Below are 71,657 nucleotides of genomic sequence, written 5' to 3' on the forward strand. Positions count from 1 at the left end.
TTAGAACATTAGCTAGGCATGGTGGCATGTGCCTGTAATCCCAACTACTCAGGGGGCTAGGATGGGAGGATCACTTGATCCCAGGAGGTCAAGGCTGTAGTGAGCTATGACCCTGACACTGTGCTATAGCTGGGGTGACAGACCAAGACCCTGTCTCAAAAAAAAAAAAAAAAACCACAAAAAAACCCCAGCAAGATACTATACAATAAAAATACAATGAAACCAAAGTTTGTGGATATGAAAAAGAACACATTAGAAAACATGGAAATTAAAAATATAGGCCTTAACATTTAAAATCACAACAAACAAAACACAATCAAGATTGAGATCAATTAAAGAGATAATTAGTAAACTGAAAAATAGTTCTGAGAAATCGATCTACTATGCAATGCAGAGAAATAAAATTGGTTTGAATTAAATGACAACAGAAATAAAAGAATGGAGGACAACCTGAGAGGAGTTCTAGAAGACTGGAGGGAAGGGAATATCTAAGATAACTGAGCATTTCTCAGAATTTAAAAAAGACCAATATTCTCAGATGGAAAGTGCACCTGGAGTACTCACCATGATAAATAACATAAGTCAATGCTTTAGTAAAACTGCAGAGTATCAAGGACAAAAGTAAAAATTCTAAATCCACTAGAATGAAAGAAAGATTACCTATAAAGAAACCATCAGACTGACAACTAGTTTCTCAATAGCAACAAAAGATGCCAGAAGACAGTAAAGAAATACTATAATGTACTTTGTACGCTCTAGAGATTGTGCAGTAACCATTAAAGATGTGGAAAAGAGTGTAAAACTACCAAGAGGGGAAAAAAGGGGGTAATAAAATGGTTCAAAACTGACTCAATTCTCAGAAGAAAGTCAAGAATAGAGAGAATTTAGGGAGACAGAACAAGTTGCACATTCAGGAAATGGTTTTAAAAGATGGTCAACTTGAGTCCAAATATTAATAATTACATTCAATGTAAATTGATTAAATGTTGCAATTTTGACAAAAATGATTGTGGTTAGACTGAATTAAAAACAGAAAATCAATCTTATGATATCTACAAGAGACACATCTCTAACAAAAAAATAGAGTAAGATTGAAAGAAAAGGAAGGGCAAAGAGAAACTATGCAAACACTAATCAAAAGAAAGCTAGCATAAACAGATTAGCAGACAAAATAGATCTCCAGGCAGAAAGCATTATTAAGGGAAACATTTCATACCAATAAAAGATTCAATTCACCAGAAAGATATACTAATTCTTAATTTGTATGAGTCTAATAACATAACCTCAAAATATAAACATCATAACATTGATAGAACAGAAAAGAGAAAGATTCAAAATAGAAGATGTTAACACCTGTCTCAGAACTCATAGAACAAAAAGAAATCAGCAGAGATATCTATTAGAGAAATATCAGTAAGAAATTGATATAATAGACTTACATAGAGCACTGTATCCAACAATCACAGTATACATATTGTCTTCAAACACAGATAAGCCTGTCCACTAGGCAATCAAGCTGGGAAAATGTAATGAAAACATACTTTTTAAAATCCTCATATATTCAAAAATTGAGAAATATACTTCTAAATAATCAATGGGACAAATAAGTCTCAATGGAAATTAGAAAATATTTCAAGTGCTACATATGAAAATTGCTGAGATGCAACTCACACTGTGTAGGGGAATTGATCCCATTAAATGCTGCTGTGGTTTGACTGTGTTTTCTCCAAAATTTCTGTTGAAACTTAATCCCCAGTGCAATAGTATTAATGGGGCCCTCTGGGAGGTGATGAAGTCATTAGGGCTCCACCCTCATGAATGGGGTTAAGGGGAAGTTATGTGGGCCCCTTTTGCCCTTCCACCTTCTTCTATGTGAGGACAGGCAACAAGGCACGATTTTGGAAAGAAAGACTGTGCTTTCATCAGACACAGAACATTTCAGTACTTGGATCTTGGACTTCTCAACTTCCCAGAATTTTCCTATACTACTAGTGACAGTGTAAAATAAGATAGCCACTTAGAAAATGATTTGGTATTATCTACTAGGATTTAAATATGTGCATACTCTATGACCCATTCCTAGGTATACAACTAGAAGACATTCATGCTCACCTGCATCAACAGACATGTATGTGACTGTTCCCACTGGCATTATTCATGGTAACCCCAAATTGGAAGCAAACCAAATGTCCAATATCATTGTAATAAATAGCTCAATTGTGATATATACTACTCATACAATGGAATACTATACTGCAATGAAAACGAAGAAACTACAATCTCCTGAAACAACGTGGATACATCAAACAAATATAAAATAAGTGAAACATGTCACAAACAGATAGTATTTACTTCATTATTGTCATTTACAGGACATTCAAAAACAGACAAGTAAACAATATTTTGTTCAGGAATAAAAATTTAGTAAAACCAAAGCAACAAAGTAATTTTTATAAAAGATTAAGCAACTTGGGCTGAAATAGTGACTAGGGAACATCACAATGGTGGGTTCTGGAGTGTTGACAATGTCCTTTCTTTTTTATCTAGATGATGATGAGATAGATATATGCTTTGTGACAGGTGATGCACTTTTCTGTCTGTTTAGCAACCAAAAAGATTTAAGTTAAAGAAGAACTCAGAGACAAATACAGCATTTTACATAAAAAACACATAACTGTATTTAAAAGAAATTGATCCCCCAAAATATAGAGATTGATTTAAACAACCCACTAGATAGGTTTCACAGTAGTCACACAGCTGAAGAGTGAATTAGTGAACCGGAAGATAGAGTGACCCAATGTACCGCATGGATAGATAGAAAGATGCATGAAATAAAGTAGGTGTCTAGAGAGCTGGAGGATAGCATGAAAGCATCCAATATATGCTTAAAACAATTCAAAAATAAAGAGAGTAAATGGGCAAGAGGTAATGGTGTAAATGATAATGGCTGAAAATTTTCCAGAATTAAGAAAGATAAAAATCTGCCCTGGGTTCCTGTCTCCTCCAGGTATGTGGTGATGGTGGGCATGCCCCTCCCCAACATCAGGTCTCCAGAACTGCAGGAGAAGATGGCCCACTTGGATCAGACCCTCGTGAGTGACCCCAGTGTCACAGTGGGTGAGAGGAGAGTAGGTGGGAGTGGCATCACCCCCAAGGATGAAACAGCCAGGCCTTTTCTGCTGTGCTGGCATCTCCTGGCCCCTCCAGAGGCTTGGATGCCACCCCCCCACCCTCTTGATCTTCCCTGTGATGTCACCTGGATTCCTGCTGCTGGCACTGGCCATGAAGTCTCCTGGTCTGGCTCTAAAGCCTGGCAGTGTCTTTTCCCAGGGAGAGCTGCAGGCAGGAAGCAGTCCCGATGGGTCATCTGCTTCACCCCCAGCCCAGGGCCCCAGGCTGGGTGCCCCCAGGGAAGGCTCTGGTGGAGAACCTGTGCATGAAGACTGTCAACCAGTCCATAGGTGAGCCTGGCTGCCTCTGACTGGGTGGACAGATGGGGGCTTTAAAAGGGAGAATAGCAAAGCGGGGTTACCTGCCTGTCTCCTACATGAGTCTGAGGAAGGGGAAGGGGATGCCATGGGAATGTGCTGTGGGGGAGGCAGGTGTTACTCAGAGCCCCAGCCTCTGTTCCTATGCAGGCAGGGCCATCAGGCACCAGAGGGATTTTGCCAGCATAGTGCTCCTGGACCAGAGATATGCCCAGCCCCCTGTCCTGGGCAAGCTGCCAGCCTGAATCTGAGCCCACGTGGAGGTCAAAGCTGCCTTTGGCCTTGCCATTGCTGCCGTGCAGAAGGTCAGTCCTGCCTTTTCCTTTCCCAAGAGCCTTCTTGTGTCAAGATCGTATTTCTCACTACTCTCTGTCTGCCCAGTTTCACCGGGAGAAGGCAGCTTCTTCCTGACAGGCAGCCATACCATTGCCTGGTGCTGCACCCTTCCTTTGCCCTGCCCACTGGAGACGGTGTTTGTCATGGTCTGCAGGGATCCTGCTACAAAGGTGGCCTGGTCTGCAGGGATCCTGCTACAAATGTGAAACCCAGGAGAAAGGGTGGAGTCGAGAGCGCTGCCAGGACCCAGGCACAGGCACTAGCTCCCATAGGAGAAAATGGGGGAATCCTGAAGAAACAGTGGGTCCTGGCTGTCCTTGGAGTGTTCCCTGGGCAGCTTCAATTCTGTGTTGCTGAGAGCCACGTTTTCCACCTGGCCTCTACAAGAGTCTGTGGCAGCTGTGGCATCCACTGTGGCACCTCTGTGCTGCTCACCTTCTTAGAGGCAAGATGGAGCAGGCCCCTCTGCCTCTGTCCTTTCCTGCCAAGGTTAGCTGCCTAGGACTGCAGTGGCTGCGGCCTGGGCTGGGGATGAGGGTGCCCTGACCAGCACTGCAGAAGCTGGGGAAGATGAGGGGTGCTGTAGTGCTACATTTCTAGGTCTGAAAAGGAAGTGAGAGAAACTGTGGGGTGCCTAGGGAAGGAGGTGTCTGAGCAGGGAGCGCAGCTCCCATCCTAGTGCCCAGCTCACTTGTGTTGAGAGGCTTGAGCCTGGTGCCAGGGGCAGAGTGGGTGATGCAGGGCCTAGGCAGACCTGGTACCTGAGGTTGTCTGTCAGGAAGGTAGGACAGGTAGGATGGCACATCCACCTCAGGCACTTGGCCCAGGTCTTTCATGCAGTTCTCTGGGATCTGCAGGATTAGGTGGGGATGCGTGAGACTGCACACGAGGCCTTGCTGGGGACCTGCAGGAACAGCCAGCGAGGCCTCATGTGCAGTCCACACAGCTGTGATGGCATAGGGAGTTCAACAGAGCCTCTCCTGGAGAAAAGCATGGCAAGGCCCCCAACCCCTGCACCTGCCTCCATCCCTGTGCCCTCCTCCACCTGCTGCTCCAGCTGCTCTCTCTTATTGATGGACAAGGTGGCACCAAACAGTTCCTCCTCTGTCTTTGCCCCCAGCATCACATGGGTCTTTGTTACAGCATCAGCCAGTCAGTCCAGACAGACAGACTTCTTGTATTGGGGCGATGTGGAGGTCAGGCAAGCTGGCACCTGCTGTCCCAGGATCATGTTCCTGACCTGCCTCTCCCACATCATCTCCAACATAGAGTGTGCACTGAGGGGTCCCAGGCCACCAAGCCAAGCCACCCCAGTCACCTCCTGGCTCCCACCTCTGTGCTGCACCTGAGTGTGATGCCCTGGGTCCCCCTTAAGCCAGGCTTGGTCTCCCATCCATATTCTGTGACCCCATTTTCTGGCCATACAGAATCTCTGTGGTGTTGAAGAGCAGCATAGAGACCTGGGGAGACCCCTGAGCCCTCCTCCACATCATCCTCAGGCTCCAGCTTGGCGCTCCCCACATAGGAAAGACTTCAGCTTCTGGGAGGGTCAGGTAGCTGAGGGATGGTGTCAGGCCAGCAGCTGACCTAGAGGCTACTTGGGAGGAGGGAGCAGGGAGCAGGGAGCACCCATTTCTGACCCAGATTCACTGCTCTTCCTTCACCTCTGCCACGACCCCAGAGAAGCAGATCCTGAACCTGGGCTCTTGCCTTCACCTTTATCCTCTCCACTCTGGGATAATTAAGAATGACTTGCTAATTATGCAGGCAGCTGATCCAGTGCTGTGTAGCCTTGGGGATCACCAGATGCCAATCAGTAGAGAGAATGTGGGAGAAGGAAGGATGGAAAAAGAAGACAAGGGGAAAGGGGAAAGGAGGAAGAGGAGAAGAAAGAGATGTGGGAAAGGAAGAAGAAAGAGATGAAAGGACCAAGAGCTTTACAGAGAAAATCACCCATTTTCCAGGGGAAGGTGCTGGGCAGTGGTGCTGCCTCTCAGCTGAAGAAATTGGGCAGGAACTGACAGGCAGATGACAGCATCCAAGCTTTCATACACACAGTTTGTCCCCTCCTTTTCCCTCTGCATCCCAACACCCCTCCTGCCTTGTCATCTAAGTCACAGGAAGCAGGCGACATGTCTGTTCTGATATTTTGGGGTCTGGCCTCTCCCAGGTGAAGAGGGGACAGATAGAGGGGCAGGAAGAAGGGGCAGGGAGGGGCTGGGGGGTGCAGCTGGAGAGCTTCGGAGGTGCTTGTCATTCCCTCAGTCTCTGCATGCTCCCCACAGCAGCAGAGCAGGAGGAGGGAGCACAGCCTGGAATGCCTTGTTTCCTCATCCATAAAATGAAGATAACAGCAGTGTGTGCTCGTAAAATGTGGCCAGGGTTAAATGAGTTAATGCACTCAGATCAGTGGTGGTGCATGGTTATGGTACATGCATATTAGTGATTGGGAAATATTATAAATAAGCCTTATCACAACTGTAATTTAATAACTGATCATGCATTGGCTCTTTAGATCTGTCTCTCCTGCTGTGCACTCCAGCTGGATAGGGACACTGGCTTATTCATCACTGGATCTATAGGAATTTTCTCAGTGCCTTGCACACAGGCACTGTTGGGTAACAATGTATGACTGCAGGAAAAAGTGAAGGATTAAGCTCCCTTGTGTGAGGAAGAGCATGAGTTGAGACAGCAGAGCCACCATGGGAAACCAGGAGGCAAAGTGGGGCTGAAGGGGGTGAGCTCTCGGGCTCTCAGGAGCAAAATCTTCCAAGCTGGGCTCTCACCTTGGCCCCTCCCACCCAGGGAAGCCAGCTGGGTCCCCCAGGACCAGGAATTCCCAAAGGGGCTGCTCCCAGAGGGTGTGTTACAGGGACTGGATAGAAAACAGGGGGTGGCCCTCTGATCAGGTGAGGTTGGGTGGCAGCATCCACCTGCTGAAGTTGTCTCCAGAGACCTTCTGCAGGCACTGTTGGGCATCTGCCACCTGCTGGATGGACTCCTCTTACCACAGGTCTGGATAAGGTGCCTGGTACAGGTCTGACCTGCCAGGGAGTGCTGGGTCCTCACAGGAGTCATGCTGCCTGTGGGTGGGAGTCGGAGCATCAGAGTCACCCATGCCCACCATCACTCACTCACCACAGGCAGTGGGTGTTGAGACAGCACAGCCTTTATCCTAATTTTGTTCATAGCTTCAGTCTACACAGGTGGGGAAGGGGATGGGGGACAAAGCATTTGGTGGGAGGCCAGGATCTCATAGGAAATGGGATTCTGCTGATCCTGCTGAGTGGGTGAGTGAGTGAGGGGGCAGGACCAAGGACTGGAGAATTGGTAGGGACAAGGGAGGAGCCCAGAGAAGGGGCAACGTTTCCTCATCCCTTATAAGGTGCTTGGTATCTGCCAGGCACCCTGTCCACACATGATCTCAGTTCAGCTCCCCACGTTGAATACACAAGAAAGAAACCCCGGCTGCAGAGGAAAACAGAGGCTGGAAACAGAGGGATACATGGGCAGGGTGGTGCTGGTGAGAGAATTGCCTGAATCAACTGCCAAATGGTTCCCAGATTTGGAAAAGCACAGCAAATGTACTCACATGGGTTCTTCCCACTTTAACCCTGAGGAACTCAAGGCCTACTTCTGAGACAGACTGGGCAGTGGCTAGTGACTCTACATATAGGAGTGTCCAGGCCCTGCTCATCCAGGCTAGAGCTTAGGGAGCCAGAAGGAAGGAGGTGCATGTGGGGGTGCAGGACAGGAGGGAAAAATACTCCTTGAATTGCCAGGTGAGGGCAGAATCTATTTACATTGGGTTGAGTTAACTCCTCCCCTGGATGCCACTAAAGGAGAAATCAGACTGCAGATGGCACTGATTTGATTGGCATGCCAGGAAGAGTATTAAGGGACCAGGCCCCTATAAATAGGCCTAATCGCAGCATGTTGCTTGAAAACAGCATGAGAGACATTCATCGGGCCTGGCACTGTGCCCTAGACCTGCTCTCCTGGGCACAACAGTGGCGGGGGGGGGCCTCCATTGCAACACAGGTGTGGGTGGGGCTGGGTAAGTGTGGCAGGAAAGGCCTAGGAGGCTCTATTTGGCCTTAAAGGCTGTGTGGCCTTGGGTAAGTTGCCTTCTCTGAATCTCTGGTCCTTTCCATTTCCAGTTCTCCAGGCTGAGAACTGCACTCTGATATGTGGTTATTCCCAATAATAATAATGCGTGTATCATACATAATCCATCACACCAAAGTCTTCACCGTGCTGGGACCTACTCCTCTGCTCCCCCTGCTGGCTTCCTCAGCCCCTGCGTCTGCTCTGATAGTTCTCTCCTAGCCTCTTCAGGCCAGCACTTTCCATGCTCTGAGATGACCGTCCTCCTTCCTCTTCAGCTTTTTCTCCAGCAGCGAGTTCCTTGTCCTAACTCAGGCTTCCACGAAAGATATCCTCTGCTTCTCAAACCCGAAACTGCCTCGAATACTCATGAGAGCCCAGGAGCTACTCCTTATCTCCCACTTCTCTTCCCTGCTATCAGATAACCAAGGCATGGTCAACTGACCCCAACCATGCCAGGAACCCAACCATGTGAGGCCACCCATCCCTTTCCAGAATGTTTCTCCCTTTCCCTTCTTTGTATTTATACTGATGCAAATTTGCTGGCCATCCTAACTTAGTCCTGTGCCTCAGTTCTCCTATCTGTAAAATCAAGAGGAGAATATGTAAGATACTTTCTATGCTCATCTTAAGATGAATTCCTTGTTAGTTACCACATCTGAGGGTGTCTGTATATGTTTACTGCACTACCCACATGAGAGCATAGAATAAACACAAATCTAAACAAGGAAGTAGCAAGTTCTTTCAAGAGTTAAGCGACTAATTAGTGGTTTATTCATTCTGTCTGCAAACATCTACTGATTCTCTCTTCAGAGCAGACTTTGATCACTACAAAAATGAATAAGACACTACACTAGCCAAGGAAATAGCTTCAAAAACAATTGAACTCTAATCCAGCCATGTGTACAATAAGGAAGGACAAATTCCTTCTGGGGTGAGGGAAGTCAGGAAAAGCCTCTTAGCAGAATGTGTGCCTCTCTACTAGGCCCAGGGAGACAGTATAAAGACAGTGTTCCAGGTGGGGAGCAGTGGCTCACACCTATCTCAGAAATTTGGAAGGCTGAGGTGAGAGGATTCCTTGGGCCCTGGAGTTCAAGACCAGTCTGGTCAACATAAGAACTGGAGTCAGGCAGTCACATACTTCACACTGGCATCCACCATGCAAGGCACTGAGTGAAGTGCTGGGAAGGAGACTAAGCCTCATTTTGGGTTGCTTATGGTCAAAGACAGGCCCTGCATACTCCATCCTCTGTTCCCTCTCTGCCTTCCCCTTGGGCTCAGGGCCAGGCTGATGGTCAGCCTTGGCTCCTCTGGGTAGCCCTTGCCCTGGGTGTGCCCCAGGGCAGGACCTCCAGCCCAGGCCCAGAGGTCACCCTTGCCCTCCTGCCCTACACCCTGACCTGCTTTCCTGTGTCTCTCAGCACACCTGACCTTGTCTTTACCTCTGCGGGAAGCTCCTCTGTGGTCCGCTTAGTTCCCAACCACCTTTAAAAATTAAATAGAGGCCAGCTATGGTGGCTCACGTCTGTAACCCCAGCACTTTGGGATGCTAAGGTGGGTGGATCAGGAAGTCAGGAGATCAGGGCCTTCCTGTCTCTACTAAAAATACAAAAAATTAGCCCAGCGTGATGGCATGCACCTGTAGTCCCAGCTACTCAGGAGGCAGAGGCAGGAGAATCGCTTGAACCCAGGAGGTGGAGGTTGCAGTGAGCCGAGATTGTGCCACTGCACTCCAGCCTGGGTTTCAGAGAATGACTCTGTCTCAAAAAAACAAAAATTAAATAGAGAAGTCAGGCATGATGAGCCGGAAAGATGACCAGAGGCCAGGAGTTCATGACCAGCCTGGGCAACATAACGAGACTTCTGTCTCTAAAAAGTTTTATTATAAAAATTAAATAGAGAAGCCAGACATGAAAAGACATATATTGTATGAGTCCACTTATATGAGGTGCCTACAACAATCAAATTCACAGAGGCAGCAGTAGTAGCCGCCAGGGATGGGGAAGCAAGGCAGGAGTTGGGCAGCTTGTGTTTCATGGGTGGAGTTTCAGGTGGGGACAATGGAAAAGCCCTGGAAATGGCTGGGGGTGATGGTTGGACAGCAGTGCAAATGTGCTAATGCCACTGAACTGTCTGCTTCAAAATTGTTTCCATGGCACATTTTAGGTTAGGTCTATTTTACCACAATAAAATGTTAGGAAAAGCTGGTAGAAAGAAAGAAAAGAAAGGAAGAGAAAGGAAAAGAAGAAAGAGAGAAAGAAAGAGGGAAAGGAAGAAAGCAAAGAGAGAAAGGATGAAGAAATGGAAGTTAATTTTTTTTCTCAAGCAATAGTCCAGAGTTTGCAGTCTGAGGCTTGCATGTTAGCCCTGCCCCATGAAGTCCTTGGGATACCAGGCTCCTTCCTTCTCACTGCCACACCATAACTGGGACGTAGCCCTCCACCTTTTGATGGAGGTTGGATGATGTGGAGAGAAAAGGAAGCAACGGCCTGGAAATTGCCATTGAGCACAGGTCTACATCCCATTGGCTAGATGTCAATGTGGGTAGTCCTGTATTTAGGCCAAAAAGTGAGGAGATAGTGGGGACAACTTAGCCATCTCTGCCGCCATCCCCATTTGATCTCTCAATGGTCAGAAACCACAGAGGAGAAGGACTGCCTCCGAGTACATCCAATATTTGGCATCCCCTTATATCTCTTCATTCTTTTTTATCCATAAAGAGTCCTTCTGGCCACTCCTACTAGGCATTGCCCTCTCCCTAGAATTACACACTATCTATGGATTCCTTCATCTTACAAACCTACCTACCTGGTTTGAGGTAGGCACTGTATTAGGTAAGAGGACAGGAAAAATAGAGAAGGTGCAGTCCTTTCCTTAATGAGTGTCTTCAGTATAGCAGACAGGAATAGAAATGTGGACCAACTGCCCTGAAGTGTTACAGTTGTATGGACAGATATTGAACCATGTATAAAAAAAAAGCAGCTCATACTAAACTCAAAAACAGATGCAGGCAGGGTAAGAAAATGCTTTATAAAGGAAGTCTGCATTAAACCAAGTGTTTTAAGATGAATTCATTGGATGTTAATTCACAGGACAGAGTCTCTGTCTTTCTCCTTCCTTTTTTGCTTCCTCTCCTATGCCTAATATGCTTTTGTATCTTACCAGATGTATGCAAATAGATCAATTCAGCTGCTAACCTATGAAAAATATAGTGACTTGGCCATAAGCTTAAGTTACCAACTTGCATATTCATTTACATGGCAACTCCTGTGACCTTGCCTCTTAAGAAAACTAGATGAAATAAAATTAATTACCAAAGGCAGCCATCTGCAACAATATCCAAACCTTAATTCTAGGTACAAGTTACAGAATGTGGCACAAAGCGGACTGTGGTGGGGGTCTGTAGATGAAGTGAAGGAATAGTTTTTACGTGGAGAAATGACTGGGTTCCATACAAATGCAAATGTAAATGAGGCATTGGAATTTGGCTTCACGTTGACTAAACTGTTGAGCCATGGCTCACTCGTTGACATTCTGGGTAAGGTGTATTTTTGTCAAGTTATCATAAAGAAAGGTAAATGTGAAACTGAGAAACTATAAGCAATAAAACTTGGTGTTTAGGAGAAAATGATTTATCTTCCACAATATATAATTTTGAAAGATTAAAAACACATTCATCTCACTATAAAAATTCAATAATGCTTAAATTACTTCCAAAGTGTTCATCCAAGTTGAGCCTTCAAGTTTTTACAAATTGTTTTTTCTTTATAAATTTTTCACATAGTCCCACATTTCTTGGAGACTTTGTTCATTCCTTTTTACCCTTTTTTCTCTAATCTTGACTTCTTCTTTTATTTCATTGAGTTGATCTTCAACCTCTGATATCCTTTCTTCTGCTTGGTCAATTCGGCTGTTGGAACTTGTGCATGCTTCACAAAGTTCTTGTGTTGTGTTTTTCAGCTTCATCAATTCACTTATATTCCTTTCTAAGTTGTCCATTCTAGTTAACATTTCATCAAATCTTTTTTCAAGGTTCTTAGTTTCTTTGCATTGGGTTAGAACATGTTCTTTTGGCTCACGGAAGTTTTTTGTTACCCACCTTCTGAAGCCTGATTCTGTCATTTCATCACAGTCATTCTCCATCCAGCCTTGTTCCCTTGCTGGTGAGGAGTTGTGATCCCTTGTAGGAGGAGAGGTGTTCTGGTTTTGGGTGTTTTCATCTTTTTTGTGCTAGTTTCTTCCCATCTTTGTGGATTTATTCACTTGTCGTCTTTGTAGTTGCTGACTTTCAGATTGGGTCTCTGAGTGAATGTTCTGTTTGTTGATGATGAAGTTATTTCTGTTTCTTAGTTTTCCTTCTAATGATCTGGTCCCTCTGCCATAGGACTGCTGAGGTCCACTCCAGGCCCTGCTTGCCTGGGGATCACCTGCAGCAGCTGCAGAACAGTAAGGGTTGCTACCAGTTTCTTCTTCTGCTGTCTTTGTCCCAGAAGGATAACAACCAAATGTCAGTCTGATCTCTCCTTTATGAGGCGACTCTTTGGATATATGGGGGTCAGGGAGCTGCTTGAGGAGACAGTCTGTCCTTTATAGGAGCTCAAGTTCTGAGCTGTGAGCTCCGTTGTTCATTCAGAGGTACTAGGCAGGTATGTTAAGGTCTGTTGCAGCAGAACTCATAAACCACTTTTTGTTCCCAGGTGCTCTGTCCCAGGGAGTTAGGGCTTTATTTATGAGTTTCTGTTGTGCTGCTGCCTTTTTTTCTAGGGCTTCCCTGCCCAGCAAGGAGGCAGCCTAGTCACTGTTTGCCTGCAGAGGCTTCGCTGAGCTGCTGTGGGCTCTGCCCAGCTGCCTTGCGAACTTCCCTGTAGTCCTGTTTATATGGGGGTAGTTAGAACTGGTGCACCTCCATATTGGTGGACTCTCTCTGTAATGGCAGGTTGCCTTGGCAATGGCAGGCTGCCTCAGCAATGGCGGACTATCTCCATAGTGGTGGAGTGCCTCGGTAATGGCGGACACCCCTCCCCCACAGAGCTGGACCATCCTGGGTTCAGCTGTGCTTGCTGTGAAACTCTCAATTTAGAGAGTTTCTGATTGCTGTTCTTTTGTGGGGGTGGGACCTGCTGAGCCTGATCACCTGGCTCCCTGCCTCAGAGCCTTTTTTTTTTTAGTTGAACAGTCAACTCTCTCCCAAGTGTTCCAGTCACCTGTTGAAAAGGCGCCAGGATCCATGTGATTTCCCGTGTGGTGACCTACTGTGCCAGCTCAAACAGCAGTGCTGAGATTCGTGGTGCTTTTTTTGCCCAGGAATCTCCTGGCCTGACTTCCTGTTCAGTTCCCTTTTTAATCAGATGAATGGGTGATTTCCCGGGCTCCAATCACCAGCTAAAAGGGCACCCAGACCAGTGTATTTTGTATGGAGAACTGCTGAGCAGGGGCGCTGGCAAAGCAGCTGTGCTGGGCAAAGCAGCCACATGGGTAAAGCAGCTGCACCAGCCAAAGCAGCTGCGCTGGTGACCCGTGGGGCTCCTTCACCTGGGAATCTTCTGGTCTGTGGGCAATAAAAATTTGTCTGGAAATGCAGCGTCCACTCACCCTCTGTGCTTTCACCAGGAGCTGCAATCCTGAGCTGTTCCTAAACAGCCATCTTGGATCTCTCTCTCAATACACAGCTCTATTCTTAGAATGTGAACTGTTGCCTTTGTTTAGAATCAGTCACTAAAAGCAAGTACAGACTGATTAGAGCTGGTACTTATACTTCTGAGAAATTGTGCCCTTCACCTAGGTGTTGGGCAAATGAATTTTGTTGTTGTTGTTGAGACAGAGTCTTGCTCTGTTGCCCTGGCTGGAGTGCAGCAGCACAATCTTGGCTTGCTGTAACCTCTGTCTCCTGGGTTCAAGCAGTTCTCCTGCCTCAGTCTCATGAGTCGCTGGGTTTAGAGGTGCTTGCCACCACACCTGGCTACTTTTTTTTTTTTTGTATTTTTAGAGGCAGAGTTTCATCACGTTGGTCAGGCTTGTCTCAAACTCCTGACCTCTAATGGTCTGCCCACCTCAGCCTCCCAAAGTGCTGGGATTACAGGTGTGAGCCACTGCTCCCAGCCTTTTGTTTTGTGTTATATGCCTTTTGTTTTGTGTTATATACCGTGTGGAGAGTCCTTTAAAGATCAAAACCTGACTGTAGTTTGTGGCGTATGCATGTCTGTAGTGCCCTTACAACTTCAGCAGTCTGTTTGAGAACTGTAGCCTTAGACAATTATGGTCTTTAAGGGTGAATCAAAACAAAATCCACAAACAGCTGTATTTTTGTATCTAAATGTTACATAAAAAGCTGTTTTTCTTTTGTTAAGACTTTACCATTAAAAGACAGAATAAAAGCACATTGGAGTAGGCTGTTACCAAACTTTTTTAGGGCATGTGTGCTAGCATTTTATGAACTTAGTCACTCATAAGGGCAATACCTGATTCTTGTAATGGCCTCCCACTGCCCCCAATTCAAAGTTAAAGAAAAACAACCCCAAAACACCCAGATACTGCTGTCCAGATTTCTTGAAGTAGCCTCTTTCCCAGCTTTGCACCCCACCTGAAGATCCTGTTACTGCAGCTTGCTGGACTCTGTGATCCCAGCTGTTATGAGTGTTTCCAGCTTCAGAAGTACTTTTTTTTTTTCTAACAAAACCTTTTTTTCACAAAACCTTTTTCTCCTTGATTTTGGTAAGATACATATAAAAGTTTACCATTTTAATTGTTTTTAAGTGTACAGTTCAGTAACACTAAGCACATTCCCGTTGTGCAACCATCATCACCATTCATCTCCAGAACTCTTTCACTTGCCTGAGACTCTGCCTGTTACACAGTAGCTCCACCAGCAACCACTATTTTGCTTTCTGTCTCTGAATTTAACTACTTTAAATACAGTAAATGTATTTAGGTAGAATCATACAGTGTTTGTCCTTTTGTGAATGCCTTATTTTAATTACCATAATGCCTTCAAGGTTTGTGCAAGTTGTAGCATGCTTTGGAATTTCCTTCCTTTTAAGACTGAATAGTATTTCGTTGTATGCATATGCCACATTTTGTTTACTCATTCATCTGTGGATGGACCTTGGGTTGCTTCCATCTTTTGGCTATTGTGAATAATGCTTATTAGTAGGATAGTGTTCAAATAAATATCTCTTTGTGTCCCACCTTTCAATTTCTTTGGGTATATACTCACAAGTGGAATTAACATGATGATTTCTGATTTTTTGAGTAACTGCCATACTGTTTTCTATATGAGCTGTGCCATTTTATATTTCCACTAACAGTGCACAGGGGGCCCAGTTTCTTCACATTCTTATCAGCATTTTTTTTAATAGTAGCTATTCTGATGGGTGTGATGTAGTAGCTCATTGTGGTTTCTATTTGCATTTCCATAGTGATTAATGACACGGAACATTTTGTGTGTGTGTACTTATTGGCCATTTGTCTATCTTTAGAGAAGTGTCTGTTCAGAGCCTTTGTTTATCTCTTAATTGGGTTGTGTGTTTATTGTTACTGTTTATGGTAAGAGTTCTTTATATTGCTATGAACCCCTTATCAGATATATGATTTGCAGATATTTTCTCCCATTCTGCAAATTGCCTTTTCACCCTCTTTTGCCCTGTGATTCACTGAAGTTTTAAATTTTGATGTCCAGTTTGTCTATTTTTTTCTTTTGTTACTCAGATTTTCCCCAGGAAGTCATTGCAAAATCCAGTGTCAGGAAACTTCTATTTATGTTTTCTCCTGACAGTTTGATAGTGTTAGCTCTTACATTTATGTCTTTAATATATTTTGAGTTTTTAATATGGCATGAGGTAAAGGTCCAACTTCTTTGGCATGTGATACCCAGTTTTCCTATCACGATTTGTCCTTCCCTCATTGAATGGTCATGAAGGATTTCTTTTTTTTTGGGGGGGGAGTGAAGAAGTTCATACCTTAAGCCAGTTATTAACGAGTTCCTTAGTTGTCAATAAATGCCTTAGCCAAGGATTGACAGCTAAGTAAGATAAAGAGGCACTGAAAACAGAGAGGTATTGAGTAGAGATAAGGCAGGATGCTAAAGGCAAACTCTGTTTTAACCTTGCCTAGAGATGGGGTGGCCACAAGCTGCTTTCTTTGCACTTGTGTCACATTCATGAATTATGTTATTCTACGATAATGTGCACATTCATTCATTGAATATTCTTTGCATGTCGTTCTTACTACATTCAGCAAATATTTCTTAAATAGCTATTGCATGAAGATAGGATAAACCTATACATTTATATATGACTGTAGTAATAAGACTGATTAAGAGCCCCTCTAAATCACTTTCATCGTTAGTTAATAATCAACAGACTTTAGAGTTACAGATATGTAACCATCAGATTAACACTGATGAGTATGTATTTGAACATTTTGTGGATGTGTAGTGGGAGTTTTGCTAGTGTGTGTTGAACTGTTTAGAACCTTGTAATGTTAGTAATTCTTTTGTAAATAGATGAAATATTGTTTTTACATGAAAATGAATGTTCCTGATGATAAACATCATTCTCTTGGGTAGATACTAAAATTCACCAATAACTATAGTAAAGAAAGCATAATGATGTTTAGGAGGAACTGATAGTAGTGTGCTCCAGCAAAAGATAAATGTTAGGAAAAATGCATGCAATAATAATCTTGTTATATCTTTAAATAAGCGTGTCTTTAATGAGACCCTTCATAGAGATTGAACATCACTGTTGAGAGAATGGAGTCAGGAAGTCTTTTGTGTAGGTATGCAGGATCCCTGGGCTCCTCATTGACACAGCTACTCTCCCATTTGCCTTAAATTTAACTTACCTGGGTAGTGGTTATTGCATGTTAGCACTGGGGCATGGCTGTGTTGAAAGCCTATAATTTAGTTGGCCTTTATAATTTGATTACTTGAGTTTTAGCTTATAGGTGAGATTTGCTTGTGAATCTTTCAAGGGTTTGGAGATTTCCACATGTGACTCTCTTGTAGAATCACATGGAAATGGAAAAGAGACAAGAAATTTTGTACTTAGTTTTTAGTTCATTGCTCTCTATTATCAGTCTTTTTCAAGTTGTTGTGCTTATTCTTCATGAATAATCTTGTTCAGACCCTAAATCTAAAACTTTGGGGGTCGGGGGAGGGAAAGCATGGATGCTAAAATTGAAGGTGGGTTTAGGGAATGGAACCTTGCTTGCTTGCTATTTTTACCCCCAACTCTCTTCTCTCTACCACATCCACCCTTCATCCAGTCATGGCCCCACAAAGATTCTGCAGTAAAACTTTGTTGTATAGGTGAAGAAATGTTAGGCTAAGTGCTGTTGGACTCACTCCCAGTTACATTGCTAGGCAGTTGTAGAACTGGGATTTGAGCCCATATCTTTTATCAACGAATCTATTAATCTGTTTTTATTATTTTGTAGACCATGGATAACTAATGTAAAATAATTATGTTCCCTATGTTATAGTTTTCAAAGGGTTTCCACATAAGTAGTCTCATTTGATTTTCACTCTGTAAACTGGCAGAGTAGATTACTGTAACAGTAGCTAATGTATATTGAAGGTGTGCCCTAAATGTTAAGGGTAAGGGTACCTTTGCAGTCATGTTTTCACCCTTCATCCATTTTTAAACTAAATTTTTGAAACACAGTAATTGGCTGCTCTGTTAATGTTGCTGGATAAGGAGAGATTGGCAGGTTATTTTAGGTTGTAAATCACAGTTTCAGAAACTGTTATCACTTTCCTCAAGGTCCTCAAGTTCTGTGGAATTAGATTGGGAGCCTGGTCTGCAAGAGTTCCTCTGAAAACTAGAAGGCAATTTTTGTTTACAAGTCTGGCTTGATAATTGGACGGTTTGTCAATACAGGGCAGCCACTTCTTAGTGAGTAGGTTTAGTCAAGAGGACACATTGTAATTCAGGAGGTTGCTTGGAACAGGATAAAAATTGAGAGTGTGTGTGATTTCTGAAGGCTATTTCTGTCAAGTAGTGGTGTCCTGATTAAATGCCCTCCTTTGTTCTAGGGAAAGTTCTATTTATAGAAGCAAATCAGTTATCTACAGTGGAGAACTTTCCCCTGGCTATGATTACAGAGCCATTGGCAGAGTCTTTTTTTTTCTTTTTAAAGATCCTTGCTGATTAGCAGAAACAGCTAGTTTTTTTTGTATTTTTTGTAGAGACGGGGTTTCACCATGTTGGCCAGACTGGCTTTGAACTCCTGACCTCAGGTGATCCACCCGCCTTGGCCACCCAAAGTGCTGGGATTACAGGTGTGAGCTACCTCGCCCAGCCCACAATTAACTTAATCTGTTTTCAGAGATTGAGATAATAGAAGGAAGAATACAGTTTCTGCGAAGTTTGGTCTACTTCCAATTTCTTGTTACTTGTAGGGTTCTGATACCAACTGTGGCAGTCTATATCCTTGGAGGACCCTTGGACTCTATTTTTTCTTTCCTAGCACTGTTTGTCAGGAACTTTGCCCAGTCTTTCAGCCACTCTTCTAGGATTGCCAAATGTTCTGAGAGGGAAAAATTGTCCGGTTTGGGGAGGAGAGGTGAGGTGGCAGATCTCTGAAGACTTTTGTCCTCTTTGGAATGTTGGCCAGTAATTTTTGACTATTTGATTTCTGGATCAATAGGAGTTTGTTGTTCATGAATCAAGTTATTGGAAATGACGAAACAGATTTTCAGTCCTTCACTCTTAACTTTTCCTTTTCAAGTTTTAAACATTTGTCTAGAATAGTTTTGTTATTTTGGAGTTGAGAGGAAGAACCTTTAATACTTGGGATTTAAAAAAATTTTTAAGTTACTACTGTGTTTCATGCTTCTATCCTCATTAAACTATCATTAAGGAATTTTCTTATTGGCCTCATGCAGTAGGTATACAATAGACATTAAACAATTGGAGCTCTAAAATCATTGGGCCACCATTTGGTGTAAAATATACTTTACTCTTTTATTTACCTTTAACAGTTTAATAGTTGCATTTAATTATCATATGTGTTTTTAAGTGTGTAAGGACCAGAATTCCTAAACTCTTTACTTGTTAGAACAGGTGTATGGATTCAGTTTACATGTAGTCCAGAGCTGCGTGTTAACATACCTCCTAGATTTCCTTTAAGGGCTAAAACCTGTTGCGACTGGACACAATGAGCCTCCTGAAAAGAGAAGAAATATTTACAGAACATATGGCAGTTCTGGGACTTGATAATGAGCACATTGGGGTATTTATGCTTCTACCTTTATGAAATTTAAAAAAAAAAAAAAACCTCTCCTCAGGTTAATTGTTTTGTTGCCTCTTCTCAGAGCACTTTGCACATGCCCCTAAAACAGTTACCTTCATCTTGTCTTTCTATCAGGACTTAACTTTTTGACAATATTTCTGCATGTCTTTTAAGGGTAGACAATAAATATTTATAATTGCTGCAAATGTCAGGAAGGAAAAATTAAATCCTGAAGTATACTAAGAACAAAAATATTCATAAGAAAGTATCTGCTGGCCATGCTGAGTGTCTCATACCTGTAATCCCAGCACTTTGGGAGGCAGAGGCGGGTGGATCACATGAGGTTAGGAGTTCAAAACCAGCCTGGCCAACATGACAAAACCTCGTCTCTACTAAAAATACAAAAATTAGCCAGGCGTGGTGGTGGGCGCCTCTAATCCCAACTATTTGGGAAGCTGAGGCAGGAGAATCACTGGAACTTGGGAGGCAGAGGTTGCTGTGAGTTGAGATCATGCTGGCGACAGAGCAAAACTCTGTCTCAAAAAAGAAAAGAAAGTATCTTAATGTGTGTGGGGTAAAGTGTCATGGTTTATGATATTGTTAAGTAAAAATTTCTCATAGATTGTATCAGAGCTGATTTGACTTGGATAATATATAAGGCTTCATATGGTAACCATTTGGTATAAATGTATATAGTTACTAGAAGAAAGTTTTCCCTATGTATCTGACAAAAAGAAAAAAGAAGAAAATTATCTAAATAGAAGTTATATTAATTTTGGTAAGGATAAATGTAGTCATATCCCAAAACGTAGCCATTTGTGTTAGAAGACTTTGATTTTACAAGGGGCTTTGTTTAGCCTCTTTTGATTTATGAATTGTATTTTGTATTTTGCTAGCCACTAAGCCAGCTGCCACTTAATTTGAGCCATCATTTGGTCATCTGGTGGTTTTATAGTAAAGTAAGCGTTGACAGATTTACTGTTATAGTTTATTATCAATGATAATCTTTTCTGCATCATTTTTAATTGACATCTTAGAAGACTTGCAGAATATGAGGATCACACTAGGACTGAACTCTTAAGTGTCCAGTATGTAATAGGAAGGAGTTTAAGAGGAACATTATACAACAACTCATGAAGGGAAATGTTTTGTTTGATTATCTTACACTAATGATAACAAGTAAAGTAAGCATTTTGTTGGATTTGGTGATGTTTTATGTAAGTGAGTATTAGGACTGATGCTCAGGAATGCATAAAGTTTTTTTCTATGGGGTTTTAAATTTGACAGTTACAATTTAAAAATACCTGTAGGAGAGTGTTTATACACAAATTTCACTTGCAAAGCTGGAGAATGGAGAACTTTAGAAAAAATTTACTTAGTATTGTATTCTTGACTTTTGTCAATTGGACATTCAAATATGTTTTAATTTTTCATTTTCTTGATATTGAAATAGAATGTCAATTAGGAATACATTTTTTTTTAAATTGACATATTCTTTTTCCTCCCCAATACAGAAGCTCCACCATGAGGCGAGGTGGATGGAGGAAGTGAGCTGAAAATGATGGCTGGGAAAAATGGGTGTGTTTTAAAAGAGTAAAAATAATTATATGGAACTGTCTAGATAATTTTCATTCTTCTTTTAGTTTATAATGTGGTTTAAGTTGTTTTCTAAATTGTGAATTACTTTAGGCACCAGATCGTTGAGTTTTCACAATGTATGAAAAGCCTTAATGATGTTTATAAACTTATCCCCTAAACTTTACTCTTAGGACTTTTACTCTGAGGAAATAAATATGCCTAGTGCACAATAATTTATTGTCTGATGATTTTATTGCAGCATTGCTAATAATGCTGAAAAACAGGAAAACACATAAATATCCAATAATAAGGGATTGGTCAAATAAGTCATATGTATATAGTAGAGCACTATACAGTCATTATTTAGCATTATATATCTTAACCTGGAAAGATAACCTTGACTAAAACAGTGTGTTACAAAGAAATATTTTGTATGATTATATTTTTGTAAAAACTCTATGCTATGAGATACGGAAATAAGCTTTAGAAACAACACCCCAAAGTTTTAATGAATGGGATTATACTAGTTTTAATTTTCTTCTCTGTATTTCCTGTATTTTCTGAAAATAAATTTCACAGTGAGCATGTAATATTTTTAATAATTAACAAAAATAATGCAGTCTTTTCCATTTTGGGAAAAAGACCCATGTACTTCTAGCCCCCTACAGCTTTAATTTAGAGACCTAATAATTCAAATCAAGCTAATTATTTCAAAGTTCAGGAAAAGTATAGGTGGCCTTGTGATCTGCCTGCCTCTGCCTCCTAAAGTGCTGGGATTGCAGGCGTGAGCCACTGTACCCAGTCTGAAGCAATTCATCTTAAGCTCTCTGTATATGGGAGACAGTGGAAGCCAGTCTAAAATATGCTCTGAGGCCGGGTGCGGTGGCTCACACTTATAATCCCAGAACTTTGGGAGGCCAAGGTGGGCAGATCACCTGAGGTCAGGGATTTGAGACCAGCCTGGCCAACATGGTAAAACCCAGTCTCTACTAAAATTACAAAAATTAGCTGGGTGTGGCGGTGGATGCCTGTAATGCCAGCTACTTGGAAAGCTGAGGCAGGAGAATCACTTGAACCTGGGAGGTGAACTTTGCAGTGAGCTGAGATCACACCACTGCCCTCCAGCCTTGGGGACAAGAGCAAGACTCCATCTCAAAATAAATAAATAAATAAAAAAAATAAAATAAAATATGCTTTGAGACCACTTGTCAAATTTCTAATTGGCTTAAACTTTGGTGTAACTTGCTCAATTATGTACATAGGAACAACATTTTGTGGTATTACTATTATTGACAGTTTTTTTCTTTAAAACTAACTTCTATAATCATAATGCAATAAAATTATTAAAACTTGATGGAAAATTCTTCCTTGACCTACCTGTTTTATTTATTTGTTCAAATTTTTTTTTTGAGAGAAGGAAAGAAAAAAATGAGTAAAGGAGAGGAAGAAAGAGGAAGAGAAAGAGGAAGGGTGAACAGAAATATTGCTTTATTTTGAAAAAAATAGGTATTAATATTGGCCAATCAATGTTTCATTTAAACCTATGAGTAGGTGTGATGTGATATTGACAAGAATGTATATTTTGTGTATTTGAAGTGGAGAGCTCTAGAAATATTTATTGTTTACTTGTTCCGGATCTGAGTTCGAGTCCTTGATATCCTTATTAATTTTCTGTCTTATTGAATCTAAGTCTCTATGTATCTGGGTATTAGGAACGTTAGCTCTTGTTGTTGCATTGATCCTTTTACCACTATGTCTTTGTTGCTTTAAAATCTATTTTATCCGATACGAGAATTGCAACTCCTGCTTTTTATTTATTTATTTATTTTTGCTCTCCATTTGGTTGGTAAATCTTTCTCCATCCCTTTGTTTTGAGTCTTTGTGTATCCTTGCATGTGAAACAGGTCTGGATTTAACATGCCGTTGGGTTTTGGCTGTGTCTTTTGATTGGGGATTTAGTTGATTTAAATTTAGGATTACTGCCATTTGATGTTAACTGGCTGTTTTATCCATTCGTTGATGTAAATTCTTCTTTATGTTGGTGCTCTTTACTTTTTGGCATATTTTTAGAAAGGCTAATACTGGTTGTTTCTTTCTGTGTGTAATGCTTCTTTCAGAAGCTCTTGTAAAGCAGGCCTGGGGGTAATAAAATCTCTGAGTACTTGCTTATTCATAAAAGATTTTATTTTTCCTTTAGTTGTGAAGCTTAATTTGGCTGGATATGAAATTCTGTGCTGAAGGTTCTGTTCTTTGAGGATGTTGAATATTGGCCCCCATTCTCTTCTGGCTTGTAGAGTTTCTGCTGAGAGATCTGCTGTAAGTCTGATAGGCTTCCCTTTGTGGGTAATCTGACCTTTCTCTCTGGCTGCCCTTAGTATCCTCTCCTTCATTTCAACCCTGGTGAATCTAATGATTATGTGCCTTGGGGTTGCTCTTCTTGAGGAATATCTTTGTGGTGTTCTCTGTATTACCTGGGGTTGAATATTGACCTGCTTTGCTTGTTTAAAAAAATTTTCCTGAATAATATCCTGAAGGGTATTTTCCAGCTTGGATTCATTCTCTCCGTCGCATTCAAGTACACCTATCAAACGTAAATTTGGTCTTTTCACATAGTCCCACATTTCTTGGAGACTTTGCTCATTCCTTATTATCCTTTTTTCTCTAATCTTGTCTTCTTGTTTCATTTCATTAAGTTGGACTTTGACCTCTGATATCCTTTCTTCTGCTTGAACACTTCGAGTGTTTAAACCTGTGCATACTTCTCGGAGTTCCTGTATTGTATTCTTCAGTTCCATTAATTCACTCATACTCCTCTCTAAGTTGTCTATTCGCAATAGGATTTCATCAAACCTTTTTTCAAAGTTCTTAGTTTCTTTACATTGGGCTACAACATGTTCTTTTAACTCACAGAAGTTTCTTATCCATTCCCTTAAGCATGATTCTATTATTGGGATGCACTCGTTCTCCATCAAGCCTTGTTCCATTGTTGATGTGGAACTGTGATCATCTTTAGAGGGAGATGCGTTCTGATTTTGAGTATTCTCAGCCTTTTTACGCTGGTTTCTTCCCATTATTGTAAATTTATCCTCCTGTCGTCTTTGAAATTACCAACTTTCAGATTAGGTCTCTTGATTGGATGTCCAAGTTGTTAGTTTCCAGGGCCAGAACAGCAGCGTTGAGACTGATGGTGCTTTTCTGCCCAGACTTCTCCTGTCTGGCTTCCTTCTTGTGTCTGTAATAGGCGACTCTGCCTTCCCAGGGCTCCAAACCTCGGTCAGAAGGGGAACCAGTCTCGTTTACTCTACCCAAATTTTTTTTTTCTTTTTTGAGATGGAGTTTTGCTCTGTCACCCAGGCTGGAATGTAGTGGTGCAGTCTCGGCTAACTGCAACCTCCACCTCCTGAGTTCAATCAATTCTGACTCAGCCTCCCAAGTAGCTGGGATTACAGGCACCTGCCACCATGCAAGGCTAATTTTTCTATTTCTAGTAGAGATGGGGTTTTACCATGTCAGCCAGGCTGGTCTTGAACTCCTAACCTCAGGTGATCCACACATCTCAGCCTTCCATGGTGCTGGGATTACAAGTGTGAGCCACTGTGCCCGTTTTATTTATTGCCTTGTCTTATGGATTATGTTTATGAGGTCATCATTATGTTCTGGTCACTAGCACAGAATAAGATCTGTTGTTTAGTTTTTAAAATATAAATTTCTTTTTTTCAAAAACAAAGGAGGTAGAGAAAAATGTAACTTTTGTGATTGGTTTACCTTTTCTTTAATTCTAGGGTGGGTATATGGCTGCCAAGGTCCAGAAATTGGAGGAACAGCTTCGCTCAGATGCTGGTATGCAGAAGGATGGGAGTTCATCCACAATTTTTAGTGGAGTTGCCATCTGTGTTAATGAATATAAAGGTTGAGTACTTTTTCCTTTTTAGGTACCAATTTTAGCATGTATTTTTATTAGAATTGAGAATAATTTTAGAATTCAATTTTTACTCATTTATCATTGATAAATCATTGTAAGATGATAAAAAAAACAAATCATCTGCTTAGATACTTCTTTGTCCTTTCCATGCTGCTTTAATTCGCCATTGTCTTTAACTTTTATCAAAGTATGTAGTTTCAAAAAGTCACATGAGGTTTAAAATGAAAAACGGTAATCCTTTTGCTTACACAGCTAATTGGGAAATTACTGCACATGGGTAGTAGGACTTGTAAACTGTGAGCTTCACTGTCTGTCCATTTGTTTTTTCTTTTTTAAATTTTTTATTGCATTTTAGGTTTTGGGGCACACGTGCAGAACATGCAAGACAGTTGCATAGGTACAAACATGGCAGAGTGTTTTGCTTCCTTTCTCCCCTTTACCCACATTTGGCTATTTCTCCCCAGGCTATCCCTCCCCAGCTCCCCTCCACTGGCCCTCCCCTTTTCCCCCCAATAGACCCCAGTGTTTAGTACTCCCCTCCGTGTGTCCATGTGTTCTCATATTTCATCACCCGCCTATGAGTGAGAATGTGCGGTATTTCATTTTATGTTCTTGTGTCAGTTTGCTGAGAATGATGTTCTCCAGATTCATCCATGTCCCTACAAATGACACGAAATCATTTCTGATTGCTGCATAATATTCCATGGTGTATATGTGCCACATTTTCCCAATCCAGTCTATCATCAATAGGCATTTGGGTTGATTCCAGGTCTTTGCTATTGTAAACAGTGCTGCAATAAACATTCGTGTGCATGTGTCCTTATAGTAGAACGATTTATAGTCCTTTGGATATATACCCAATAGTGGGATTGCTGGGTCAAATGGAATTTCTATTTCTAAGGCCTTGAGGAATCACCACACTGTCTTCCACAATGGTTGAACTAATTTACCATTGTGTAAAAGTGTTTCTTTTTCTCCACATCCTCTCCAGCATCTGTTGTCTCCAGATTTCTTTAATGATCGCCATTCTAACTGGCGTGAGATGGTATCTCAATGTGGTTTTGATTTGCATCTCTCTGAGACCAGTGATGATGAGCATTTTTTCATATGATTGTTGGCCACATCTATGTCTTCTTTTGTAAAGTGTCTGTTCATATCCTTTGCCCATTTTTGAATGGTCTTGTTTGTTTTTTTCCTGTAAATCCATTTGAGTTGTTTGTAAATTCTGGATATCAGCCCTTTGTCAGATGGGTAAACTGCAAACATTTTTTTCCCATTCTGTTGGTTGCTGATTCACTCTAGTGACTGTTTCTTTTGCCGTGCAGAAGCTGTGGAGTTTCATTAGGTCTCATTTGTCTATTTTGGCTTTTGTTGCCAATGCTTTTGGTGTTTTGTTCATGAAGTCCTTGCCTACTACTATGTCCTGGATGGTTTTGCCTAGATTTCCTTCTCGGGTTTTTATGGTGCCAGGTCTTATGTTTAAGTCTTTAATCCATCTGGAGTTAATTTTAGTGTAAGGTGTCAGGAAGGGGTCCAGTTTCTGCTTTCTGCATATGGCTAGCCAGTTTTCCCAATACCATTTACTAAACAGGGAATCCTTTCCCCATTGCTTTTGTCAGGTTTATCAAAGATTGTATGGTTGTAGATATGTTGCGTTGCCTCCAATGCCTCTGTTCTGTTCCATTGGTCTAGATCTGTGTTTTGGTACCAGTACCATGCTGTTTTGATTACTGTAGCCTTGTAGTATAGTTTGAAATCCGGTAGTGTGATGCCCCCCGCTGTGTTCTTTTTGCTTAGAATCGACTTGACTATGCGGGCTCTTTTTTGGTTCCATATGAAGTTCATGGTGGATTTTCCAGTTCTGTGAAGAAAGTCAATGGTAGCTTGATGGGGATAGCGTTGATTCTGTAAATTACTTTGGGCAGTATAGCCATTTTCACGATATTAATTCTTCCTAACCATGAACATGGAATGTTTCTCCATCTGTTTGTGTCCTCTCTTATTTCGTTGAGCAGTGGTTTGTAGTTTTCCTTGAAGAGGTCCCTTACGTTCCTTGTGAGTTGTATTCCTAGGTATTTTATTTTTTTTGTAGCAGTTGTGAATGGCAGTTCGTTCTTGATTTGGCTTTCTTTAAATCTCTTATTGGTGTGGAGGAATGCTTGTGATTTTTGCACATTGATTTTATATCCTGAGACTTTGCTGAAGTTGCTTATCAGTTTCAGGAGTTTTTGGCCTGAGGCGATGGGGTCTTCTAGGTATACTATCATGTCGTCTGCAAATAGAGACTATTTGGCTTCCACCTTTCCTATTTGAATACCCTTTATTTCTTTTTCTTGCCTGATTGCTCTGGCTAGAACTTCCAGTACTATATTGAATAGGAGTGGTGAAAGAGGGCATCCTTCTCTAATGCCGGATTTCAAAGGGAATGCTTCCAGTTTTTGCCCATTCAGTATGATATTGGCTGTTGGTTTGTCGTAAATAGCTTCTATTACTTTGAGATACATTCCATCGATACCGAGTTTATTGAGGGTTTTTAGCATAAAGGTCTGTTGAATTTTGTCGAATGCCTTCTCTGTGTCAGTTGAGATAATCATGTGGTTTTTGTTTATGGTTCTGTTTATGTGGTGAATTACGTTTACAGACTTGCGTATGTTGAACCAGCCTTGCATCCCCGGGATGAATCCTACTTGATCGTGATGGATAAGCTTTTGATTTGCTGTTGCAATTGGCTTGCCAATATTTTATTGAAGATTTTTGCATCTATGTTCATCATGGATATTGGCCTGAAGTTTTCTTTTCTTGTTGGGTCTCTGCCGGGTTTTGGTATCAGGATGATGTTGGTCTCATAAAATGATTTGGGAAGGATTCCCTCTTTTTGGATTATTTGGAAGAATTTCAGAAGGAATGGTACCAGCTCCTCTTTGTGTGTCTGGTAGAATTCGACTGTGAACCCGTCTGGACCTGGGCTTTTTTTGTGTGGTAGGCTCTTAATTGCTGCCTCGAATTCTGACCTTGTTATTGGTCTATTCATAGTTTCCGCTTCATCCTGGTTTAGGCTTGGGAAGACACAGGAGTCCAGGAATTTATCCATTTCTTCCAGGTTTACTAGTTTATGTGCATAGAGTTGTTTGTAATATTCTCTGATGATGGTTTGAATTTCTGTGGAATCTGTGGTGATTTCCCCTTTATGATTTTTTATTGCATCTATTTGGTTGTTCTCTCTTTTCTTTTTAATCAATCTGGCTAGTGGTCTGTCTATTTTGTTGATCTTTTTAAAAAACCAGCTGTTGGATTTATTGATTTTTTGAAGGGTTTTTCGTGTCTCAATCTCCTTCAGTTCAGCTCTGATCTTAGTTATTTCTTGTCTTCTGCAGGTTTTGAGTTTTTTTGATCTTGCTCCTCTAACTCTTTCAATTTTGATGATAGGGTGTCAATTTTGGATCTCTCCATTCTCCTCATATGGGCACTTATTGCTATATACTTTCCTCTAGAGACTGCTTTAAATGTGTCCCAGAGATTCTGGCATGTTGTGTCTTCGTTCTCATTGGTTTTGAAGAACTTCTTTATTTCTGCCTTCATTTAATTGTTTATCCAGTCAACATTCAAGAGCCAGTTGTTCAGTTTCCATGAAGCTGTGTGGTTCTGGGTTGTTTTCTAAATTCTGAGTTCTAACTTGATTGCACTGTGGTCTGAGATACTGTTTGTTATGATTTCAGTTGTTCTGCATTTGCTGAGGAGTGCTTTACTTCCAATTTTGTGGTCAATTTGAGAGTAGGTGTGATGTGGTGCTGAGAAGAATGTATATTCTGTGGATTTAGGGTGGAGAGATTTGTAAATGTCTGTCAGGTTTGCCTGTTCCAGGTCTGAGTTCAAGCCCTGGATATCCTTGTTGATTTTCTGTCCGGTTGATCTGTCTAATATTGACAGTGGAGTGTTAAAGTCTCCCACTATTATTGTGTGGGAGTCTAAGTCTCTTTGTAAGTCATTAAGAACTTGCCTTGTGTATCTGGGTGCTCCTGTATTGGGTCCATATATGTTTAGGATCGTTAGCTCTTCTTGTTATATCAATCCTTTTATCATTATGTAATGGCCTTGTTTGTCTCTTTTGATCTTTGTTGCTTTAAAGTCTATTTTATCAGAGATGAGAATTGCAACTCCTGCTTTTTGTTGCACTCCATTTGTTTGGTAAATCTTCCTCCATCCCTTTATTTTGAGGCTTTGTGTATCCTTGCATGTGAGATGGGTTTCCTGGATACAGCACACTGATGGGTTTTGTTTTTTTATCCAATTTGCCAGTCTGTGTCTTTTGATTGGTGCATTTAGTCCATTTACATTTAGGGTTAATATTGTTATGTGTGAATTTGATACTGCCATTTTGATGGTAGCTGGCTGTTTTGCCTGTTAGTTGATGTAGATTCTTCATTATGTTGATTCTCTTTAGCATTTTGTGTGATTTTGGAATGACTGGTACTGGTTGTTCCTTTCTATGTGTAGTGCCTCTTTCAGGAGCTCTTGTAAAGCAGGCCTGGTGGTGACAAAATCTCTGAGTACTTGCTTGTTTGCAAAGGATTTTACTTTTTCTTCATTTATGAAGCTCAGTTTGGCTGCATATGTAATTCTGGGTTGAAAGTTCTTTTCTTTAAGGATGTTGAATATTGCCCTCCACTCTCTTCTGGCTTGTAGAGTTTCTGCTGAGAAATCTGCTTTGAGTCTGATGGTCTTACCTTTGTCGGTGACCCGACCTTTCTCTCTGGCTGCCCTTAGTATTTTCTCCTTTATTTCAACCCTGGTGAATCTGACGATTATGTGCCTTGGGGTTGCTCTTCTTGTGGAATATCTATGTGGTGTTCTCTGTATTTCCTGCATTTGAGTGTTGGCCTGCCTTGCTAGGTGGGTGAAATTTTTCTGGATAATATCCTGAAGAGTATTTTCCAGCTTGGATTCATTCTCTTCATCCCCTTCTGGTAAACCTATCAAACGTAGGTTAGGTCTTTTCACATAATCCCACATTTCTTGGAGACTTTGTTCATTCCTTTTTGTGCTTTTTTCTCTAATCTTGGTTTCTCGTTTTATTTGATTGAGTTGATCTTTGACTTCTGATATTCTTTCTTCTGCTTGGTCAATTCGGCTGTTGAAACTTGTGCATGCTTCACGAAGTTCTCGTATTGTGTTTTTCAGCTCCTTCAATTCATCCATATTCATCTCTAAGTTATCCATTTTTGTTATCATTTTCTCGAATCTTTTTTCAAGGTTCTTAGTTTTTTTGCATTGATTTAAAACATGTTCTTGTAGTTCGCAAAAGTTTTTCATTATCCACCTTTTGAAGTCTAATTCCGTCATTTCATCACAGTCATTCTCCGTCCAGCTTTGTTACCTTGCTGGTTAGGAGTTTTGGTCCTTTGTGGGAGTCGTGGTGTTCTGGTTTCGGGTGTTTTTCTTCTATTTGTGCTGGTTTCTTCTCATGTTTGTGGATTTATCCACCTGTCGTCTGAGTAGTTGCTGACTTTTCGATTACATCTCTGAGTGAATGCCCAGATTGTTGATGATTAATTATTTCTGTTACTTGGTTTTCCTTCTACCAGTCTAGCCCCTCCACTGTATGACTGCTGAGGTCCACTGTAGGCCCTGCTTGTCTGGGTTAACCTATAGCGGCTGGAACAGTGAGGGATGCTACCAGTTTCTTTTTCTGCTATCTTTGTCCCAGAATGATGCCTGCCAAATGTCAGTCTTCTGGATATAGAGGGGTCAGGGAGCTGCTTGAGGAGACAGTCTGTACTTTATAGGAGCTCAAGTGCTGATCTGATCTGTGTCGTCTGTTTTTCATTCAGGGCTGTTAGGCTGCTACATTTAATTCTGCTGCAGCTGAACTCATAAAAAAAACCCTTTTTTTCTGATGCTCTGTCTTGGAGGGTTGGGGTTTTCTTTATGTGTCTGTTTCACTGTCCTGCCCAGCTAGGAGGCAGTCTAGTCACTATTTGCCTGCCGAGGCTCCGCCCTGCTGGTGTGAGGTCTGTTCTGTTGCTGCAGGCTCTGCTCTGCTGCTGCGGTCTCCGCCCTGCTGCCACAAGCTACGCCCTGCGGCTGAGTCTCTATCTTGTGGTGGCTTGCTTCGGCAATGGCAGGGTGCGTCAGCAATGGGAGTGTACCTCAGTAGGGGTGGATTGCCTCGGTAATGGCAAACGCTTCTCCCCCACTGAGCTGCACCATCCTGGGTTCAGCTGTGCCCGCAGTGAAACTCTCCACCCAGAGCATTTGGAATTGCCATTTTCTTTATCCTACTGCCCTGGCCCAAATGCCGTTTCCCTGGAATCTCCTGGCCTGGCCCACTGTCCAAGTCCCATTCAATCAGATGGATATCCCAATCTGCCCTCTCAAGTCTCATATTTCCGGTTCAACAGCGCTCCCAGACCAGTGCACTTTGGGCGGAGTGCTGTGGAGCGCCGCTGTGCTGCAGCGCTGGCCGACGGCTGCACAGGCTGCTGGCTGCACCAGCCAAACCTGCTTCACTGGTGTCCACATCTCTTTTATACCTGGAAATTTCCCCTTTCTGTGGACAACAAAGATACGTCCAGAAATTCGGCCCTGACTCACCCTCAGCACGTTCACTGAGAGCTTCAATCCTGGGTCGTTCTCACCGCACCATCTTGAGTTGGTCTGCTCCCAACTTTTTGATTGTAGGATAATTTAGTATTATTGAGTATTGCTGAAATATGTTAAAGTCATCCAGCTAGTCTTTGTTGTAGTGAAATTGCAGATATTTGTGAACTAGTCAGTACTTTAAAAAGCATACATTCTGGGTTTTCCACTGGTTACCTCTGTCTGAAAGAGTTAATGTTTTCTTCCGGTAATCAATTCTTTTTTTAAATAAGGAATCACTATGGCACAGCAATGGCTGTGTTAAAACCAGGAGTTTCTTTTTGTCATGGGTAGTTTGCTCCTTAAGCTCTGGAAAGGGTTTTCAGAATGTTAAATAATTGATTTTCATAGAGTAACTTTTTCTTTTTTTTTTTCTGAGATGGAGGTTTACTGTTGTTGCCCAGGCTGGAGTACAGTGGCATGATCTCGGCTCACTGCAACCTCTGCCTCCCAGGTTCAAGTGATTCTCCTGCCTCAGTCTCCTGAGTAGTTGGGGTTACAGGTGCACACCACCACGCCCAGCTAACTTTTATATATTTAGTAGAGATGGGGTTTCACCATGTTGGCCAGGCTTGTCTGAAACTCCTGACCTCAGGTGATCCCCCCACCTCAGCCTCCCAAAGTGCTGGGATTACAGGCATGAGTTACGATGCCCGGCCAGACTTGTTAATGCATTGTTGATTTTATTTTATTTCTTGGTCCTCAAAACAATGCACTTAGCAAATACATATTTGTCATCTATGCTATTGCCTTATAAAATTATAGTAATCTTATAACAACACACATACAAAATGAAAAGATACAGGAAAGTAAGTTGTTACCAAAGCAAAAACTGAGGGGGGCTGTATGCTGTTGTTTGATGATATGTTAAGTCAGATTGTGATTTCTGTGCATATATATTTAGTTTCTGTTGCTGTACAATTGAGAGATAAGTATAGATGTTAACTCTACTTTTCTGATACTAGAAATACAAAAAAATATATATTTAGTTTTTCTTTCCCCACCACTTCAGTCTGGATCGAGGCTCTTGAGTTGCCTGTTTTCTACAATAAGAAATCAAATGAAAGCCATGGAAGGCTGAGTTGACTGCTGCTTTCAGGTTGAATAAATGTATCAAAACAGTCACAAATAATTGGCTTTTTTTGGAGGAGCTAAGAAACTTAGATGACACTTACATGGTGATTGATAATCTTTAAAGTATTTATGTCTAGGTAAAGCTAAAGAAAAAAAAAGGACATGTTTTAAAAATCTTTTGAAAAATTTTCACTTACATTTTGTTAACAGTCCTGTACCCAGATACAGAAATAATTTAATCTTTTCCTCACAGGAAAACCAATGGCAGTTACAAGTAACAGAGGCACAGGAAGGGCACCTTATGTCCTGGTGCTAACCCCCAGCTGGAGTGGCAGTATTACCAGAATAAAATCCTGAAAGGCAAAGCAGGTACAAATGAGCTCTTCTTGAAATCTTAGTGCTCCTGTGGATGGCTTTTGGATTTTGCTATTGGTATGTTTGTTATAGAAATGAAAGCAGAATTGTAGCAATTAGCTTTTTCATTCAGGGGTTTTAAGGATATCAGTGTTAGGCTTTGTTGAATTGGAGGCTGTTTTCCTGAAGCAGAGAGTGAAGAATGATTTACAAGGTTTGATTACTTTGCTCTTTATGAACTTAGATTGGGGATAAAAATTATGGGCATAATTAAAGAAGCCTCTAACTTGAGAGCTAATTACTAGTCATTTGGTCATTGTATCACAATAAGAATGTTCAAGTTTATGTTTCTCAAGATTTGTATGAGGAAGTAGGATAACAAACGGTAGAATTTTTAATTTATTGGAATTAAAAGTGAACACTAGTAATCATTCTCCGTAGCCTTTAGTGAACCTATTTGTTAAGAGATATAACCTTGTTGTTGACTCTCATGACTTTTTAGTTTTGGATATTAATAAGCAAAATTGTAAGTTGTACTAATCATAATACTTATTAAGATTTCGTGTGTCTATTATTTTTCCACTGAGCAAATTCACTGAGAAATGTTTTCTTAGAAATTAATTTTTTGATAACTGATTAGTTTTCTCACGGTTGTTTTGCAAAGCCAAAAAATTTTTTTAAATTAATTTCTCAGAAAAATATTTCCCATAAAGTAGTCAGGAGTTAGATATACAGTGAAATGGAAGGCATGCAGTTTAGTTTTATTGCAGTCATTTCAGTGCCCTTGTTGTCAGTTATAAAACATTGAGCTGACTTGTCAAATGACCTCAGTGAAATTAAGGCAAAAGGAAAGCAAGTGAATATCTCTGAGGACCTTTTTTGGGATAATAGTCTTTTTGTTGGTTTTGATAATCTGCTTATGTGGTCTTAAGTATGAAAAAACATAATTGTAGATACATATTTATGCTTTGTGTGTACATTTATTTCAAGTTTTATAAAATTTTTCTTGGTATTTAAATCTTTTCAGAGATTTCTGAGATTCTAGAATTTTGTGTGGCATGAGTAGGTCTGGAGTTGCTGTTATTGAACTTGTTGAGATTTAGTTTTATTATGGTCTAGGTAGTTTTTTTAAGTATTGCTAATATGGTTTTGTGGTAGATTGGTTTTTCTTTCTGTATTTTCTGTGTGCTACTAAACAGATGAAATCGTAAGTTATAAGATAAAAAATAAGTAGTTTAAGGAAGTACACAATACTTGTCATATGTTAGGCATTTATGAAATATTTACTAAAGAATGTTGAAAGAAGAAGAGCCACCATGTGTATACGTGCAGTAGCATCTTCAGTGTTCAGAGTCTCTCTGGTGAGTAGTCTTGTTACACACATCTTTTTATTGGCAGTCTGCATTTAAAATGTTGACCTTAAGCAATTGTTCCTTAGGAGTTGAAGAGAGCTAGTCCTCTTTGGTCTTTCCTTCTGTTAGAAACAATCTTACTATAAATGGTTTATTAAAACAGTACTGTCATTGGTTACTTAAATGTCTTCATCAATTTAGCCACCTGATTTTTATAACATTTTAATACATTCTATAATTACATCCTCTTCACATAAAAATGTGGGTGGTAAACCAGAAGGTACATATTAGGGGAAATATTTATATTTCACTTACCATTGAAAACTGTCAAAAGGAGATTGTCCGGTCACTAGAAAAGGTGATATGACAGTTTGTATTTTATACTCTTACTTTAATCTCATGTCATTTACTTTTATATCCTAAGCCTTTTCACCCATTAGCAGCTCACCAAAATATTTGCTACATCTAAAATGAATAGATTGTCCTTTATTATAAAATTTGATTACAGCTAAGCTGTGCTCAGAACTTTTTTAGTGCCTTGTTTCCCTTTGCTTGTTATTCCCTGACCTTTCTCTCTCTGGGTTATTATCAGACATGGCACTAAATATAAAAATATTGAAGATCAGTTTAGGAATTAGAATCATTGTCTTCTGTGCACTAGTTTTGAAAAAAAAAAAAAGATCAGTTCTAATGTTTGGCTTATACGTCTAGGCAAAATATTAGGACAAATAGCATCCTTAGTCCTTTTTGAAACTTTAGTTTCTTAGTTGTCATATCCAAAAGTTCTTTAATTAGACCAGTGCAACCAGCGGATCTCATCCATCCATAACTTCTTTTGGAGGCTGCTTCCTGAGCAGTACTCATAAGTGACAGTTCTCATTGATGATCTCTTTGTTTGGAACAATTTATGCTCCAAATGTCATGGTTGGGGCCTTTTACTCTTTCCTGGATTTCCAGGATGCAGATGTTTTCTATTCCTTCAACAACTTCAGTTTTCATTCTAAAGAACAACAGTTAGGGCTGGGCACAGTGGCTCAAGCCTGTAATCCCAGCACTTTGGGAGGCCGAGGTGGGTGGATCATGAGGTCAAGAGATCAAGACCATCCTGGTCAACATGGTGAAACCCCATCTCTACTAAAAATGCAAAAAATACGCTGGGGCATGGGGTGCGTGCCTGTAATCCCAGCTACTCAGGAGGCTGAGGCAGGAGAATTGCCTGAACCCAGGAGGCGCAGGTTGTGGTGAGCCTAGATCTTGCCATTGCACTTCAGCCTGGGTAACAAGAGCAAAACTCTGTATATATATAAAAAAAAAAGAACAACAGTTTTAAAAGTCGTATTAGTCATAGATTTATTCTCAACAATTTCTTTTTCTCAGACTTGGGTCCTGGCCTCTGATTTCTCCAACCATTCCTCCACATTCTCCATGTGCCTGTCTAGTTTGTCAATTTTTGAAGAGCAGTTCTCCACTTTGCCCTCCAGTGAGGAGAGTGTATCCCTGCATTTCCCTGAATCTCACATGAAGCCACTCATTCTACTCCTGGAGGAACCCACGCACTCTGCTGCACTGTGGAACAGGTCAGCCAGCCCAATGGATAGGAACACAATGGTGCTGCCTCTCAGGCCAGGGCACTGGGGGCGCATGGACCACAGAGACTGTTCTCTCCTCAAGCATAAGTTTTCTGTTATTTTCAAGACAGTATCTTAGATAACTAGCCCTTCAGATATCAAAGTATGGTAATTCTCCAACTTGTAAGGCATAACTCACGGTTACACCTTTGAAAAGCAGTTGGTTGTGGCTGTTCAAACTTGAGCGCTCCTTTTTTTTGGAGTCTAGTTGTACCCTCTGTTGAAGTGTGATACTTACAGTCCTGAAATTCTTAACAGATTTTCAGCTTAGATGAATGGACTATTAAAATTTATGTTTAGCCTTTTAAAACCCTCCAGCAACACTGGGTAATCTGCTTGGGATTCTGTCTTTAGTTTGTAACCATATAGCTAGCATACTTTATTCATATGTCAGAAACTATAGCTCACAATACACACTGCTATTTTGAAACAAGTAGGATTTGACCCCACTGAGATGCCAATCAGTTTGATTTGCATTTATGCTGTTGATACATGGTTGCTGAAATCCAGAAATGCTTGTATGGGTTGCATAGTTAGATGAAAAATGTTGATGATTACTGGTCAAACCAAGAAGAATTGTTTAAGTCCATGAAACCAGAGATTTTCCAGTTTTCCTGGTGGTGCATTAATTTGGCTGACTTTTCACAGAACAAGTCTAAAATAAACTGAAGAGAAATGCTGGGTTTGTAAGTTATATGTTGTTACAGTGTACACAAAATAGATTTGTCTGGAATAGCTGAAGTGGTATATTTTGGTTTTGTTTTACTGATGGTATTTTTGTTTATAATAGTAGAGATGTGGCTGAGATTGTGGTTTTATAATGTGATTAAGTTTTTTTTACAGCATACTGTTCTTGGAACCTAATAGTATCCCAAAAGACCTATGACTGAAGTCATGTTTTAATCTATTTCTCAATTCCTCATGAAGCTAAAGGCAATAAAGGAAGTAAAGTGGCATGCAGCCAGTAGGCTCTCCAGAGTGTGTGCTTTTGTATTCTTGTATTAAGTTGTAAATTTGGTTTGGATATTAAGAGATGTTGGTGAGCCACACTAGGCTACAGTTGTGTTCTCCAAAGCATTGATATTCTGATCACACTTGAATGTTTTTAATTGAACATGCATTATTAAACCAAAAGTAAAATTACCTGTAGCAGAAAATAATGTGAAGCGGGGGATAATGTGATGAGCGTTCAAAAGAAAAAGCTTGAATTTAGGATAAAACCTCTTCATGGTTTGTGGCCTACTAAATTATTGTTTGATCAGATGGCTGGTAGGAATTTCATGTTTGTTGTACATGTTAATTAGCTCTAAGTTCTACAGATAGTTCTTTTAGGAAACAGCAAAGAATATTCAGAGAAATTTGTATTTTTCATTAACTTTTCCTCATTACAGAGAGCCGCACAGTTCTTGTAAGGCTATCAGAGGGGATTCAGCTCCCTGATCACTTCTCATCAATGTCCACCTCAAGGGACTGTATGTTACAGAATATTTTATTTTTATCTTTTGGTGTATTTTTTTTTAAACTCTCAGGACACTTTGAATTTATTATAAGTTTTTATCTGCTGATGAAGACTATAATTGAAGCAAACCATTTTAAAGTTACAGAGTTGCCTTTTATTAGATAAGGAGATAATATCAGTAAAGATAACTGTATTTGGAATTTTCTAAACCTTTTTATATGAAAATAATGGAAAACAATTTTCTTGAAAAAGTTAGAGAAAATCAGTTTATAACATTTCACCATTAAATTTTCTGTTTTATTATTTTTAAAGCAGATATACCAGATTCATCAATGTGGGAGAATCCAGATTCTGGACAAATAAATGGAATTGATTCTGTTTTGTCAAAGGCTGAAATTGCATCCTGTAGTTATGAGGTCCGGTATGTAGAATTTGTGTGTTATAATTCTTAATGAATAATTTGGTCATTACTTTTATATAATTTTTTGAACCATAATCTTTTGAAGTTGATTGAGGCATGCCAGTCAGGCCAGTGATTTAAATGTTACAGACCTCTTATGGAAAGAAATGGTTTTAGCCTTAATCATTTTATTCATGCCCCCCACAGCCCCTCACCAGTGCTAGATACCTTTAAAGAAACAACTTACTAGTTCCTTGATGAGAACCAATAGGTCCTGTAGTGGGAACCAAAAGAAATTGGGCATTGTCATTTTTATTGTCTTTTGAAGCATGAAATAAAATAATTAGATATTTTTGAATGGGAGAGGACTTTATTAATTTATTTTTTAAAATTTTTTATTGCATTTTGGGTTTTGGGCTACATGTGCAGAACGTGCAAGACAGTTGCATAGGTAAACACATGGCAGTGTGTTTAGCTTCCTTTCTCCCCTTTACCCACATTTGGCATTTCTCTTCAGGCTATCCCTCCCCAGCTCCCCCCCCACTGGCCCTCCCCTTTTCCCCCCAATAGACCCCAGTGTTTACTACTCCCCTCCCTGTGTCCATGTGTTCTCATTTTTCATCACCCGCCTATGAGTGAGAATATGTGGTATTTCATTTTATGTTCTTGTGTCAGTTTGCTGAGAATGATGTTCTCCAGATTCATCCATGTCCCTACAAATGACACGAACTCATTTCTGATTGCTGCATGATATTCCATGGTGTATATGTGCCACATTTTCCCAATCCAGTCTATCATCAATGGGCATTTGGGTTGATTCCAGGTCTTTGCTATTGTAAACAGTGCTGCAATGAACATTCGTGTGCATGTGTCCTTATAGTAGAACGATTTATTGTCCTTTGGATATATACCCAGTAATGGGATTGCTGGGTCAAATGGAATTTCTATTTCTAAGGCCTTGAGGAATCGCCACACTGTCTTCCACAATGGTTGAACTAATTTACACTCCCACCAACAGTGTAAAAGTGTTTCTTTTTCTCCATATCCTCTCCAGCCTCTGTTGTCTCCAGATTTTTTTAATGATCGCCATTCTAACTGGCATGAGATGGTATCTCAATGTGGTTTTGATTTGCATCTCTCTGATGACCAGTGATGATGAGCATTTTTTCATATGATTGTTGGCCTCATCTATGTCTTCTTTTGTAAAGTGTCTGTTCATATCCTTTGCCCATTTTTGAATGGGCTTGTTTGTTTTTTTCCTGTAAATCTGTTTGAGTTCTTTGTAAATTCTGGATATCAGCCCTTTGTCAGATGCGTAAACTGCAAACATTTTTTTCCCATTCTGTTGATCGCCGATTCACTCTAGTGACTGTTTCTTTTGCCATGCAGAAGCTGTGGAGTTTCATTAGGTCCCATTTGTCTATTTTGGCTTTTGTTGCCAATGCTTTTGGTGTTTTGTTCATGAAGTTCTTGCCTACTCCTATGTCCTGGATGGTTTTGCCTAGATTTTCTTATAGAGTTTTTATGGTGCCAGGTCTTATGTTTAATTCTTTAATCCATCTGGAGTTAATTTTAGTGTAAGGTGTCAGGAAGGGGTCCAGTTTCTGCTTTCTGCATGGCTAGCCAGTTTTCCCAACACCATTTGTTAAACAGGGAATCCTTTCCGCATTGCTTGTTTTGGTCAGGTTTATCAAAGACTGTATGGTTGTAGATATGTTGTGTTGCCTCCGATGCCTCTGTTCTGTTCCATTGGTCTATATCTGTGTTTTGGTACCAGTACCATGCTGTTTTGATTACCGTAGCCTTGTAGTATAGTTTGAAATCCAGTAATGTGATGCCCCCCGCTGTGTTCTTTTTGCTTAGAATTGTCTTGGCTATGCGGGGTCTCTTTTGGTTCCATATGAAGTTCATGGTGGTTTTTTCCAGTTCTGTGAAGAAAGTCAATGGTAGCTTGATGGGGATAGCATTGATTCTGTAAATTACTTTGGGCAGTATAGCCATTTTCACGATATTAATTCTTTCTAACCATGAACATGGAATATTTCTCCATCTGTTTGTGTTCTCTCTTATTTTGTTGAGCAGTGTTTTGTAGTTTTCCTTGAAGAGGTCCCTTACATTCCTTGTGAGTTGTATTCCTAGGTATTTTATATTTTAGCAATTGTGAATGGCAGTTCGTTCTTGATTTGGCTTTCTTTAAGTCTGTTATTTGTGTAGACAAATGCTTGTGATTTTTGCACATTGATTTTATATCCTGAGACTTTGCTGAAGTTGCTTATCAGTTTCAGGAGTTTTTGGGCTGAGGCGATGGGGTCTTCTAGGTATACTATCATGTCGTCTGCAAATAGAGACTATTTGGCTTCCACCTTTCCTATTTGAATACCCTTTATTTCTTTTTCTTGCCTGATTGCTCTGGCTAGAACTTCCAGTACTATATTGAATAGGAGTGGTGAAAGAGGGCATCCTTCTCTAATGCCGGATTTCAAAGGGAATGCTTCCAGTTTTTGCCCATTCAGTATGATATTGGCTGTTGGTTTGTCGTAAATAGCTTCTATTACTTTGAGATACGTTCCATCGATACCGAGTTTATTGAGGGTTTTTAGCATAAAGGGCTGTTGAATTTTGTCGAATGCCTTCTCTGTGTCAATTGAGATAATCATGTGGTTTTTGTTTATGGTTCTGTTTATGTGGTGAATTACGTTTACAGACTTGCATATGTTGAACCAGCCTTGCATCCCCGGGATGAATCCTACTTGATCATGATGGATAAGCTTTTGATTTGCTGTTGCAATCGGCTTGCCAATATTTTATTGAAGATTTTTGCATCTATGTTCATCATGGATATTGGCCTGAAGTTTTCTTCTCTTGTTGGGTCTCTGCCGGGTTTTGGTATCAGGATGATGTTGGTCTCATAAAATGATTTGGGAAGGATTCCCTCTTTTTGGATTATTTGGAAGAATTTCAGAAGGAATGGTACCAGCTCCTCTTTGTGTGTCTGGTAGAATTCGGCTGTGAACCCGTCTGGACCTGGGCTTTTTTTGTGTGGTAGGCTCTTAATTGCTGCCTCGACTTCTGACCTTGTTATTGGTCTATTCATAGTTTCCGCTTCGTCCTGGTTTAGGCTTGGGAAGACACAGGAGTCCAGGAATTTATCCATTTCTTCCAGGTTTACTAGTTTATGTGCATAGAGTTGTTTGTAATATTCTCTGATGATGGTTTGAATTTCTGTGGAATCTGTGGTGATTTCCCTTTTATGATTTTTTATTGCATCTATTTGGTTGTTCTCTCTTTTCTTTTTAATCAATCTGGCTAGTGGTCTGTCTATTTTGTTGATCTTTTTAAAAAACCAGCTGTTGGATTTATTGATTTTTTGAAGGGTTTTTCGTGTCTCAATCTCCTTCAGTTCAGCTCTGATCTTAGTTATTTCTTGTCTTCTGCAGGTTTTGAGTTTTTTTGATCTTGCTCCTCTAACGCTTTCAATTTTGATGATAGGGTGTCAATTTTGGATCTCTCCATTCTCCTCATATGGGCACTTATTGCTATATACTTTCCTCTAGAAACTGCTTTAAATGTGTCCCAGAGGTTCTGGCATGTTGTGTCTTCGTTCTCATTGGTTTTGAAGAACTTCTTTATTTCTGCCTTCATTTCATTGTTTATCCAGTCAACATTCAAGAGCCAGTTGTTCAGTTTCCATGAAGCTGTGCGGTTCTGGGTTGGTTTCTAAATTCTGAGTTCTAACTTGATTGCACTGTGGTCTGAGAGACTGTTTGTTATGATTTCAGTTGTTCTGCATTTGCTGAGGAGTGCTTTACTTCCAATTGTGTGGTCAATTTTCGAGTTGGTGTGATGTGGTGCTGAGAAGAATGTATATTCTGTGGATTTGGGGTGGAGAGTTCTGTAAATATCTGTCAGGTTTGCTTGTTCCAGGTCTGAGTTCAAGCCCTGGATATCCTTGTTGATTTTCTGTCCGGTTGATCTGTCTAATATTGACAGTGGAGTGTTAAAGTCTCCCACTATTATTGTGTGGGAGTCTAAGTCTCTTTGTAAGTCATTAAGAACTTGCCTTGTGTATCTGGGTGCTCCTGTATTGGGTCCATATATGTTTAGGATCGTTAGCTCTTCTTGTTATATCAATCCTTTTACCATTATGTAATGGCCTTGTTTGTCTCTTTTGATCTTTGTTGCTTTAAAGTCTATTTTATCAGAGATGAGAATTGCAACTCCTGCTTTTTGTTGCACTCCATTTGCTTTGTAAATCTTCCTCCATCCCTTTATTTTGAGGCTTTGTGTATCCTTGCATGTGAGATGGGTTTCCTGGATACAGCACGCTGATGGGTTTTGTTTTTTTATCCAATTTGCCAGTCTGTGTCTTTTGATTGGTGCATTTAGTCCATTTACATTTAGGGTCAATATTGTTATGTGTGAATTTGATACTGCCATTTTGATGGTAGCTGGCTGTTTTGCCTGTCAGTTGATGTAGATTCTTCATTATGTTGATGCTTTTTAGCATTTCGTGTGATTTTGGAATGACTGGTACTGGTTGTTCCTTTCTATGTGTAGTGCCTCTTTCAGGAGCTCTTGTAAAGCAGGCCTGGTGGTGACAAAATCTCTGAGTACTTGCTTGTTTGCAAAGGATTTTATTTTTTCTTCACTTATGAAGCTCAGTTTGGCTGGATATGAAATTCTGGGTTAAAGTTCTTTTTCTTAAGGATGTTGAATATTGGCCCCCACTCTCTTCTGGCTTGTAGAGTTTCTGCTGAGAGATCTGCTGTGAGTCTGATGGGCTTCCCTTTGTGGGTGACCCGACCCTTCTCTCTGGCTGCCCTTAGTATTTTCTCCTTTATTTCAACCCTGGTGAATCTGACGATTATGTGCCTTGGGGTTGCTCTTTTTGCGGAATATCTCTGTGGTGTTCTCTGTATTTCCTGCATTTGAGTGTTGGCCTGCCTTCTAGGTGGGTAAAAATTTCCTGGATGATGTCTTGAAGAGTATTTTCCAGCTTGGATTCATTCTTTTCGTCACATTCTGGTACACCTATCAAACGTAGGTTAGGTCTCTTCACATAGTCCCACGTTTCTTGGAGACTTTGTTCATTCCTTTTTGTGATTTTTTTTCTAATCTTGGTTTCTCGTTTTATTTCATTGAGTTGATCTTCGCCTTCTGATATTCTTTCTTCTGCTTGGTCAATTCGGCTGTTGAAACTTGTGCATGCTTCACGAAGTTCTCATATTGTGTTTTTCAGCTCCTTCAATTCATTCACATTCATCTCTAAGTTATCCATTCTTGTTATCATTTCCTCTAATCTTTTTTCAAGGTTCTTAGTTTCTTTGCATTGATTTAAAACGTGTTCTTTTAGCTCACAAAAGTTTTTCATTATCCGCCTTCTGAAGTCTAATTCCGTCATTTCATCACAGTCATTCTCCGTCCAGCTTTGTTTTCTTGCTGATGAGGAGTTTTGGTCCTTTGTGGAAGTCGCAGTGTTCTGGGTTCGGGTGTTTTCCTCCTTTTTGCGCTGGTTTCTTCCCATGTTTGTGGATTTATCCACCTGTCGTCTGATTAGTTGCTGACTTTTCGATTGGATCTCTGAGTGGACGCCCAGATTGTTGATGATTAATTATTTCTGTTACTTGGTTTTCCTTCTACCAGTCTAGCCCCTCCACTGTACGACTGCTGAGGTCCACTGTAGGCCCTGCTTCTCTGGGTTGCACCTATAGCGGCTGTGGAACAGTGAGGGATGCTACCAGTTTCTTTTTCTGCTATCTTTGTCCCAGAATGATGCCTGCCAAATGTCAGTCTTCTGGATATAGAGGGGTCAGGGAGCTGCTTGAAGAGACAGTCTATAGTTAATAGGAGCTCAAGTGCTGATCTGTGAGCTCTGTTTTTTATTCAGGGCTGTTAGGCTGCTACATTTAATTCTGCTGCAGCAGAACTTATAAAAAAACCCTTTTTTTCTCAGATGCTCTGTCTCGGGGGGTTGGGGTTGTCTTTTTCTTTTTTTGAGATGGAGTTTCACTCTTGTTAGCCAGGCTGGAGTACAATGGCGTGATCTTAGGCTCACCGCAATTTCCGCATTCTGGGTTCAGGCAATTCTCCTGCCTCAGCCTCCTGGGGTTTTCTTTATGTGTCCGTTGCGCTCTCCTGCCCAGCTAGGAGGCAGTCTAGTCACTATTTGCCTGCCGAGGCTCCACCCTGCTGGTATGAGGTCCGTCCTGTTGCTGCAGGCTCTACCCTGCTGCTGTGGTCTCTGCCCTGTGCCACGGGCTATGCCCTGCGGCGGAGTCGCTCTGTTGTGGCGGGTTGCCTCGCAACAGCAGGCTGCATCAGCAATGGGAGTGTACCTCAGTAGGGGCGGGTTGCCTCGGTAATGGCAAATGCCCCTCTTCCACTGAACTGCACCGTCCTGGGTTCCGCTGTGCCCATAGTGAAAATCTCCACCTGGAGCGTTTGGAATTGCCATTTTGTTTGTCCCACTGCCCTGGCTCAGACGCCGTTTCCCTGGAATCTCCTGGCCTGGCTCACTGTCTATGTCCCATTCAATCAGATGCATATGCCAATCTGCCCTCTCAAGTCTCAGATTGCCTGTTAAACACGGCACCTGGACCCGTGCGCTTTGTGCAGAGCTCTGTGGAGCGCCGCTGTGCTGCAGCACTGGCCGCTGGCTGCACCAGCCGCCAGGTGCACTAGCCAAAACTGCTGTGCTGGCACCCCGTGTCTTTTTTACACCTGGGAGTTTCCCTGTTCTGTGGGCAAGAAATGTCCGTCTTAAAATGTGGTCCTGACTCACCCTCCACGCGTTCACCGAGAGCTTCAATCCTGGGTTGTTCTCACTGCGCCATCTTTAGTGGTCTCCACTTTTCTTTTAATAGGTGGCTTCACTTTTTGGACCTGGAACCCCATTTACTTTTTCCATAGAGTTTCCATCTTTACCTGAGAAATACCTGCTTAATTGAGGCATTTAGTTAAAACTAGCAGCCCTCTTAAAGGTTTTGGTCCTATCTCCAAGCTTAATTTTCACACCCCAACTGAAAAATAATAGGAGTTGGAGATAGAACACACCCCCTGCCTCCCTCCCCGACCTCCAGTTTAGGTCATTTCATTCCATCAGATGAGCTTGTGTAGAGAAGAGCTGTGCTTCTTTCCTACGGGGACATTCCACTTAGATTAGATTGATTATGTTTAACTTGGTGATGTTTAATATAGCCTTTCCTTTACACCTGTAGTGCATAATAATTTTGTTCTAATATACTAAAGATACTCTAAAAAACTATGGGTTTCTCCCCATGCCAATCCACCCCAACACATGCACACACTAACACAATCCAGAATGATGATTGTCTCTTGCTAATCTTGCAAGTTCCTGAGAACAGATTGGCTCCCCAGAACTGTAAGGGAAAGATCATGGTCAGATTATGGGAGTGGAAATTGAGGCAATAATGGGAAAGAAAAAAGAGAGACAGAATGTCTTCCCTGATGCTAAGAAGTTTATGACAAAACAGATATACAAAAAGGGAGGCAGAAAGCCTTTCCGAAAAGCAAATAGCTGTGCAAAGCGTCTGTCTGCCTTTGACCAACCAAGTATGTGATTTGTCTGTTCTCTTGTGTTTCTCCTCCCCATTTTGGAAAACACTTAGGTTTCACTTAAAATTTTACCTTTTGGTGAATGGTACTTCTCTGGAAGATTTTGTTTGTTTGTTAACTCAGGGTCTTTGGTATTTACTTGGCCTTTGTTCTGGCTTTGATTTAAAAATGGCACAAATGTGAACCAGCACCCTTAACACCTTTTCATCTCACTTCCATTAAGGAATAAAGTATCTGGGTTTAAACTTGTGTGACACACATTGACGACTTCGTAAACTTGTGTTATATACTGGTTCCAGAGATTTTCCTGGCAGAACTTGGACTAGATAGTTGTTCTGCTACTGAAGACCACTAAGAAGGATAGGAGTTAGAAATAACAATAATAACAATGAACAGAAGTTAGCAGACTTCACTCTGAGTTCTCTTTTTTAAAGACAGGGTCTTGCTCTGTCACCCAGGCTGGAACGAAATGGCAGGTTCATAGCTCACTGCGGCCTCGAACTCTTGGGCTCAAGGGATTTTTCCGACTCAGCCTGCCATGTAGCTGGGACTACAGGAGTGTACCACCACACCCGGCTAATTCTTTTTTCTGTTTTGTAGAGACAGGGTCTCCCATAGTTGCCCAGGTTGTCTTCAAACTCAGACTCCTGGCCTCCAGAAGTCATCCTGCCTTGGCCTCCCAAAGTATTGGGATTGCAGGTGTGACCACTGCACCCAGCCTGAGTTCTCTTTTGATAATTTCTTACAGAAGACTAGAAACACAACACTGTCTTTTCCTCATTGATGCAAAATTTTTACTTGATGGTGTGGATCCATTTTAATAATAATCATTATAGTTTCCTTAGGTTACTCCAAACCTCTTTCCCAGATTTTTGTATACCTTTTTAAAGCATTTAGGGCAAATTGAAGAAAACCAAGACTCCAACTTAGAGCAACAGAGTTTATCAGTATCTTTTGGGTGGGACTCAAACCTTATGTCTTACAGAATAGGACACAGGGACTGCTACCTGCTGACCCAGCTGTAGGAGGGTTAATATCTCTTCAGAGAGAACCACCAGTTGGTTTGCTTAAGATCCTTCATCCTCAGGTCAGTGGTACTACTTTTGTTCAGGATGATAGCACGTAGCATTGTTGGATTTGGGCCCATTTTTTGAATTCTTGTTCTGTTTTTCACTGAAAAACTGAAGCTGAAACCATTGTGAAATTTGGTGATGACCGCAATCATGATAGAGTCCCTTACATTCTGTGAGTCAGCTAATGTATCTGTAAGTCACACTATAGACTTGTTTAAATGACAGTTGATTTCTTAGATGATTTTGTAAATAAGATAGATATTTTAATATTATTCACTAATAAGGAAAGTGACATTTTTGATAACTTGAGTTACATATATTTTAAAAGTCTCTGGTTCATCTATATGTGGAGTCCAAATTGAGGAGTAGATTCTAGAAATACTCCTATTAGCATGATTTGGCACCAAAAAAATTCTTCAGCCTAAGGATGCTCTCGTTATGTCACCTAAAGACTTTAAAAATTATTTTAAATTAGTTGTCTTGTGCATAGATGGTGGGTATTTTGTATTAATACCATTGTTATTAGTAGCTTATTCTGCATACTTAAAGAACTACATATATTCCCTTTCCTAGGAGTTGGATGTTCAATGGAATCTAAGTTGGCATCTTTAGGAATTAAAACGTATGGAGACTTGCAGTATATGACCATGGCAAAACTTCAGAAAGAATTTGGTCCCAAAACAGGTCAGATGCTTTATAGATTCTGCGTGGCTTGGATGATAGACCAGTTCGAACTGAAAAGGAGAGAAAATCTGTTTCAGCTGAGATCAACTATGGAATCAGATTTACTCAGGTACTGATCATTGAACAGATTTTACCATCTGTTGTTCTTTACATTTTTACACAGTCCTACCTCTCTAATGAAACCATAGGACTCTTGATGCTTGAAATTAAGTCTTAAAACTGTTGTATTCCCAGAGCCTCAAGAAGGTCTTTAAAGGCAGTGTGTGATAAGGTATAGCCTAAGATAGGATTGAGACTGAGGAAACCTAGCTTTTGGGGAAATATACTAAAAGATTATGCTTTGGGGGCCAGTTTTTAGAAAACTCGAGATTATAATTATTCTCATTTACAGTGAAAAAAATGAGAAAAATATTTTTTAATGTTGAAATGCTTTTTAAGCTGTAGTTAAAATTAAGTTTCAGTGAACCTCTCCTTTTGCATGCTTTTGGAAAGCTGCAGCACAGATGGCTGAGTAGTTTCCATTTTCCTTCAGATTATGGATTTGAATGTGTCTTGAATTTGTATGTACAAATGACACCATATCATAAGGATTTGAAATGTGATGAGTTAATTATACTCTCGTGCCTACACTGTGGACCTCAGGAGTTTGTTTCCTTGGGCATGGAGATAGAGGATGGTTGGGCTATAGCAGTGTTGGAACACATAATTTATTAGCATAGCTTATTACCATAATTACAAAATAATTTCAATAAGTCATTGATGGCATAGAAAAGAAAGAAAGGAAAAATATCTTTTAAAGTACTCATTACTTTTACTTTGTTAAGAAGGTGGGTATTTTTATTTAATAGTTGAGGGTATTCCAAATGTTGTTTTCTTCTTCTCCTCCTCCTCCTCCTCTTCCTCCTCCTCCTCCTCCTCCTCCTTCTTTTTTCATTTTTTTTTGAGATGGAGTCTCCCTCTGTCACCCAGTCTGGAGTGCAGTGGCGCAATCTCAGCTCACTGCCACCTCTGTCTACTGGGTTCCAGCAATTCTTCTACCTCCTGAGTAGCTGGGATTACAGGTGCCTGCCACCATGTCCAGCTAGTTTTTGCATTTTTAGTAGAGATAGGGTTTCACCACATTGGCCAGGCTGGTCTCAAACTCCAGATCTCAGGCAATTTGCCTGCCTCAGCCTCTAAAAGTGCTGGGATTACAGGCTTGAGCCACCATGCCTAGTCCCTTTTTTTTTTTGAGATGGAGTTTCACTCTGTCAGTAGGCTGGAGTACAGTGGCACTGTCTCAGCTCACTGCAAACTCTGCCTCCTGGGTTCAAGTGATTCTCCTGCCTCAGCCTCCCAAGTAGCTGAGACTACAGGTGTGCCCCACCACATCAAGATAATTTTTATATTTTCATAGAGGTGGGGTTTCACCATGTTGGTCAGGATGGTCTCGATCTCCTGACCCCCTTGGCCTCCCAAAGTGCTGGGATTACAGGCGTGAGCCACTGTGGCTGGCCCACATTTTTTTTTAATAGATGCTGAGCATGATAGTGAGTGACCAACATGTTTAATACTCAAAGTTAAAATACTTACAAACAATTATTAGGTACATAGTAAAGTGGAATGGAAGTTTCTTCATGTTTGCCTTTCCACAGCCAAAAGAGGCAGAAGCTTTTCTTCTGAGTCTTTCAGAAGAAATTCAAAGAAGACTAGAAGCCACTGGCATGAAGGATAAATGTCTAACTCTAAAAATCATGGTACAAAAGCCTGGGGCTCCTGTAGAAACTGCAAAATTTGGAGGCCATGGAATTTGTGATGACATTGCCAGGTAAGCTCATCTCAAAAAGAATATTGGTAATTATATTTCAGTACAGGTTGTTATAAGTAATAGAAAATGAAGAAAACTAAGGAGTTTGAATAAAGAGCTGTAAACCCATGTTACCTGGCGTTCTGTAGAAGCAGGCATTAGTCCAAGGCATTCCACTTAGGTTAACACACTAGGTTTCAGCCAGGTCTACCCACGTGGAGGTTGGTTTGACAGCATTCCTGACCTTGGCAGCCCTTGCTTGGGGTCTTCAGGCTGTTAACTTGACTGCATGGACAGAAAGGCAAGGCTGCAGACCAAAGGGACTTCTATAGTTTTTGGACTTGGCGAAACTTTGTTCCTTAGGGAAATTTCAGTGTAGTTCTTAAAAACAATAATGCAGGCCAGGTACAGTGGCTCATGCCTGTAATCCCAGCACTTTTGGAGGCCAAGGCGGGTGGACCACTTGAAGCCAGCAGTTCAAGATCTGCCTAGCCAACATGGTGAAACCCCATCTTCAGTCAAAACACAGAAATTAGTTGAGCGTGGTGGAGCTTGCCTGTAGTCCCAGGTACTCGGGATGCTGATGTAGGAGAATTGATGGAACCTGGGAAGCAGAGATTGCAGTGAGCCGAGATCACACCAGTTCACTTCAGCCTGGGTGACTGACAGAGCAAGATTCTGTCTCAAAATAACAATGATGATACACAAAGACAGACTATAGTAGCTATAAAAATGATGGTGAAGGAGAGCAACTACATTTACATAGGTGTATAGATTTAATTGGTGAAAAGATGAATGAATCACTGTAATGCCTGAAAACTGGTAAAAGCTCTTAACCCCCCCCCTTTTTTTTGAGATCGAGTCAGGCTCTGTCGCCAAGGCTGGAGGGAAGTGGCATGATCTCAGCTCACTGCAAACCTCTGTCTCCTGGATTCAAGCGATCCTTCTGTCTCAGCCTCCCAGGTAGCTGGGGCTACAGGTGTATGCCGGCACACCCAGATAATTTTTTGTATTTTCAGTAGAGATGGGGTTTCACTATGTTGGCAAGGCTGGTCTTGAACTCCTGACTTCAAATGATCCATCCACCTCAGCCTCCCATAGTGTTGGAATTATAGGCATGAGCCACAGTGGCCTCTGAAACCTTGATTTTTTATGTCAGGGCCAGCCACTTAATATTAAACTTCATGTAAGATTTGTGACCACTATGAAGATCCTTGGTTTTACATGTCATTTTATCTGTCAAACCAAAACCGTGTTTTATCTGTTAAACCAAAATTTTGAGACTTTTGACACTGAAAGCTACTTATAAGGAACTATAAAGTATAGTTTTGTTGATGTTTAACTCATGCCAACCATACACAGTACATTCATGTATATGATGATACTGTTAGACTATGAGGTGACTGCTCTTAAACAGAGAAACTCCAAGTTCACCATTAATGCATTTGTTAACCATGAAAGCAGGAATTATAAATTATGATCAAACAACATAATTTATAAAACACATTTTTTAATCAGTTGGTTATCTTGAATTATTATATTTACCTACCTAAGTGTTACACGTGTATCTCAAATAGTAAATAGAATTGTCATGTATTTATTTACTTAAAAAATTTATTTTTATAGAAACAGGATCTCAGTCTGCTGCCCAGGCTGGTCTTGAACAATACTTTTGCCTTGCCCTCCCAATGTTTTGGGATTACAGGTGTGAGCCACTGTGCCCAGCCTTTAGGGGCCATTTCTATAAATTAATTAAGTAATATGATTATCTTTTCAAATAGTTTCTAAGGGAAAATCAGATTCAATTTATAATATTTTTTTTGGGAATATTTCCTGTTTAAAGGTCTGGAACTTTATTTGTTCATGATACATGGAAAGGACCATCCAAAACATAAAATAACTTTCCTTTGGAAAGAGAACTGGTAGTAATTTATTAATCTGTTACTGTGTTAGAAATTCTATTTGCCATGAGACACTCTGCTCATGCCAGAGAAGCTCAGAAGGCTTTGATGAAATGGTGGGTGAGGTTAGTACATCTTTGGGACCTAATAATGCTGATGAATCATTTGGTCCTCCTTAAGAGTTCTTTTTTTTTGAGATGGAGTTTCACTCTTGTTACCCAGGCCGGAGTGCAATGGCATGATCTCGGCTCACCACAACCTCCACCTCCTGGGTTCAGGCAATTCTCCTGCCTCAGCCTCCTGAGTAGCTGGGATTACAGGCACGCGTCACCATGCCCAGCTAAATTTTTTTTGTATTTTTAGTAGAGATGGGGTTTCTCCATGTTGATTAGGATGGTCTCGATCTCTTGACCTCGTGATCCACCTGCCTCGGCCTCCCCAAGAGTTCTTAAAGATCTAAGAATTGTATATTGGCTTTTCTCTATAAACAGTGAAAGGAGAGTCAAGAACCAAAATATAGAGAATTCATCTTTCTCTTCTGAATATTTGCTGTACCTCAGCATCAATTATTTGTACATAATCTTAGAACCTAAAACTTCTCTTGGAATCAAGAACATTGTGTTTACCATTCATTTGTGCTGTGGTTGAGAAATGTTATTTATTTTTGTATGTGTTAGCTAACATTTATCTTTTCCTAAATTTCTCAACTTTATTTTCAGTTGACCCACGTGTCCATTATCATTTTTACCTTAAAGTTCCAGTGTTGCATAATTTTTCTTTTTCCCCTTTGTTGCCAATGTAACTAGTATTTTTGGCTTCCTTGAAGGGATATTATGGCATTCACTTTTATAACCTTTGTTGTAACCGTTTATGACTTTTCTATAACTCTTTAAACAGTTACATACTACTGAAGTACTAGTGAATACATATGGAATGAAGCTTTTGTTTCTTAATTCTAACACTTACAGGACTGTATCTCTTGACCAGGCAACAGATAATGGAAAAATAATTGGAAAGGTGATGCTAAACATGTTTCATACAATGAAATTAAATATATCGGATATGAGAGGGGTGTTTGATAAAATTGTAAATTCTGACTTTCTGTAATGTTTCTCTCATTTGAGGCTTGCTCTCAGAATGGCTATTGTTGACGTGTAGGGACTTTATATGTAGATCTTTAGCTGCTTTGTGATACAAGAAAAAGAAACAAAAATTCTTGACTTTCTCCGATTTGATCTCCTTCATTTTCAAATAATTTTCTTAGATTCTTATTGTACTTTCCAATTTACCCCTAATTAACCAGGGGCTAATATACATGTTCCCCCTGTTCTTGTTTTCTAGAAGTGGATATAACTGTTAGGAGTATGAATACATAAAATTTGCACCTTTAAGGTCCTTTTTAATCAGACACATACTCTGCTGTATGAAGACCTAGAAGGAAGTGAAACCAAAGGCACACCAAGATGCCTTTGAAATAGGCAAGAGGCATCAAAATGTCAAAACTGTAGATTTTTGTTTTTTTGTGAGATGGAGTGTTTGCTCTGTTGCCCAGCCTGGAGTGCAGTGACGTGATCTCAGCTCACTGCAACTTCTGCCTCCTGGGTTCAAGTAGTTCTTCTGCCTCAGCTTCCCAAGTAGCTGGGATTACAGGTGCCCACCACCACGCCCAGCTAATTTTTTAATTTTTAGTAGAGACAGGGTTTTGCCATGTTGGCCAGGCTGGTCTCGAACTTCCTGACCTCAGGTGATCCACCTGCCTTGGCCTCCCAAAGTGCTAGGATTACAGGTGAGAGCAACTGTAACTGGTCCTCATCCCTACTGAAAACACAAAAATTAGCCAGGTGTGGTGGTGCATGCCTGTAGTCTCAGCTACTCGGGAGGCTGAGGCATAAGAATCACTTGAACCCAAGAGGTGGAGCTTGCATGAGTCACTCCAGCCTGGGTGACACAGTGAGGCTATCTCAAATTAAAAAGTCTTTAGAGCTTTAGTTTTATGTGTGCATGTGTAAGTAAGGGTTGTTTTGGCTTGATGTGGGCTTCGTTGAAGTATTAGTCACTAAGCCAGCCATAAGTGAAATTTCTCCTTGAAATACTGTTACAATGGCACTTTATGGAGTATCTGTAGTATATGTACTGTTCTTCACTCCCACCAATATTTTTTGAGGAGTATTTCATTTTAAAAAGATAAAAATAGTGAAGTTTCCAAGTAGACTGTCCTTAATTTTTTTTTTATCCTAATTTAAAACCTCAGTTGACTAGAACTTCAGTGGAATACAGTATTCCACTTGTTTGGATTTCATGATTTTAAAGACGTTTTGGTGTATTTGGGAAAATTGGATACTTTCAAGATTCAGATGAAAATCTAGAAATTGTTTTTGTAATAAGTCATATATAAGACTGAATACTTTGATTTACCTTTATTCTATAAACTGGATCTAGGAGATAGTGAAAAGGATTTGCTGAGGATTTTGCTTAGTCGAATTCATATTTTCACTTTAGTTTTCCTAGAAGCAATCTTTTTTCTGGGTTCTAGGTTGGGATTCACGTTAATCAGTTGGTTCCAGCTGATCTGAACACTTCCACATGTCCCAGTCACCCACTGATTCAGTCAAGCCACTTTCCTCGTGGGTCACACTCTGTCCATGATGTCTTCCAAGTTTAGAAAGCTAAGAAATCCACAGAAGAGGAGCACAAAGAAGGTTGGTGGTCATCAGTGTGGTTCTTGTTTAAGTGCTGCTTATGTCCTTGGAAAGGTGGCAGTTGGTTTTAAAATTGACACAGCTTTATGTGGTTTAAAACATATTTATATTCTTCATTATGATGAATCAATAATAAAGTTATTTTTTTGCATTAGACAGAGGAAATCAGGGATTAAAGGCTCTGCCCGATGATCTGAAGAGGGTATTTTCTCTTTGTAGTATTTCTGGCTGCTGTGGATCTGGAAATATCATCTGCTTCTAGAACTTGCACTTTCTTGACACATTTTCCTGCACATCTGCCGACCAGTATCAGTCCTGATACTAACAAGACTGAGTCTTCAGGGAAATGGAATGGTCTGCATTCTGTCAGTGTGCAGTCAAGACTTAACCTTAGTATAGAGGTCCCGTCACCTTCCCAGGTACACTTTTATGGTTCTAAATATAAGTACAAAAGTCGTTTACAAATGAAAATGGTATTTTTATTTCTTCATCCTAAGAAAGGGAGAAAGGGCCACTTGTTAGGGTAAGTTATGATGTTGATTCTAAGTAAGCAATAATTGGGTTGAGTGAAAGTGCTTTTGCAAAGATTTGCAGCTCTTGCAAGGTATAAAGCATGGTTGAAAGGCAGGCCTCCTGGGAACTGCCATTGTCTGTGACAGTGGTCATTGTGTAGACTTACTGTATTCAGCAAGGCAGCTTTAGTGATTAGTGGGGAAGTAGAGGCCTTACTTCAAAGGGTTTTTTTTTCTTTTTGCAGTATTTACAAACAGGTTTCTGGGATGGTTTAATTCAGCTTGTATGGGCTGTACATGTGTACTGCTGGCATGGCTGTACTGCTGGTGTGGTAGCACCTTAAGCTATATTGGGAAGTTTATTTGTGCCCCTGCTCCCCCTCCATGGAAGGAGGCTGAAGGAGATGTTAAATACTGGCTGTAAAACTAGGGGATGGGGCAATTCTGATATGCATGTTGTATTGGTTTCCAGCTGCTGGTGACAGATACCCGCAGTTGTTCCTGGCAAGATAAGATTGGCCTACCCAGCTGATGGGATTGCATGTTTCCAAAGGGCCGAACATGCATGGAAAGGTGGAGGGAGGTCCTGGCCAACGGACAGTGGATTCTGTCCTGCAAGTTAGAGAAAAGTCAGCTTCTAGAACCTTTTCTTATAGCGTGCCACTGTCAGAGTACAATTATTTGCATTTTTGGGGGGGTCTGTCATCTGAAAAGTGAACTTTTGACCCAGGATTGTTACCTGTCCAGACTTTTAACATGTGCCTCAGGTCTTCCCCCCTCTTCAGGGTGGGATTTGGTTTGAGCTTCACCAAGGCTATCCATATCTGTTGGCTCCAATTGCAGGATATTCCCTGAGTATATTCGGCCTTACCTGGTCACACGGTAGTGGCTGGTAGTGTATACACTTCTCTCCAGACTATACATATTACTTCAGGCTTCAGTGACAAAAGGCCAAGACATTCCAAAAATGTGCTTATCTGGGGGTGCCTTTCGTAGCTTGATGGTCTGTACCTTACATTGGTTATCCACAGTGTTCAAATTGAAATTTAAAGTGGCATGTCAACTACCCAACACCTCATCTCTGAGCGTGCTTTAACTTCAGACTCTGTGTTCGGCATTTTATAGCTGGATCAGTTTGTTTTAGAAGCATTTCCACCTGATATCCGGGAACAAGTAGAGCAAGTCTGTGCTGTTCAGCAAGCAGAATCACATGGCGACAAAAAGAAAGAACTAGCAAATGGCTGTAATACAGGAATTTTGCCACAACCAGTTGGGACAGTGTTGTTGCAAATACCAGAACCTCAAGAATCGAACACTGACACAGGAATAAACGTTATAACCCTTCCAGCATTTTCACAGGTAAGTTAAATACAGGGATCCTGTGCTGTAGTTTCAGTATTCTCACCCCGCTGCTCCAGTTCAGGCCCTGTGTCACTTGCCTTTCTCCTCTGTATCTTACACCTCTTCCAGTGGGGAGCGGAGGGGAGGGTGGGCTTGTCTCCATCTCCTCCATCTGCAGCTTCCTGCTGAAGCAGCAGAGGGAAGACATGGGGGGAGGCATGGTAAGACAGAAACACATGGATCTGGCCCAAACAGATCAGTGGCCACACTTGCATACAACACAGTGGAGATGTATAATCCTACATGGGGGACAGTAACAACCTGAGTTTCTGTTTTAATGTTTTGCTTCCCATTTTCTACTAGTGCATTTTACCCTGGTTGTTCTGCTGTTGTAGTGGGTTTTCTTAAGTTAGTATTCTTAATTCATTATTCTTGCTCTAACCGTTTTGAAGATTTAACCAGCTTTGATAATTGGGGACCTGTTAAGAATTCATACAGATCAGAAAAGTATTATTTGAAAAAAAAATCTATTTTGTGAAAAACATAAACTAGTTACCATCTAGAATTAGTTCAGGTTTGACTTTGACCTTGTCTTTTCCACTGGGTGGACCCTGAGGTATTTGCTGCCCTTCCTGCTGAACTTCAAAGGGAGCTGAAAGCAGCATATGATCAAAGACAAAGGCAGAGAGAGAACAGCACTCACCAGCAGTCAGCCAGCGCATCTGGTGAGCCTTGGAAGTGGCATGTAACAAAAATGAAAATAAAGAGTAATGGAGTCACTCTAATGTGTAATTATTGGCAGTGTATAATGGCCAGAGTCTAAGCTGTTAGTGGCATTAAGAGCTCTTTGTATTGGGATATCTGAAGTATACAATATGAGTAAATACCGTATTTCTAATTGGGTTTGTGTCTGTATTTTCATGATTAAATACACTTTTTACTTTTTAAAAAGTTGGAATAGGACATTGCTAGAAGTGTTTTGAATTACTTGTCCAGCTAGTTGTCCTTTGAGATGAATACATCAAAGAATGTAGGTTCAAAACAAAATCTGAAAGTTTCTGGATATGCATCATAAACACCAAACCCACATTTATTACTGCTTATAATATATAAGCAACACGCCAAAGGTCAAATTAGTAAGTGGCAAAGCAAAGAGAGAATTGGAGAGCCTGCACTTTCAGCCATTGCCATCCACTGCCTCTCACTCCTGGCAGGAGGGGCGGGGTGGGCTAGGGAGACTGTTACATTTTGGAGGAGGAAAGAGAACCCAATGCAGACTGTCTGTACTCATATTATCATTTTGTGGAGGATCTTTTTTTTTTTTTTCTTTGAGACGGAGTTTCGCTCTTGTTACCCAGGCTGGAGTGCAATGGCGCAATCTCGGCTCACCGCAACCTCCGCCCCCTGGGTTCAGGCAATTCTCCTGCCTTAGCCTCCTGAGTAGCTGGGATTACAGGCACGCACCACCGTGCCCAGATAATTTTTTGTAATTTTTAGTAGAGACGGGGTTTCACCATGTTGACCAGGATGGTCTCGATCTCTTGACCTCGTGATCCACCCGCCTCGGCCTCCCAAAGTGCTGGGATTACAGGCTTGAGCCACCGCGCCCGGCCTTGTGGAGGATCTTATATCCATCTTCTTTTAGTGCCAAAGAATGCTTTACTTCAGCTAAAGCCAGCAGCAGTGAAAGAAAAGAAACAAGAAAAAAAAAAAACAAAACAAAACAAACCTATCGGTTCCCCAAAAAGGATTCAGAGTCCTTTGAAAAACAAGCTGCCTAACAGTCCCACAGAAACTCTGCCAGGGGCCTGCGGGAGTCCCCAGAAGTTAATTGATGGATTTCTAAAACATGAAGGACCTCCTTCAGAGAAACCCCTGGTAATTCTTTAATGTGGACCTTTATGAGATCTTAATGTACCTGGATAATGTGTGAATATAGTAATTTTATCCTTTGTTTTCTTAACAGGAAGAACTCTCTGCTTCTACTTCAGGTGTGCGAAGCCTTTCTAGTTTGCAGCCTGACCCAGCTGGCTGTGTTAGACCTCCAGCACCCAATCTAGCTGGAGCTGTTGAATTCAATGATGTGAAGACCTTGCTCAAAGAATGGATAACTACTATTTCAGGTTGGCTTGGCCTGTGTTAGATGGCCCAAGGCTGAGATCTAGTGGTCTCATGATTTGGGAACATAAACAGACTAAACTATGGAGATTTAAACCATTTCTCTAACTCATAATAAGCTTAAAGGAGCTACCCCTAAAGCTTTTAGATTCCGGGGCTTGATTTGAAAAGTAACAAAGCCCATTCCTTTGAGAGCTGTAGGTTAGTGGTATAGTTGTAGAAATGCAGCTTTCCTTTATCCTTGCAGATCCCTGCCTTTCTCCTTCAAAAAGATATACTTTTACTCATTTGAAGTTTTTCCCCTTCCTAGATCCAATGGAAGAAGACATTTTGCAAGTTGTAAAATACTGTACTGATCTAATAGAGGAAAAAAATTTGGAAAAACTGGATCTAGTTATAAAACACATGAAAAGGTAATTCATCACTTTTATCAAAGGGGGAAAAATGGCGTGTCACAATGACTAATTGAGGGTGTACTACTGAGAAGTTTTAACCTTTCTGGGAAACTACGCTTTAGGATTAATGAAAAAGTGATATCTTTTATTTTGAAATCCCAGAGGAATAAATGCTATGTTGACTGAGTAGTAAATAAGGTCAAAGTGTGTTGTCTTCAAGGTCTTTTTTACACATGATTAAAATACCTTAGGAAGTGGGCTAGGCACAGTGGCTCACATGTTGGGAGGCTGAAGTGGGTAGACCATTTGAGACCAGACTGGCAAAAATGGCATAATCCGATCTCTACCAAAAAATATAAAAAATAAATAGTATGGGCGTGGTGGCATGTGTGGTCCCAGTTGGGAGGTAAGGGCTGCAGTGAGCCATGATTGCACTACTGCACTCTAGCCTGGTTGATAGAGACCTTGTCTCAAAAAAAGAAAATTGTTTTTTGGGTGTTTTGGGATTTTTTTTTTTGAGACAAGAGTCTCACTCTGTCACCAGGCTGGAGTGGCTCATTGCAGCCTCTGCCTCCTGGGTTCCAGCAATTTTCTTGCCTCAGCCTTCTGGGTAGCTGAGATTATAGGCATGTCACCATGCCCAGCTAATTTTTGTATTTTTTTAGAGATGGGATTTCACCATGTTAACCAGGTTGGTCCTGAACTTCTAATCTTAGCGTATCTGCCCACCTTGGCCTCCCAAAGTGCTGGGATTACAGGCATGAGCCACTGCACCCAGCCAGGATTCTTTTTTTTTTTTTTTTCCCAAATCAGTTTTTATAGGTAAAAAGGAATAGTCTTTAAGGACCTTTCCTAATGATGTTTCTTTTCTCCCCACCTTTAGGTTGATGCAGCAATCGGTGGAATCGGTTTGGAATATGGCATTTGACTTTATTCTTGACAATGTTCAGGTGGTTTTACAACAGACTTATGGAAGCACATTAAAAGTTACACAAATATACCCAGAGAGCCTGATGCTCTCCGATAGCTGTGCCATAAGTGCTTGTGAGGTATTTGCAAAGTGCATGATAGTAATGCTCGGAGTTCTTATAATTTTAAATTTCTTTTAAAGCAAGTGTTTTGTACATTTCTTTTCAAAAAGTGCCAAATTTGTCAGTATTGCATGTAAATAATTGTGTTAATTCTTTTACTGTAGCATAGATTCTATTTACAAAATGTTTGTTTATAAAATTTTATGGATTTTTACAGTGAAGTGTTTACAGTTGTTTAATAAAGAACTGTATGTATATTTTGTACAGGCTCCTTTTTGTAAATCCTTAAAAACTCAACTCTAGGAAGCTACTACTGTTTATTATACTAAAAGGCTGAAAAACCTCCAGGCCAGACTGCTAAGCTCTGAAATTCCTGAGAGGTCTCAGACTGGGATTCTACTTGCTCCAAGAAAGGGTAAAGCTTCTAAACCATCTTATTCTTGTCTTGTTCTTGTCAAGCACGAACACAGGAGCATGTTAAGAAAATCTTTACTTCTTCCATGCAGAGAAATCTATGTATTTTGAATTAGAAGCACCCTCACACCCACTTGAAGATTTTTTCCTGGGAATATTATTGTCCCACAGATCAGAGGTGGCATTGTCTTTGCCTCTATTGGCCATTGAGAAACTTTGATGATAAAAAGGAACGGTATAGATTTTCAAGCGTATATAAAATATTTGTATGCAATATGTTTTGCCATGACTTTAAAATAAGAATATAGTTTAAAAGTCTATGCTACTGGGTATTTGGAACTTTTTCCTCAGACACCCCATATTGACTTCAAAACAACCACAGAACTAGCTACAGATTACTACTAAGAATGAATCATTAAGGTTTTCCTACTACAATTTAGAAGCACTAAGCCCAAATATCAGGAAATGTATGCATGATGGAATTTTCTAGGACAAAACATACCAAGATTAATGTAAAAAAATCTCTACTGTTACCAGGTGCTGACATTCAAGGTAGTGTGACAGTTGTTGGTAAGATGATTCTTGTCCTAGGCGGACAACTTTTGGGAGAGAAGCTACACTAACATGGAAGCCTAACAGAGCTTACTGGTCGATGTCTCTTTTCTTTATTGGTAGTTTGGATTGGAATTGGGATGATTACAATGGACTCATGACGACACAAGCAGTAAAAAGCAGCCAGTTGTGCTTTTACACCATGGTTTCACACGAAGCAGATAAGTGTCAGAATACCTAACTTTCTATTTTATAAAAGCCCTAAAGGCATATGGCAGAAGAATGCTGGGAAGAATATGCATAAATAAAGAAGTATTTCTGACATCAAAAAAGTCCCAAGAATCACAAAATCTGCGGAAGCTTGGTTAATCAAATACTGCAGTACTGATTTAATCAGCATAAAATTGAAAGAGCTTTAGATCTGTAATAAAAATCCAAATTTGGGGAAGGGCAAACTTTAAAACAGCAGCCAAGTAGAGAAGGGTTGGGGAAAGGAGGGGTGAGTGAATAGGCACATTGGAACTGTGGGAACAAGTAATTGACCACTGTCAAACCAGTGTAAGTTTCTTGGTTTCTCATGGAAAACATTTTATACACCTATTTTTCTTCCTTCCATATTTAAGTCCATTAGTGTCCAGATACATCTGTTCCATTTTTTGTCTTGTTTTGTTGGCATATTACAACACAGTATTGCATTTACTCCAGTTCCTGTTCCATGTGGAAGAATTAGATGATTTCAAATACATTCTTCAGCTCCACAATGAGCTGCCAGTCACTCTTCTGCATTTCATCTCTGAACCAGTCTTTGAGTGCATCAGTGGACTGCCGGCTGATCTGCAATGCCCAAGGCACAAACAGGGTAAACACAATGGAACAAACATGTACCAAAAAAAAAAAAAAATCTGTGGCCCCAGATGCCTGCTGTGACTGTAATAAAGCTTAAGCAGAAATAAAAACAGGGTTTGCCTGCCTAGGGGACTAGAATTCCAAAATCACCTCTTGTTGGCATGTTGGGCACAAGGGGGTTTAAAGTCCTAGCTGCTTCTCTGTTGGTGCTGCTTTCCTGATGGGGCAACTTCCTCATCAGACAAGACCCAGCTAGAGATCAAGCCCTAATGGGAGATCCAGCCCCATCAGATTCTACAATCAATCTGAAGCCCAAGGAGCTATGGGGTGCAGATGACCCAAGAAGAGTCTGCCATGTTTGCTAAAATACTTAGCTTACTGACAAGAATGTCTGTAGCTTCAAAATGTCTTCCAAACATTTTGGGTGACTCACCAGGGATAGGTTCTATTTTTACACAGACTTCTTGTCTTTTTTTTGCAACATCCACTTGCTTATAGTCAATACTTGTTACTATTCTTATGTCAACAAACTGTAAAATAAGAACAAATTACAATGGCATGCAGAAGAATTCATGCCCATCACAGGCTCCATGACTGGATAGCTGAAGTAAGAACTGGAGCACAAGAGACTGTTTTCGAAGTCATGGCAGTGCGATCCTTCACTCATCACTTAATGTCTCACAGTGTAGCATTCTCATTTGGTAAATTAGGCTTGCACCACCACACAGCCTATTCCCTTTACATGTTGTAAGAATGACAGGAGATAATGCGCTCTGCAAAACATTACAAGTGCCCTGTTGACCCAATGTCATTTTCTATTTTTGTTATACTGTTTTACGTGACAGGTGCCCTAACAGGAGGGATCAGCAGGGACAGAGGGTCTGAGTCAGGAATGAGCTTAAGGCGACTGGTGGGAATGAAGTCATATTGAGGACCTCATCCTGAAATTAAAGAATAACGGCCTGTGAGCAGATGAATGATGTGATCTCATAGTTTTGGGAAAAAAACCCTGACTCGCTTGTGGAGAAAAACATTCAAGAAACTCAGAGGGAAAACAGGGACAGCTTTGATTTAGGAGGCCAAAGCCACATAGAAAAAATAATTACCACAAATAAATGTCCTGGCTTAGTCCACTGAAATGGTAGAGAAGCTATGACAACTTCTTTTTTTTTTTAATTTTTTATTGCATTTTAGGTTTTGGGGTACATGAGCAGAACATGCAAGACAGTTGCGTAGGTACACACATGGCAGTGTGTTTTGCTTCCTTTCTCCCGTTCACCCACATTTGGCATTTGTCCCCAGGCTATCCCTCCCAACCTCCCCCTCCCACTGGCCCTCCCCTTTTCCCCCCAATAGACCCCAGTGTTTACTACTCCCCTCCCTGTGTCCATGTGTTCTCATTTTTCAACATCCGCCTGTAAGTGAGAATATGCGGTGTTTCATTTTCTGTTCTTGTGTCAGTTTGCTGAGGATGATGTTCTCCAGATTCATCCATGTCCCAACAAATGACACAAACTCATCATTTCTGATTGCTGCATAATATTCCATGGTGTATATGTGCCACATTTTTCCAATCCAGTCTATTATCAATGGGCATTTGGGTTGATTCCAGGTCTTTGTTATTGTAAACAGTGCTGCAATGAACATTCGTGTACATGTGTCCTTATAGTAGAACGATTTATAGTCCTTTGGATATATACCCAGTAATGGGATTGCTGGGTCAAATGGAATTTCTATTTCTAAGGCCTTGAGGAATCGCCACACTGTCTTCCACAATGGTTGAACTAATTTACACTCCCACCAACAGTGTAAAAGTGTACCTTTTTCTCCACATCCTCTCCAGCCTCTGTTGTCTCCAGATTTTTTAATGATCGCCATTCTAACTGGCGTGAGATGGTATCTCAATGTGGTTTTGATTTGCATCTCTCTGATGACCAGTGACGATGAGCATTTTTTCATATGACTGTTGGCATCATATATGTCTTCTTTCGTAAAGTGTCTGTTCTTATCCTTTGCCCACTTTTGAATGGGCTTGTTTGTTTTTTTCCTGTAAATCTGTTTGAGTTCTTTGTAAATTCTGGATATCAGCCCTTTGTCAGATGGGTAAACTGCAAAAATTTTTTCCCATTCTGTTGGTTGCTGATTCACTCTAGTGACTGTTTCTTTTGCCGTGCAGAAGCTGTGGAGTTTGATTAGGTCCCATTTGTCTATTTTGGCTTTTGTTGCCAATGCTTTTGGCGTTTTGCTCATGAAGTCCTTGCCTACTCCTATGTCCTGGATAGTTTTGCCTAGATTTCCTTCTAGGGTTTTAATGGTGCCAGGTCTTATGTTTAAGCCTTTAATCCATCTGGAGTTAATTTTAGTGTAAGGTGTCAGGAAGGGGTCCAGTTTCTGCTTTCTGCACATGGCTAGCCAGTTTTCCCAACACCATTTATTAAACAGGGAATTCTTTCCCCATTGCTTGTTTTTGTCAGGTTTATCAAAGATTGTATGGTTGTAGATATGTTGTGTTGCCTCCAGTGCCTCTGTTTTGTTCCATTGGTCTATATCTCTGTTTTGGTACCAGTATCATGCTGTATTGATTACTGCAGCCTTGTAGTATAGTTTGAAATCCGGTAGTGTGATGCCCCCCGCTGTGTTCTTTTTGCTTAAAATTGACTTGGCTATGCAGGCTCTTTTTTGGTTCCATATGAAGTTCATGGTGGTTTTTTCGAGTTCTGTGAAGAAAGTCAATGGTAGCTTGATGGGGATAGCGTTGATTCTGTAAATTACTTTGGGCAGTATAGCCATTTTCACGATATTAATTCTTCCTAACCATGAACATGGAATGTTTCTCCATCTGTTTGTATCCTCTCTGATTTCGTTGAGCAGTGGTTTGTAGTTCTTCCTGAAGAGGTCCCTTACGTTCCTTGCAAGTTGTATTCCAAGGTATTTTATTCTTTTTGTAGCAATAGTGAATGGCAGTTCGTTCTTGATTTGGCTTTCTTTAAGTCTGTTATTGGTGCAGACAAATGCTTGTGATTTTTGCACATTGATTTTATATCCTGAGACTTTGCTGAAGTTGCTTATCAGTTTCAGGAGTTTTTGGGCTGAGGCGATGGGGTCTTCTAGGTATACTATCATGTCGTCTGCAAATAGAGACTATTTGGCTTCCACCTTTCCTATTTGAATACCCTTTATTTCTTTTCTTGCCTGATTGCTCTGGCTAGAACTTCCAGTACTATATTGAATAGGAGTGGTGAAAGAGGGCATCCTTGTCTAGTGCCTGATTTCAAAGGGAATGCTTCCAGTTTTTGCCCATTCAGTATGATATTGGCTGTTGGTTTGTCGTAAATAGCTTTTATTACTTTGAGATACGTTCCATCGATACCGAGTTTCTTGAGGGTTTTTAGCATAAAGGGCTGTTGAATTTTGTCGAATGCCTTCTCTGCGTCAATTGAGATAATCATGTGGTTTTTGTTTTTGGTTCTGTTTATGTGGTGAATTACGTTGATAGACTTGCGTATGTTGAACCAGCCTTGCATCCCCGGGATGAATCCTACTTGATCATGATGGATAAGTTTTTTGATTTGCTGTTGCAATCGGCTTGCCAATATTTTATTGAAGATTTTTGCATCTATGTTCATCATGGATATTGGCCTGAAGTTTTCTTTTCTTGTTGGGTCTCTGCGGGTTTTGGTATCAGGATGATGTTGGTCTCATAAAATGATTTGGGAAGGATTCCCTCTTTTTGGATTATTTGGAAGAATTTCAGAAGGAATGGTACCAGCTCCTCTTTGTGTGTCTGGTAGAATTCGGCTGTAAAGCCGTCTGAACCTGGGCTTTTTTTGTGTGGTAGGCTCTTAATTGCTGCCTTGACTTCTGACCTTGTTATTGGTCTATTCATAGTTTCAGCTTTGTCCTGGTTTAGGCTTGGGAGGACACAGGAGTCCAGGAATTTATCCATTTCTTCCAGGTTTACTAGTTTATGTGCATAGAGTTGTTTGTAATATTCTCTGATGATGGTTTGAATTTCTGTGGAATCTGTGGTGATTTCCCCTTTATCATTTTTTATTGCATCTATTTGGTTGTTCTCTCTTTTCTTTTTAATCAATCTGGCTAGTGGTCTGTCTGTTTTGTTGATCTTTTAATAAAACCAGCTGTTGGATTTATTGATTTTTTGAAGGGTTTTCGTGTCTCTATCTCCTTCAGTTCAGCTCTGATCTTAGTTATTTCTTGTCTTCTGATGGGTTTTGAGTTTTGTTGATCTTACTCCTCTAACTCTTTCAATTTTGATGATAGGGTGTCAATTTTGGATCTCTCCATTCTCCTCATATGGGCACTTATTGCTATATACTTTCCTCTAGAGACTGCTTTAAATGTGTCCCAGATATTCTGGCATGTTTTGTCTTCATTCTCATTGGTTTCGAAGAACTTTTTTATTTCTGCCTTCATTTCATTGTTTACCCAGTCAACATTCAAGAGCCAGTTGTTCAGTTTCCATGAAGCTGTGCGGTTCTGGGTTGGTTTCTGAATTCTGAGTTCTAACTTGATTGCACTGTGGTCTGAGAGGCTGTTTGTTATGATTTCAGTTGTTTTGCATTTGCTGAGGGGTGCTTTACTTCCAATTATGTGGTCAATTTTCGAGTAGGTGTGATGTGGTGCTGAGAAGAATGTATATTCTGTGGATTTGGGGTGGAGAGTTCTGTAAATGTCTATCAGGTTTGCTTGCTTCAGGTCTGAGTTCAAGCCCTGGACATTCTTGTTGATTTTCTGTCTGGTTGATCTGTCTAATATTGACAGTGGAGTGTTAAAGTCTCCCACTATTATTTTGTGGGAGTCTAAGTCTCTTTGTAAGTCATTAAGAACTTGCCTTATGTATCTGGGTGCTCCTGCATTGGGTCCATATATGTTTAGGATCGTTAGCTCTTCTTTTTGTATCGATCCTTTTATCATTATGTAATGGCCTTCTTTGTCTCCTTTGATCTTTGTTGCTTTAAAGTCTATTTTATCAGAGATGAGAATTGCAACTCCTGCTTTTTTTTTTGCACTCCATTTTCTTGGTAAATCTTCCTCCATCCTTTTATTTTGAGCCTTTGTGTATCCTTGCCTTTGAGATGGATTTCCTGGATACAGCATCTGAGGAGTGCTTTACTTCCAATGGGTTTTGGATTTTTATCCATTTTGCCAGTCTGTGTCTTTTGATTGGTGCATTTAGTCCATTTACATTTAGGGTTAATATTGTTATGTGTGAATTTGATACTGCCATTTTGATGCTAAGTGGCTGTTTTGCCCTTTAGTTGTTGTAGATTCTTCATTATGTTGATGCTCTTTAGCATTTAGTGTGATTTTGGAATGGCTGGTGCTGGTTGTTCCTTTCTATGTGTAGTGCCTCTTTCAGGAGCTCTTGTAAAGCAGGCCTGGTGGTGACAAAATCTCTGAGTACTTGCTTGTTCGCAAAGGATTTTATTTTTCCTTCACTTCTGAAGCTCAGTTTGGCTGGATATGAAATTTTGCGTTCAAAATTCTTTTCTTTAAGAATGTTGAATATTGGCCCCCACTCTCTTCTGGCTTGTAGTGTTTCTGCTGAGAGATCTGCTGTGAGTCTGATTGGCTTCCCTTTATAGGTGACCTGACCTTTCTCTCTGGCTGCTCTTAGTATTTTCTTTTTTATTTCAACCTTGTTGAATCTGACAATTATGTGCCTTGGGGTTGCTCTTCTTGCGGAATATCTTTGTGGTGTTCTCTGTATTTCCTGCATTTGAGTGTTGGCCTGTCTTGCTAGGTGGGGGAAATTTTCCTGGATGATGTCCTGAAGAGTATTTTCCAGCTTGGATTCATTCTCTTCGTCCCCTTCTGGTACACCTATCAAACGTAGGTTAGGTCTTTTCACATAGTCCCACATTTCTTGGAGACTTTGTTCATTTCTTTTTGAGCTTTTTTCTCTAATCTTAGTTTCTTGTTTTATTTCATTGAGTTGATTTTTGACTTCAGATATTCTTTCTTCTGCTTGGTCAATTTGGCTATTGAAACTTGTGCATGCTTCGCGAAGTTCTCGTAGTGTGTTTTTCAGCTCCTTTAATTCATTCGTATTCCTCTCTAAGTTATCCATTCTTGTTATCATTTCCTCACATCTTTTTTCATATCTTTTTACAAGGTTCTTAGTTTCTTTGCATTGATTTAATACATGTTCTTTTAGCTCACAAAAGTTTCTCATTATCCACCTTCTGAAGTCTAATTCCGTCATTTCATCACAGTCATTCTCCATCCAGCTTTGTTCCCTTGCTGGTGAGGAGTTTTGGTCCTTTTTAGGAGGCGAGGTGTTCTGGTTTCGGGTGTTTTCTTCCTTTTTGCTGTGGTTTCTTCCCATCTTTGTGGACTTATCCACTTGTCATCTGCGTAGTTGCTGACTTTTCGATTGCGTCTCTGAGTGGACACCCAGATTGTTGGTGATGAAGTATTTGTGTTACTTGGTTTCCTTCTACAAGTCTAGCCCCTTCGCTGTATGACTGCTGAGGTCCACTCGAGGCCCTGCTTGTCTGGGGTGCACCTATAGTAGCTGTGGAAAAGTGAGGGATGCTACCAGTTTCTTTTTCTGCTATCTTTGTCCCAGGATGATGCCTGCCAAATGTCAGTCTTTTGGATATAGAGGGGTCAGGGAGCTGCTTGAGGAGACAGTCTGTACTTTGTAGGAGCTCAATTGCTGAGCTGTGAGCTCTGTTGTTCATTCAGGGCTGACAGGCTGCAAAAACCCCTTTTTTCCTCCGATGCTCTCTCTGGGGGTGGGGTTTGAAGCTCTTTTTGTGAGTGTCCGCCTCGCTGTCCTGCCCAGCTAGGAGGCAGTCAAATCACTATTTGCCTGCCGAGACTCCGCCCTGCTGGTGTGAGGTTCGCCCTGTTGCTGCAGGCTCTGCCCTTCTGCTGTGGTCTCTGCCCTGTTGCCACGGGCTCCGCCCTGTTGCCACGTGCTACGCCCTGTAGCGGAGTCTCTCTGTTGTACCGGGTTGCTTCGGCAACGGCAGGCTACGTCAGCAATGGGCGTGTACCTCAGTGGGGGCTGATTGCCTCAGTAATGGTGGACGCCCCTCCCCCACGGAGCTGCGCTTTAAGAAAACCTCCTCACCGGGAGGGTTTGGAATCATGGTTTTGTTTGTCGCACTGCGCTAGCCCAAACGCTTTGTCCCTGGGATTTCCTGGGCTGCCTCACTGCCCAAGTCCCATTCAGTCTCAAGCTTAGCCCTCCCAGGTCTCAGTTTGCCTGTTCAACAGGCCACCCGTAACAGTGCGCTTTTGTATGGAGTGCTGTGGAGCGCCTCTGCACTCTGGCGCTGGCCAGAGCCGCACTGGCTGCCGGCTACACCAGCCGAGACCTCTGCCTGGCGTCCCATGTCTCTTTTATACCTGGGAATTTCCCCGTTCTGTGGGCAACTAAGATCCGTCTGGAAATGCATCCCCGACCCACCCTTTCCGCGCATCCAGCGAGAGCTTCAATCCTGGGTTGTTCTCACAGCGCCATCTTGAGTCCGCCTCTATGACAACTTCTAAGTGCCATTGCCCATTACAGGAACCAGGTTTGGGGCAGGGAAAGTACTAGATGAGGCTGAAACATTTCACTGCGCCAGAAAGAAAGAAGACGCTCCAGTGTGCTGTGTGTCAAGGATGCAACGGATACAGGAACCAGTTTAAATCCCCTGACCACACTGGATAATCTGAGTATCAAAAGAATAAAGGTGATGGATTATAACACATCAAAAAACAAAAAAACAAACAAACAAAAAAAACAAAACTCTGAGTCTATGGGATAACTCAATAAAAAATCAGTGGGAAGAGAGGTTGTTTATAAGAGATAGGGGGATGGGTTATCCACAATTTTCCAACTGTCTATGTAATAGTTGACTTAAGCAAGGTTTGCCAGTGGGTACTAGAGGCACTGCGATAAAGGCTGTCAAGAAACAGGATGTCCATGAGGAACTCTAGGTACCAGATAGATTACAGAGTAATTAAAAGGGGCAAGTTTCTAATGGAGATGGTTGGCAGATAGCACTTTCCCCAAGGAATCAGAGCATCGTTAATGACACAGCCTGGGTCAGGCCAGAGACAGGCATACAGGAACCTGCATGGGTGTTTTTTCAATAATTCTAACCTGTGTCTAGTTGGGAAGGAGGGAAACAAAATGTACAACTGAAACTTACATTTTTGCTTTGGACGCACATGGGTGTCCCCTGTTTCACCTGACCTGCTTCCACCGTCACCCTCATCACTATTGGATCTCGAGAATTAAAAATGTACTGAGGGAGTATTTTCATCTTGCAGGGAAATACTGCTCTGTGCCTGAAAGCAAAAAAGAATTTTTAAGCTTACAGAATCACTTAAACATGGAAAGAAAAAGTGCAGCTGAACATGAAGCTTCTGTCTTTAGAGGAAAGCAGCTTTCCTCAGCGGCCACAGGAGAGGGGCAGGCAGGGTGCTGCAGCCCAGAGCTACCCCATACCCAAGGCACTTCTTCCTTTTCTTCTTAACTTCCTCCTTCCCATCCTATTGCTTCCCAAGTCCTTGCTTTCTTCTCTTCTAAAACCCTAACCCCAAAAGAAAATGTATCACAGGTTCTGTTCCTAGTCTAAAACACTGAGCCTGGTTGCTGAATATGTCAGCCACACTCTAGGGCTTAGAACCTAGGCAGTAGCTGGTGACAGGTCTGCATTTGGCACATGTGTAGGCTACTGGGGGACCACATAGACATCAAACCATATTATCACCCTCCTTTTCTCCACCATGTTTCCAAAGCATTTGATTCAAAAAGGCCATTACATAATTACCCTGCTTATTGAGCACATGCTTAAAGTGCTTTAAAAGTTTCCGGCAGTCTTCCTAATCAAGTAGAATCTTCTTGAGGTTTCATGATCTAAATGAGCATATACCAGTCTAAACCCTAATATTTACTAGTAAGCTTCACTTAAAAATGTATCCCAAACTTTGCCATCACTATCATCAGTGTGGTGTGAATCACCTGAACCTCTTGCTTAGACTGTGGAAGAGTCCTGAGAGGCTTTTGCCACTGACTTCCTAATGACCCAATGTCCACATAACAAACCAGTTAACCTGTACCAAACTTTGCAAGTATTCACAGTGCATACACTGCTGTAGTGGTAGAGGAGGGATCAGCAGAGAACCAAGCCAGGCTCCCTTCTCCCAGAGGTGAGAGGACACATTTTTTTTCTTTTTCTTTTTTTTTTCTTTCAGGCAGGGTCTTGCTCTGTCACCCAGACTGTAGTGCAGTGGCACTAACCCTGATTGTGAATCAACAGCCTTGGCAATGGTTTCTTGCACAACTCAGAGAAGCTAAATGCTTCCCATGGCCTGTAAGTTCCTTGACAATACAGGTCCCACCACCCTCTCTGACCTCATCTATCACTGTCCCCTCTGGTCACTCTGCCTTGCACTGCCATTCTATCTGGACACTCACCATGTACCTGTGCAGCTTACTGTCTGAAGAGATGAGATGCCTTCCCCAACCACATCATTAATCACAGCCCCTCCTCTCTTTATCTAGGCCCTTCCCTGCTTTATTTGGTTTTTAGAACTTCTCATACATGTGTTGATTGTCTCACATAAGACCATGTCCCAGGCCAGGTGCAGGGGCTCAAACCTATAATCTCAACACTCTGGCAGGCAAAGGCAGGAGGATCACTTGGGTTCAGGAGTTCACAACCAGCCCTGCCAACATGGCAAAACCCCATGTCCAACAAAAATACAAAAAATCAGCCAGGCATAGTGGTGTGAGCCTATAGTCCCAACTGCTCTGGAGACTGAGGTGGAGGATCTCTTGAGCCCAGTAAGCAGAGATTGGGGTGCACCATGATCATGCCACTGCACTACAGTCTGGGTGACAGAGCAAGACCCTGCCTGAAAGAAAAAGAAAAAGAAAAAGAAAAAAAATGTGTCCTCTCACCTCTGGGAGAAGGGAGCCTGGCTTGGTTCTCTGCTGATCCCTCCTCTACCACTACAGCAGTGTATGCACTGTGAATACTTGAAAAGTTTGGTACAGGAATGGATTTCTCTCCCACAGAATCTCTTACCTTATTTACCAGTTTTCCTCACTCAAATTTTGTTACTTCTATGTAATCCTAGATAAACAACTCCTACAAGATAACGTCCCCAAATTTAATTAACTACTAACCTGTTCAAGAGACCCAAATCTGCCAAGATCATTAAACGGAAAGGTCACAGACAAGATTTGTTTGCACACTGCTGGAATGTCCCCAGGATGCTGGGCTGGTTTGTAACACACCACTTCAGGATGCAGCCTCTGGTAGATGAGTAAATGCCATGCTCTTGCTGTTTACAGCCCTTTCTAGAATTCAGTAATTCTCAATCATGTTCATTCACAAAGACTTAAAGTAAATAAAAACAGTAACTTACTTAAATTCTTATTTTTTCTGTTTCTTGTAGTCTTGTCTATATTTTGTAAAGGCATCAAATGAGTAATAAATAATTTCTGCACTAAAAATTCTAACTCCTAAACTATCAGCCATTTCTTGGGCATCTCGTTCAATTCTCACATCGAAGGCCAAAATTACTGCATACTAAAAGGTTACAACACATCAAAGATTCTTCAATCAAAAACAGATTATGTCACAGAGGACAGTTTTTAAAAATAGAACAGTTTTAAGATAGGTAGGTAACATGAAAGCCTTCATAGCAAGAGAAAAACTTACCAAGGATCATGTTCCAACATCACTGAAGCCTTCATAACATCTTTTTTTATGCATTGGGACAATGTTAATTCCTGCACACTGCAAAAATGGGAATTTCCAGGTTTATCTCTATGTATCAGGTAATGTGATGGCACCAAAAAACCATAACCAAACACCACTCACTTGTGGAGGTAGGTGTAATTACTTAAGGGCATTTCTGATGTTTTCAGAAATTCAAGTAGAGCTTCCAAAGAACCCAGTGTAGATGCCTGGACATAGACTCCTTTTTCTTCTAACTTGATAGCATTTAGTGTCTGCTTTAATTCATGGATCAATTCATCCTTGAAAGGAAATCAGATTTGATAAGGCTGTCAACACAATTCTATCATCAGCAGTCTAAAAATTGTGCTTCTCTCTTTGGTTAAGTACTCATCCACAAATATGAAACTAAGGCTTAGAGAGAGCAAAGCATAATAGAACCTGTGCTGGAA

The 71,657-nt window shown here is 40.9% G+C and overlaps 2 protein-coding genes and 1 pseudogene across 2 annotated transcripts; 2 read left to right on the forward strand and 1 right to left on the reverse strand.

Annotated features, from left to right (window-relative positions):
• The first annotated feature begins 3,017 nt into the window (after window positions 1-3,017).
• On the forward strand, window positions 3,018-4,087 carry LOC108593600 (ATP-dependent DNA helicase DDX11). Its single transcript, XM_017977432.1, has 3 exons — window positions 3,018-3,117; window positions 3,821-3,994; window positions 4,038-4,087. The coding sequence occupies exons 1-3, from the start codon at window positions 3,018-3,020 to the stop codon at window positions 4,085-4,087; spliced, it is 324 nt and encodes a 107-aa protein (XP_017832921.1).
• A 606-nt stretch (window positions 4,088-4,693) lies between these two features.
• LOC100410141 (DNA repair protein REV1-like) lies at window positions 4,694-58,922 on the forward strand. Its single transcript, XM_078348356.1, is given in 15 exon segments — window positions 4,694-5,020; window positions 5,252-5,377; window positions 24,524-24,581; window positions 46,788-46,919; window positions 46,922-47,007; window positions 48,533-48,705; window positions 51,554-51,656; window positions 53,119-53,284; window positions 53,504-53,703; window positions 54,922-55,154; window positions 55,741-55,862; window positions 56,783-57,015; window positions 57,104-57,260; window positions 57,566-57,668; window positions 58,534-58,922. Coding segments are annotated over 15 exon segments (2,445 nt in total). The 3' UTR covers window positions 58,760-58,922.
• A 1,451-nt stretch (window positions 58,923-60,373) lies between these two features.
• LOC100410507 (eukaryotic translation initiation factor 5B-like) overlaps window positions 60,374-71,657 on the reverse strand; it is an 18,873-nt pseudogene continuing 7,589 nt past the window's right edge.

The sequence above is a fragment of the Callithrix jacchus genome, chromosome 14 (assembly GCF_049354715.1).
Source record: "Callithrix jacchus isolate 240 chromosome 14, calJac240_pri, whole genome shotgun sequence".
Lineage (NCBI taxonomy): Eukaryota > Metazoa > Chordata > Mammalia > Primates > Cebidae > Callithrix > Callithrix jacchus.

Coding starts and splice junctions, on each gene's coding strand:
- LOC108593600 (XM_017977432.1), top strand. CDS start 3,018: ATGGTGGGCATGCCCCTCCCCAACATCAGGTCTCCAGAACTGCAGGAG. Junction 3,118..3,820: donor TGACCCCAGTGTCACAGTGG/GTGAGAGGAGAG, acceptor TCCTTTCCCAAG/AGCCTTCTTGTGTCAAGATC. Junction 3,995..4,037: donor GCAGGGATCCTGCTACAAAG/GTGGCCTGGTCT, acceptor TGTGAAACCCAG/GAGAAAGGGTGGAGTCGAGA.